The sequence below is a fragment of the Budorcas taxicolor genome, chromosome 18 (assembly GCF_023091745.1).
Source record: "Budorcas taxicolor isolate Tak-1 chromosome 18, Takin1.1, whole genome shotgun sequence".
Taxonomy (NCBI): domain Eukaryota; kingdom Metazoa; phylum Chordata; class Mammalia; order Artiodactyla; family Bovidae; genus Budorcas; species Budorcas taxicolor.
In genome coordinates, this window is record NC_068927.1 from 61,374,696 (window position 1) to 61,446,784 (window position 72,089).

The 72,089-nt window shown below is 41.0% G+C and overlaps 1 protein-coding gene, 1 long non-coding RNA gene and 1 other non-coding gene across 3 annotated transcripts; 2 read left to right on the forward strand and 1 right to left on the reverse strand.

Moving 5' to 3' along the window:
- Window positions 1-7,809: 7,809 nt before the first annotated feature.
- Window positions 7,810-7,916, reverse strand: LOC128064245 (U6 spliceosomal RNA). Its single transcript, XR_008200962.1, has one exon. It is a non-coding gene; the product is annotated as a U6 spliceosomal RNA (small nuclear RNA).
- Window positions 7,917-9,710: 1,794 nt separating this feature from the next.
- Window positions 9,711-19,933, forward strand: LOC128064133 (uncharacterized). Its single transcript, XR_008200918.1, has 3 exons — window positions 9,711-9,752; window positions 11,901-11,959; window positions 19,753-19,933. It is a non-coding gene; the product is annotated as an uncharacterized LOC128064133 (long non-coding RNA).
- A 7,626-nt stretch (window positions 19,934-27,559) lies between these two features.
- On the forward strand, window positions 27,560-49,517 carry LOC128064038 (zinc finger protein 665-like). The gene is made up of 5 exons (XM_052656856.1): window positions 27,560-27,706; window positions 34,357-34,483; window positions 45,234-46,603; window positions 46,694-48,167; window positions 49,456-49,517. The coding sequence occupies exons 1-5, from the start codon at window positions 27,560-27,562 to the stop codon at window positions 49,515-49,517; spliced, it is 3,180 nt and encodes a 1,059-aa protein (XP_052512816.1).
- Window positions 49,518-72,089: the final 22,572 nt, after the last annotated feature.

Here is a 72,089-nt window from a genome sequence, read left to right on the forward strand (position 1 = left end):
ATGGCATTACCCACTCAATGAACACAAGTTTGAGAAAACCCTGGGAGATAGTGAAGGACAGGGAAGCCTGGTGTGCTGCAGTTCATGGAGTTGGAAAGAGTCAGATTCGACTTAGCAACTGATCAACGAAAATTGCTCTTTTTAAAGCAATGGTTAGTAAACTTTGTCAATGTCAAAATTTAAAAAAAAACAAGGTACCACCAGAAGTTCCCATCCCATACCTTAGTCCTGCAGTCTCAGACAGTAGGTTTTGACCTTGTGTCTCTGGAACTGAGCCATGTGGAAAGAGGAAAAGTTGTTATACAGGATGTCACTGTAAAATGGCACGTTTTCCCCAGGGATAGTTTTGTATTTCTTATTTTAGTTTGCAGTACAGAGACAAATCCAGAAAATTTTCTTGTTTTCTTAAGATGGTTAAATTATTCTAATGGCAGGAAATGATCTGCATCCAATTACCACCCTATAGGAACTCTTTGGAGACCCAGGTTCCCAACCCCTGAATTGCCAAGAGCAGGACAGGCAAGAACCTGCTGACAAAACCATTTCTTTATTTATTTATTGCACTTGAAAATATGTGGGTTATTTTCAAATACCTTTTGGTATTGATTTCTCACATAGTTTCACAGTAATAAGAGAGCAGGCCCTGTATGATTTCAGTACTCTTTATGTAGGCCATGAAACTTTTGCACCTTGTTTTACATCATGTTCCAGTGTCTCCTGGTTAATAGTCTATGGGAACTTGAATAAAATTTGTATCCTGCTCTTGTGTGAAAATTGTATAAGTCTTAATTATGTTGAATTGGTTCACAATTCTTTTCAGGTCTAGTATGCCCTGGACAGTTTCCTGTCCATTCTATTAATTTTTGAGAGTTTAATATTGAAATTTGAACGAAAACTCTTAATTTGTCACCTGAAAAAATTGTAATTTATAGTGGAACTGTTTGTAACTATTTTGAAAGCCTCATGTAAATGTGTTGTCATACTTTTGTCATTTCAAAAAATTAAAAAAAAAATAAAATCTTTATTGAAACTTTTCTACTTGTTAGGAGGACATATCCTAGTTTCCAGCATACCGGTCTACAAAGTTATAGGCTTTTGCCTTAAAAGTGTAACGGGGTGACACAGCGACCTGGGAAGGCAGGCCGCCTCTGCTTGCATGGCCACGTGGAGCCCCACCACAGCGGTGCCACTGGTCCGCGGAACCCAACAGCTTCCTCCTCTCCACTGTGCCCAGTGCATGTTTTCCTCGCATCCCGAGGGGGAGTGCAAAGTGACCCAAGTCCTCAAAATTTCCAGGAGGCTGTGCGGAATGTATAAAATTCAAATTAAATCGGAAGAATTTAAGGAGAAGAGAACTGTCTAGCAGCCAATAGGCACGAAAAGAAGAACTCAAAGGTGGGCACGGATTGCATATTTTAAAGTCTATCCCCACACCCTGGCTGCTTAGATGTTGTTGCTAAAACACTGGATGAGTCTTACTAACAGGGGCTTCCCTTGTGGCTCAGCTGGTAAAGAATCGGCTTGCAACGCGGGAGAACTGGGTTAAATCCCTGGCTTGGGAAGATCCCACGCAGAAGGGAAAGACTACCCACTCCAGTGCTCTGGCCTGGAGAATTCCATGGACTGTGTAAACCATGGGGTCGCAGAGTCGGACACGACTGAGCGACTTTCACTACTACCACCGTTCTTTCCTCAACATATGACAAAAAGTTTATTTTGTTCATCGACATTTCCATATTGTAATTATAGGAGAATATGCTATCTATTTAGATGTTAAAGGCAACAAATTTTAAAAAACAGGCTGTAATTTATGGGGCATCACAGGACTGTTAAACACCTCCCGGCCCCTTGCCCGCCTTGCTCTCGCTCTGCAGACCTGGACGTTCCTCGCCCCGCCCCTCGCCTGCAGCGATCCGCCCAGCCCCCGACCCGGAAGCTCCGCCTCGGAATCCGCGCGTGCGCAGTTTCCTGCGGAAGCGGAAGGCCGCGAGAGGAGGTAGCTGGGGGGCCCCTTGAGGTTTTTTTCTCCTAGTGTAAAGGTGTGCTGTGCGCTTAGCCGTCCAAGCCGCCCTCGCCAGCCCATCTTCAGGGTCTCGCTGGTTCTGTAGCGGTAACATCCCACTACCGCGCCGTCCACAGCAAATAAACCCAGGGGCCGCGGTTGCACGTCGAGTGTTCGAAATCGCTCTAAGGCTTGTCCTTGCTGTTGGCTTTTCGGCCTTCGGCCCCTGAGACACCGCTTTTCGAGATATTTTCCTGCTTAAAACTTAACCGTTAGTACCTACGCCTGTGCCCTGTAAGGTCCCCGGGCGCGAGGGGCATTCGGGCACGCCCACCTCCACCGCCTCACCCTGTCGGCCCCTGGAGGTCGCGTGGACAGCCCCGCTCCCGGAGAAGCCGCGTCCTCTCCCCGGTCCTGGGATTCCGGAGAACCCGCCGGGCCGGAGACGCCCCTGGCTCCCACCCTCTCTGCCCCCGGGTCTTCTCAGGCCGATCGTTCTGACCCGCCCGCCTCCCTTCCTGGATAGTCCCTTTTCCTCACCCCTGGGCTGGACGTGTGGCACCCAGTGTTTTTCCGTCCCGAGTCCGTTGGAAGAGGTGCTCTTTTGATAGGCGGGCGTTTCATTTACTCATCGTTTCTGTAGATACGTGGGCGAGGGGGATCAGAAGAAGCAGTGACTGAGAGTGAAAGGCAAACTCAGAAGTGGAAAACAATGAGAGAACCGACGGGGTCGCCCAGGATGGCTGAGGCGGTTGTAAAGGGGTGGTAAAATGAAATAGACTGAGCCCTTAAAGCAGCGGGTGGGTGAAAGAATAATGGACAAAGGCGTGGGATCTCCAGGAGTTGGAGACAAGGAGTCAGGGGCCGCGCGTCTGCGGTAGGAGAGCTGACAGGAATGATCCTAGGAGAGAAACAGGGATAGGTGTTGACTAGAAGAGAAGGAAGTAAGCCTAGACACCTGGAGTGCCCCAGAGTGGGCGTGTAACAGGGAGAGAAGGGGTGTGACTAGAAGGCAGAGAGGGAGCAGAGTTGGAGAAAGAAAGAGACAGATGTATAGATGTTTAGGAGAATTAGAAGGGTTGGGGTGGGGAGAAGAGCAGCAAGAGGAGAAACAAGTTGCCGAGGAGGGCAGGACAGGTGTGAGGGAAGAAATAGGAGGGCAGAAACAGCATCCCACCTGAGGCAGTGGACACCAAAGGACTGTTCCACATAGTGAGATCTTCCTGTTGTGGTTGTGGCGAAGGAAGGGGGGATGTTGATTCTAAGCCTGAAGCAGCCTGTTTTCCACTTGCCAGATCAACTTCTAAAAACTTACATTGTCTGAGGAAGAAGCTGCTAAGAGGAGGAAAAAAAGAAAGAAAAGAGGAATGGCTCTTTCCCAGGTAAAATCATATTCTCAGTTGATTCTCAGTCTGTCCTTCCTGAAATCCCTTCTTTGGACTTACTAATCATCTCTGACTCTGAAGTATCCTTCCTCATGCTTGTACATGCACACTCACCAGGGAACCTCCCTCAGGGCCTGTCGTCTCCACTTAGATCCCAACTCCGCATGACCCAGTGGCCTGGACCTTGTGTGGAGGGCACCATCCTGGGCAGGGCTTCACACCCACAGGTTTGAGAAGGGCTCTCAGTGCTGTTGGGCAGGAGGGATTGCCTCGGGTCCTTCTGGCTGTGCAGTCTGCTCTCTGTCAATCAGGATTAAGAAGCTGTGGGTGGAAGTCAGGTATTAACATGCACAGTACCTGGTAAAATCTGGAAGTAGAGCTAAAAAGGGAAATTTGTTCTAAGGTAATTGAAGCGAAGTGAGTGAGTCACTGATTTCAAAATCCTGATTGGAAATGGGATGGAAAGTTCAGAATCAGGTATCAGTGATAAAGGGTGTGCTATTCCATCATCTGTGTGAAACTGTGACATGAATCTAAATCTCTGAGAGCTGGAAATTCACTTTCATTGCCTTCATTGTTCAGATTTTGTCTTTTCACTGTGTTCATTTTGTGGTTTGGCAGAGATGTTTTTACTTTTGATGCAGGTGAGGTTTCCTCTTCATTGTTTAACCCATAGATTCACCATTTGTTATGGCAGCTGTCTGTTTTCCACTGGGTTTTCTTAGCATCCTTGTCATTAGATTTTAAATATATGCAAATATTTATATGCATATGGTTATATTTTAAATATAGGCAAATATATGCAATTGGTTATTTCTGAACATTCTCTTCTGTTCCCTTGGTGTATAAATCCATGTTTATGCCAGTACTACACCATCTGGATGATATTGTGATATGGCTTGAAATTTTAAAAAGGGTGGCCTTCATCTTTCATCTTTGTACTTATTGAAGATTATTTTTGCAGTTTGTCATCGCCTTGAGGTTCTTTATGATTTCTGGCAAGTTTTTTATATTTCTGCCAGCATTTCTATTGTACACTTCATAATGAATTCATTAAATCTGTGGAACACTTTGAGTAACTTGGAAATATAGAGTACTGAGATTTCCAGTCCATGACTACTAGATTTATTTATTTTGGATTTCTTTTAGAAATGGTTAAGTAATTTTCAGTGTATATGTTTCACCTCCTTGGTGAATTATTCCTAAATATTTCATCCATTTTTAATATAATAGTAAATAAAATTGTTATTTGATTTTCTTTTCACATTGTTCATTGTGTATAGAAATGCAGCTGATTTGCACGTTGACTTTTGTATCCTGCAAGTTTGCTAAAGTTGCTATTTGATGTGGCAGGGGGTTTTTTGTGTCTGTGTGGAATCTACAGTTTATACATAAAAGACCTTGTCCTCTAGGAAAGAAGGTAACTTTCTAATTTTTCACTTTGGGAAGCTTTGATTTCTTTCTCTTGTCTAATTGCTCTGGTTAGGGGTTTCAGTCCTTTGTCGAACAGTGTTGCAGAGTGTGCGTCCTTGCCTTCTTCCTGATCTCAGAGGCAAAGTTTTCAGTCTTTCACCATTGAGAACAATGTTAGGTGTGTTCTTTTCGTACATCATATATTTTAGTTTGAGATACTTGTTTTGAAAACAAAACAAGACCCCAAATGGACGGGAATGTATCAAAAGTGTGAACAGACATGAGATCTCAGGGCAGGGAGGAAAGCACAGCTTTAATAGTGGTTGGAAATGTCTTGTAATGGTACATAGAAATGATAGCTTACGGTGAACAACATCAGATTCATGATCTCCGAAGAAGAAGATATAGCTTTGGAACCAGGGACCAGGCTTGATCACTCAAGAGCTTTTTTGTAGCGGAGTTTTATTAAAATATGAAATGGGACAGAGAAAGCTTCTGACATACACATCGGAAGGGGGATGGAGAATGCCCCCCCTCGCTGTTCTTAGCAAGGGAGCTATATAGTTTCTCAACTGCTTATTACAGTAAGTCAAATGAGTGTCTCAAGGTTGTAAAGCTCTTACCAGACCCACGCCCAGAATTTACATTTCAAGATGACAGGATTAGTCAGAAGGTTCTCAAGAAGGAGAAACCTGTCCTCAAGCAGGAAACGTTGTTATATTATCTTCAGTTCAGTGCAGTCGCTCAGTCGTGTCTGACTCTTTGTGACCCATGAAGTGCAGCATGCCAGGCCTTACTGTCCATCACCAACTCCCGGAATTCACTCAAACTCATGTCCATCGAGTCGGTGATGCCATCCAGCCATCTCATCCTCTGTTGTCCCCTTCTCCTCCTGCCCCCAATCCCTCCCAGCATCAGAGTGTTTTCCAATGAGTCAACTCTTCACATGAGGTGGCCAAAGTATTGGAGTTTCAGCTTTAAAATCTGACATAGATTCTATTCCAAAGAACACCCAGGACTGATCTCCTCTAGAATGGACTGGTTGGATCTCCTTGCAGTCCAAGGGACTCTCAAGAGTCTTCTCCAACACCACAGTTCAAACGCATCAATTCTTTGGTGCTCAGCTTTCTTCACAGTCCAACTCTCACATCCATATGGACCACTGGAAAAACCACAGCCTTGACTAGACAGACCTTTGTTGGCAAAGTAATGTCTCCACTTAGTACAGAGTTTAAGCAGAGTTATTTTGGTGTGTAATCATCAGCTCTGGGCTTAAAGAAAAAAGTTTGTCCTTTTCTCCTCCTTGATAATTCCAGACCACTTTCTATCCTCCTTGAGAGCCCCAGACCCCTTTCTCCTGCTCGGGTACCCCGGACTTCTCAACCTACCTCAGAATTGACTCTCTCAGCTCTTTGGCCAAAGAGAAGTTTGTTTATTAAAGTCCCAGAGGAAGCTTAACCTTTCCCCGAGTCCTCAGCCTGTCCTTCAACATGTATCGTGTTCTTTCACCCGCCAGTGGTGCTGCAGCTCCATCGGACACAAAGGCAAGGTTTGTATCCACAACACTCGTCATCTCCCTGCTGTGAGCTGGTTGTTCTTGAGTGTGAGGAGCATGAAGTGGGCTGCCTTTCCCCCACTTCTCTCTTTGTGGGCTTGGATCTATTGGCTACTCAATTCTTAGTCCATATAGATCAGAGCTGATGCCCCAAGCGTCTAACCGCTGATCCGGTGCTGCTTTCATCACAGTTGTCATATTTGGGAGATAGAATCGGAAAATGGGAAAGTACTGGCTGCTGTTTAATTTTATCTGGCACCTCAGAACCTGTAATGAACTGTCTCAGTCCCTGTCTGCCTCTTGAGATCGCTCAGCCGTTTCTGCTGTTCTCCTTTTGCTGCCATACATGTCAGAGTGTGTGGAATAAGCTGGTGGATGGATCTTCTGTGCCTGTTACTTGGGAAAACTGTAAGGACAGCAGTCCAACAAAGGGAATACATGTGAATCTTTCAGGCTCTTAGCTTGGCATCTCTGGGTGGACCAAATAGTCCCGTCTCAAGGTCTTAGGAGATAAGACCCCCGTATCTCATAGTTTTCCACCCTTGTACTGGTCTTTTTTTAAAAAAAATTAATTATTTTTTTATTTTACTTTACAATACTGTGTTGGTTTTGCCATACATTGACATGAATCCGCCATGGGTGTACATGAGTTCTCCATCCTGGATCCCCCTCCCACCTCCCTCCCCATATCACCTCTCTGGGTCATCCCAGTGCACCAGCCCCAAGCATCCTGTATCCTGTATCAAACCTAGACTGGTGATTCGTTTCTGACATGATAGTATACATGTTTCAGTGCCATTCTCCCAGATCATCCCACCCTCTCCCTCTCCCGCAGAGTCCAAAAGTCTGTTCTATACGTCTGTGTCTCTTTTGCTGTCTCGCATACAGGGTTATCACTATCATCATTCTAAATTACATATATATGTGTTAGTATACTGTATTGGTGTTTTTCTTTCTGGCTTACTTCACTCTGTATAATCGGCTCCAGGTTCATCCACCTCATTAGAACTGATTCAAATGAATTCTTTTTAATGGCTGAGTAATACTCCATTGTGTATATGTACCACAGCCTTCTTATCTGTTCATCTGCTGATGGACATCTAGGTTGCTTCCATATCCTGGCTATTATAAACAGTGCTGCGATGAACATTGGGGTACACGTGTCTCTTTCAATTCTGGTTTCCTCTGTGTGTATGCCCAGCAGTGGGATTGCTGGGTCATAAGGCAGTTCAACTTCCAGTTTTTAAAGGAATCTCCGCACTGTTCTCCATAGTGGCTGTACTGGTTTCCATTCCCACCAACAGTGTTAGAGGGTTCCCTTTTCTCCATACCCTCTCCAGCATTTATTGCTTGTAGACTTTTGGATGATAGCCATTCTGACTGGTGTGAAATGGTACGTCATAGTGGTCTTGATTTGCATTTCTCTGATAATGAGTGATGTTGAGCATTGTTTCAAAAATATGGAATGCTTCACGAATTTGTGTGTCATCCTTGCGCAGGGACCGTGCTAATCTTCTCTGTATCGTTCCAATTTTAGTATATGTGCTGCTGAAGTGAGCACTGTACTGGTCTAGTCTGGGAGTGTATAATTTGTATAATTTTTCCTTTTAAATTTGATTTTGAAGTATGTGGCTCTAGGGTCTGAAGTCATGTCCAGTTTCTTTGCTGTGGTAATCCGCCTGTGTTTACAGGGCAGCTCCTCATGGACTCTCTGTGGTGTGGGTTTACTGGGTAAGAGAAAAGTTTTAAGGGAGAATACTTTCCCTTATTGGTTGTAATATTTTCCTGCTGCATATAGAATTACCACTTGAAGCTACTTAGTATAGAGGTCAGCGTGTTCTGTGATATGAGAAAGTATCTGAAGACCTTGACCTATACATCTTTTTCTGGCTTTGAATGATGTCAGAGAAGCCTGCGTGAAGGGCACTGTGATAGTGTTCACGTGTAGTATCACCATGCCCTTTGAGCCTCACCAAGAGGTGTAGGAACTTCTCCTGACAAGCGTACTGTCCAGGTTCACACCCTCATACTTGTGAGGCTGTTGACTAAACTGTTGCTGATGCTGCATGCTTGTCACCTGGGTGCTCTTGATCATTCTGCCTCCACACTTAATTTTGTAGCAACTTAATGACAGAGCTTATGTAGTGGAGTGATAACTTCAGTGATGAACCATCGTTTGTTTTTTTTCAAGGCATAGCTACTTTCCTTTTTTTATATTTGTATGCATTATAAATGATTGTCTTTTATTTTTGTCATTAAGGTTCTATTTTATGTTACTCTTTGTATTTTATTTGCAATATGTGGGATGGTTGGTTAAGAAAGCTACCCCATCCCTCTGGTGGAATTGGTGATCAGTACTTTTTAGAGTTCTTTATGTATTCTTGACGTTAAACTATTATTGAATATGTGCTTGGCAATTTTTTTGTATTATAGTGTACATTGTTTTTTCACTGCTGAGAATGGTTTAGTGCACAACATTTGATAATTAGGATGTGTGCAATTTACCTCTTTTTATTTTGTTGGCGTGAGGTTTTGGCGTTGTATCTGATAAATCATTGGTGAATCCACTGTCGAGAATCATTTTTAGGTTATCTATACGAAATTATGGATGCTAGGCAAACTTATTGTGATAATCGTCTGACAGTATACGTATCACTTAATTTTTTGTCTGTAGCTTGAACTTACACAATGATATTTGTCATTGTAAGAGTTGCTTATACAACCCCCCTTTATGTCACTGTTTAAAGAGTTGGGTTTAGAAAGGGGAAATAATTAAAACACGTTGGGTAAAAAACAATAACGCAGTTTATACTCATTTAAAGTGTCTTGCGCTTAAAATTCTGTGGTTAGTTACCCAAATGATCACATCCCTTAAGTCCTCCATCTCAGACACCCAGGTACTGACCCTGAATTTGTTGAACTCAGCCGTATTCTAAGTTTGCTGTTTTGTAGCGTGTGAGTAGGGAATGGCCCATTTCTACCAAGGCAGAGGTTTGTATTTGTAATATAGAGACTAGTCCCATTCTTGTTTCTTAAAACTGCCCAAGTTCCCCGATCCCTGAATTGCTTCAGCCTCACTAGCCGGATCTGAGCATAACATGCTGTGAAAAACAGCTTTTTATTGAGAATAAACCCTTTTAAGAGGAAGTATCTTGGCTTCCAACATAACTTGAAGCTTTTACCTGAGCAGTGTTGCAGAGGGTAACTTAATGCTGTCAAGGTAACAGGCCCCGCCCCCTCCGCGCCCCGCCCCTCCCACGAACAGTGCGCGCAGCGGGTGCTCGCCCCGCCCCTGGTCGGAAGCCGCGGCTCTAAAATAAAAGCCCTTTCCCACGGAGCCGGAAGTCGGAGAGCGAGCAGCCGAGGTCCCCGAAAGGCGCCTAAGCTTCCTTCTAGAGTAAGTTTGCAGAGCTCGCCACCCCTCCAGTCCCCACCTCCGCCCCCGCTCACTCGTCCTCATGGTGTGGGAATTGCCAGCGACCTGAAAACCCTGGCTCCTGGTGCTCGGCCCCGAGTAAACGCTGCCGCTGCCGTTGCGGCCCAGTTATCTTTTCGTTTGGGTTTTAAGTGTTGCTGAGGCGGTTTCGGCCCTCGGTGCGCGTAGACACCGCCTCTGGCGACATTTTCCTGCTTAAAACCCTTGTTTACCTCTGGCCTCGCCAAGTAAAGCCCTCTCTCTCGAGTTGGAGTCGCGCCCGCCGCGTCACCTTCTCGACCGCTGGAGGCAGAGCCCAGACAGGCCGCGCGCCCTCTCCCTGGTCCCGGGATTCCGGAGAGGCCGCCCCGCTCCTGAGCCCCCTCCCTCCCAGCCCTCTGTCCTCGCGTCTCCTGAGGCCGGTCTTTTTGCCCCGCAGCAGCCCCCTTTCCTGTCAGCCCGTCCCCTCACCCCTCATAGGGCAGGTGACCTGGGCCAGCCATGTGACAGCCAGTGCTGTTGCATGCGCAGTTCAACTCGGTCGGAAAAGGTGCTCTTCCGGTCCGGGGGCGTCTCGTTCTGTCGGCCACTCAGTAAATTCAGGAGGCAGGAGGATCAGGAGAAGCAGAGTCAGAAGGACTGAGAGAAATAACTGAAGCTGAGGAGAAAAGCATCAGGGAGAACCAATGGGAAAACTGAGACTGGCTGAGGGATTTGCAAAGGGATAGTCAAGTCAAAGAGGTTAAGCCTTGAAAATAGCCAAGTGAGTAAAATAGAGAAGTATTAATAAATTAGAAAGCCAGATCTCCAGGGACTGGGAAACAGCATAGGGAGCACTGCCCTGTATCAGTAATGGGAGCGGGGAGGCAAAGGGCGATGAGGGACGTCAGAGGTGGAGAGTCCCTAACTGGGTTTCAGCCGGGTTTGAGTCCAGGCCTCTTGGTTAGAGTCCCGAGTTGTGTTTTCACGTGGTTGGAGTCCCGCCACAAGGGTTCAACTCTCAATCTGAGGTGGCCGGTTTTATGGTGTTGGCAGAGAAAGGTAAGGAGAAGAGGAAGAAAGGGCTGGAAGAAAGCATAGCCACATGGCCTGCCAGAGAGTGGGGAGGAAGGGAGAGTCACAGCGAGAGGAGGGGAGTAATCTGGAGCGCAGAGAGGGAGCCGAAATGGGGGAAGAAAGAGGCAGACATAGGTATCGATTTTTGAAAGACTCAGGAAGGTTGGAGAGAGAGCATTTCGAGGGGGAACGAATTGCAGCAGCCTGGGACAGGACACGTGTGAGGGAGGAAATAGGACAGGAGCAGCAGGAGAGCAGAGGGGGAGAAAAAGACATACCAGACCCAGATAAAATAGGGAGCTAGGTGAACAGAGGGGTAAGCTCCATCCAGTTGTGGCCAGTTATTTGGTTACAGATGATTTTTTTAGTTATACAGAGGAGGATGAGAATTTCAAAACTCCTGTCTATAATGCTTGTGTCTTTTTTTATTAGTTGTGGCAGAAGATGACTTTCATTTGCAAACCCTGTTGAGCCTGGGGCAGTGGCTTGATTCACTGAGTTGTGAGTGACCCCCTTCCCTTGTCCTATCATAAGATAGAGGTCAGGGAAGAAGAGACCTGGGGTAAGAAATGACTGACTCTAGAGTGTCACTCTGTGGTCGCATTTTTTTGTTTTTTTGATGAATTTTTTTGGGCTGTATTGTGCCATGGGCTCAAGAGTTGTGGCTCCCAGGTTCTAAAGCACAGGCTCAGTAGTTGTGCACAGGCTTAGTTGCTTGTACTTGTGGGATCTTCCTGAACCAGGGATAGAACCCATGTCCCCTGCATTGTCAGGCAGATTCTTATCCACTGTGTCATTATTGGATAGCATTTTTAAAGAAACACTTTGTTTTAAAAACGGATTCACAGTTTCTGTTTTCGTTATGTATGGTGCTTTTTGTAGCTTGGAATAGGTCTTAATTCATTCAGTTTCTGTGCTCATTTTTAACTTCAGAAATAAGCTTTTTTAGTTTCCAGTATTCTACTCTTATCATCCTTTTCTAACTATGATTATTCTCCACATTTTTTTAAACTTTGACACCAGATTTTTAGATTAGAAATATTTCTTTTTTTTTTTCCTTCAAATTTTTTTCAGATTCATTCCTTGCCTGAGTGCTTTCTTCCCTTCATCTCATACATTTGAAATTTTCTTTGGTAAGTAGTAAATCATCTTAGATTATTTTGTGCCATACTTAGCAAAAATGTCACCTCGCTTATCAGTTCTAATGAGGTAGATGAACCTAGAGTCTATTATACAGAATGAAATAAGTCAGAAAGACAAATACTGTATATTAATGCATGTATATGGAATTTAGAAAAATGGTACCAGTGATCCTACATGCAGGGCAACAAAGGGAGACACAGATGTAAAGAACAGACTTTTGGACTCAGTGGGAGAAGATGAGGTGGGATGATTTGAGAGAATAGCACTGAAGCATGTAAATTACCATATGTAAAATAGAATGATCAGTGCAAGTTCAGTGCACAAAGCAGGGTACCCAAAGCCAGTGCTCTGCAACAACCCAGAGAGATCTGGTGAGGAGGGCTGTGGAAGAGGGTTCAGAATGGAGGGGCTGCTTCTGCTGCTAAGTCGTGTCAGTCGTGTCCGACTCTGTGCGACCCCATAGATGGCAACCCAACAGGCTCCTCTGTCCCTGGGATTCTCCAGGCAAGAATACTGGCATGGGTTGCCATTTCCTTCTCCAATGCATGAAAATGAAAAGTGAAAGTGAAGTTGCTCAGTCATGTCTGACTCTTAGACTCTTAGTGACCCCATGGACTGCAGCCTACCAGGCTCCACCATCCATGGGATTTTCCAGGCAAGAGTACTGGAGTGGGGTGCCATTTCCTTCTCCAATACATGGAAGTGAAAGTGAAGTTGCTCAGTCGTGGCCGAGTCTTAGACTCTTAGCAACCCCATGGACTGCAGCCTACCAGGCTCCACCATCCATGCAAGAGTACTGGAGTGGGGTGCCATTATAGTCACTAGCAGTCTGTTAATGAAGAAAAGGAAGGTTTTAAAACTCAGAATGGCACCAGGCCCCTCATCCAAAAAATGCATTTTGGGATAATCTTGGCACCAGATGATTCATCCCAAGCCATACAATGATTAACTTGAATCTTGTAGAAGGGCAGATTACCATACAAATAGTTTTGTTTACATAGATTAGGGAAACAGTATCTGAGTATAACCTACTGGTTTGTGAAGTAGGTTCTCAGCCATTAGGCGGAACCAACTTGAAGACAGAGTCTGGGGTAAGTGTATAGTCCATTCACATAGCTTAAGACAAACATTTCCATAAGAAAAATGGATTGGTTACCTCAAGGTTTGAGAATAGTTAACTTCAGGTGAAACCAGGTGTCATTATGGCAACAAGTATGTTAAGAGAAACCCCCTTTTACATTTGTATAGAGAAGGAAAAAAGTATCACTAGTTTGTTTGCTCCTGCCGCTTAAGAGAGATAAAAATGTCTGACACTTACAGCCTGTTTCCTCCATTTGAAGACCCCTGGCCTTCCTGCCTGTTACCCTCTCAGTCCCCCCTTTTCTTTTAGAAGAATTATGTTGCCTAGGAAAAAGGGGCATCGTTCTTGTTCCATAACTACTTCCTAGCTGACAAGGGGCATTGTCCTTAAATTGGTGAGGCAACATATTCTCCTAACCCTCATACCGAAGATGTCTGATCCAGAGCCCCCAAATAGTAGTTGGAAGCAGCTGCAGCCGTAGCAGGAGTTTGAGCAACTATTGCAGGAAGGGGGACCCCTTCCAGTCTCTGAAATTGAGCTCTTGTCTAACACTTGGAAATGAATTGTCTGAGGAGACACATGTGCTGACAAAGCAAGAGATTTTATTGAGAAAGGGCACCTGGGTGGAGAGCAGTAGGGTAAGGGAACCCAGGAGAACTGCTCAGCCGTGTGGGTCGCAGTCTCGGGTTTTATGGTGATGAGTTTAGTTTCAGGGTGGTGTTTGGCCAATTGTTCTAATTCGGAGTCTTTCCTGGTGGCGCACGCATGGCTGAGCCAAGATGGATGCTAGCCAGAGGGATTCTGGGAAGTGGACAGACACTCCGTGTCTCCTTTCGACCTTTCCCGAACTCTTCAGGTTGGAGGTGGCTCATTAGTTCTGTATTCCTTATCAGGCTCTCCTGTCATAAAACAACTCATGCAAATAGTTACTGTGGTGCCTGGCCAGGGTAGGCGGTTTCAATCAGTGTGCTTCCCCTAACACAGCCATTTGTAACTTAAAAGCTTTCATGCAACTAGAAACAAATCCAGTTACACAGTTACAGATGCAGGGAGCAAAGGGCAAAAACAAAACAATCAGAATACTGTAAATAAGATAGTTTTCCACCTTGGGGCACTAGTTACCATCTCCCAAAATGAGGCAATTGAGGCTTCAGGAATATCCATAGCCTCAATCATCTTGTTCATGTGTTTAGTCAAATGAATAACATTAGTGCTCATATCAAGTTTATATGTACAGCATTGGGTATGAATAATGGCACAAGTTCCTGCTTGCACAGCTGTCAGAATATCTAAACCTAATCTATTTTGTAAAACCACCTTTCTAATTTGTGCTTGTTCAGCATTAAGAGCGGAAATAGCTTTTTGAGAATCCTGTAACGCCTGTTGAGTAAAATTTGTCAAAGATCCACTCGTAGCATAACATCTGTAGTTCCAAAGGAGGGAACAAAGACTGCAGCCAAATAATGATACCAGTGAAATACAGACCTTGCCCACTGAGTTTTAAGGTGGGGTAAATTAGCAGGCTTTTCTGGAAGCTCTGAAATTATAAAGCTGTGAGTAAAGGCTAGACGCAGGGTGCATCTCCCTATCCAACCAAGAGGAAGCCATGCCCATAGGTAAGAGCCACATATCCAGTAGGTCCCGTTTGGAGCAAGGCAGCTGACTGAGATATCCAGTCCCAATTAGTGCCTGGCCAGACAAAGGGAGGACTTGAATTGGGGTTGGAAGACATAGAAATGATTACGTTGCATACTTCCTGAGGCAAAAATCCCTATTGTTTCCAATCATTGTAATGAAGTTGTTGGCTAACTTTTGGGGATGGCTCTGTTTGTTCCCAGCATATAGTGGCAGTAGATACTAGACGTCCTTTTTCAGGAGTTAGCCATATAACCTCATCCCATATTTGATAAACGTCAGGTAAAAAACCATTAGATCCAGGCCTATTTGCCTTATGTGTAGCGAAATAGTCATTAAACCGAGACAATGTATAATCAAAATTAAAAGTCACCTTATGTCCATAGTTAAAGTACAGAGTGTTGCATCAGTCCATTTTAGGGTTGGTAGATGTCATCAGATGAAGAAGAGGCATCCCATATGATTGTTGTCGAAGGTATTCAGAGACTTGGAGAAAGTCTTTTTCTTGAAGTGGAGATGTCCACCACAAAAGCCTTTCATGATGAAGAGGGGAGCGCTCCGCAGATCCAGCAGTTAGACCAATTGTGGAATGCAGCGTAGGAGTGAGCCCAGGACAGGAAGGCATTGTCTTGAGGATCAAACGGCACACTCAGGATTTTTGGAGTCAGCAGAAGTAGGCTCACATAGATTATCAAGCCCGTCTGAAAAGTACAAAGTCAGAGCATAGAAAGTAAAGACATAAAATGAAGTCACTTAGGTCTGGTCAGGTTACCACCTCTTAACTCAAGTGTGATGTACCCACGAATCAATTCCTGGCACTTTGACAGCTGTGGAACAAGAAAGAATAAACTGGTAAGGGCCTTCCCAGAGGGGCTCGAGGGATGGGGCCCCCAGATCCCAATGTTTTTATGAGGACCTCGGTTCCTGGCTCACATAAAGGCTTGCTTGACTCAGAGGCTGGGTCAGGAGTCGTCTCCCAGAGTTCTGTTATTGCCTGTTGAAAAGCTGAGAGCTGAGTTACATAACTAGTTAATTCCAAGGCTTCAGTGTCTATAACGATGTCTGTGCATAAGAAAGGCCTTCCATAACTACATTCAAAGGGGGACAGTCCCTCCTTTTGGGGGCAGTTCAAGCCCTCATTAAAGCTATGGGTAGGTCTTTAATCCAATTGTCCTGGGTCTCTTGAGTTAATTTGCGCAGATGTCTTTTGATAATGTCATTAGATTTTTCAACCTTTCCTGAGGATTGGGGTCTCCAGGAACAGTGTAAGTGATACTCTATTTCTAGAGCTTTAGATACTCCCTCAGTTACAGCAGCTTTAAATGCGGAGCCATTGTCACTCTGAAGGCTCCGTGGCAGCCCAAACCTGGGGATAGTTTCATGGATTAAAATCTTTATAACCTCCTTAGCCTGCTTAATATGACAGGGAAGAGCCTCAATCCATCCAGTAAAAGTATCTAGCCAAACTTGTAAGCAAGAATATCAGTTAGCTTTTGGCATATGAGTAAAATTGATTACCCAGCCCTCTCCAAGATCCTTTCCACTTTGTTGTAATCCAGATATTGCTAGCTTCTCAGTCTTTGGGTTATGTTTCTGACGAACCTCACACCTTTTGATAATGTTCTTAAAGTTTTCATTACATTTTTACATTGACATTACAAGTTTTCATTTACATTTTCATTACAAACGAGAAGCCATCTGGTAAATACTCTCTGCACCCAAATGAAAACTCTGGTGTAAACCCTTAAGAATTTTCCATTGAGCACTTTCAGGAATTATTAATCGTCCATCCTCAGACTGTAACCATCCTTTATCTGTAATCTTTGCTCGTCTTTTCTCATATCTTTCTGATTCTTCCTCAGTATATTGTGGTTTTTCCTGTTACACAGGATCTGTCCAGATCAAAGGCATCTACAGTGAAGGGGTTTAATAAAGTGTCAGCTTTTCTGGCTTGAGAGTCAGCCAGCTGATTACCTTCAGCTGCTGTACTCCCATCCCTGCTGTCCCCTTTGCAATGCAAAACAGCTGCTTCTTTAGGACAATATATAGCAGTTAAATGGAGAAGGCAATGGCACCCCACTCCAGTACTCTTGCCTGGAAAATCAGAGGAGCCTGGTAGGCTGCAGTCCATGGGTCTCTAAGACTCGGACAGGACTGAGCGACTTCACTTTCATACATTGGAGAAGGAAATGGCAACCCACTCCAGTGTTCTTGCCTGGAGAAGACAGGGACAGTGGAGCCTGGTGGGCTGCCATCTATGGGGTCACACAGAGTCAGACACAACTGAAGCGACTTAGCAGCAGCAGCAGCAGCAGCTTAGCAGTTAAAAGTCTCTCAATCTCTTTGAAATGCTTAATACGTTCTCCTGTTGCTGTTTTAAACTGTCTTTCTTTCCATATTGCAGCATGAGCATGTAAAGTCAAATAAGCATACTTAGAATCCATGTAGATATTTACTCGCTCCCCATTGCTTAACTCTAGAGCTCGGGTCAGAGCCACAAGCTCCGCTAACTGAGCACTGGTTCCCTGGGGGAGAGATTTTGTTTCTGAAACCTGTTCAGCAGTCACCATGGCATAACCTGCTTTATGCTTTCCATCCCGAACAAAAGAACTGGCATCTGTAAATACTTCCATGTCAGGATTGTCTAATGGGGTATTGATTAGATCCTCCCAAGCTGCATAGTTTAAGTTAGGAATTGGGAACAATCTAGATCAGGTGTTTCATTTGCCTTCTCAGGAAGGAAAGTGTCAGCATTTACATGTCCACAGACGTTAAGGTTAGTTACTGGTCCTTCTAACAACAGTGACTATTATTTAAGAAGCCTGCTGTCTGTCATCCAAATATTAACCTTAGAATTTAAGATTCCACTCACATCATGAGAAGTCAGGACAGTAAGATTTTGTCGATTAATTATTTTTAAAGCTTCAGGTGCTAATAAAGCCACTGCCCCAATTACTCTTAGGCAGTGGGGCCACCCATGTGAAATTACATCTGATTTTCTGCTTAGATAAGCAGTAGGTTGCTGGTGAGGCCCTCAGGCTTGTGTCAAAATTCCCAAGGCCATACCTTTTCTTTCAGTGACAAACAAATTAAATCCTGACCCTGTGGGCAAGCTCAAAGCGGGAGCTTGCAGGAGGGCAGTCTGAAGAACCTTAAAAGCCTTCTGAGTATCTGAAGACCAAAGCAGTTTGTCTGTTTGGGCCTGCTGAATTTCAGCTATAAGTTTATATAAAGGCTGGGCAAGTTCCCCATAACCCAGAATCCAAATATGACAGTAGTCTGTGATTCCCAGAAATCGTCTCAGTTGTCTTAAAGTCATAGGTAGGGGATGATTTAGTATGGGTTTAATTTTCTCAGGGCCTATGGCCCTGGTCCCTTCTGATATGATTAGGTCCAGATAGCTAACAGATTGTTGACAAAGCTGAGCCTTTTCTCTTGATGCCTTATAACTGCAGCCTGCCAGAAAGTTTAAGAAATCTGAGGCTCCGGAACAAGCTTCCTCTGTCTCAGCACAGAGCAAAATATCATCTACATATGGTAACATGACTGCTTCGGAGCTATTAAAGTTCTGTAGATCCTGTGATAAACTTTGTCCAAATAAGTGAGGACTGTCACGAAATCCCTGGGGCAAAACTGTCCAGGTTAACTGAGAAGCTGGCTGCATAGGGTCTTCAAAGGCAAATAGAATTGACTTTCCTCTGCCAAAGGTACAGAATAGAAAGCATCTTTCAAATCAATTACTGAGAAATATTTGGCTCGTTCAGGAATTTCAGACAATAGAGTATAAGGATTAGGCACCATGAGGTGTAAAGGAACTACAGCCTCATTTATTATTTGCAAATCTGGAACTAGTCTCCATTTCCCATTTGATTTCTTTATACCCAAAATAGGAGAGTTGCATGGACTGTTATAGGGAACTAATAGTCCCTGCTCCTTAAAATTTTCGATGATGTGTTTTAATCCTTCCTTAACCTCAGGTTTCAGTGGATAGTGCTTCTTATGTGGAAATAAGTGGGTCTTTGAGCTTGACAACTACAGGAATAGCATTTTGTGCTCGACCCACAGATTTTCCATCAGCCCATACTCTAGGATTACATTTTGTTCAACTAAAGGGAGAGAAAGGGAGGGCTTCATATTTATGAAAACAGAGGCATGGACCTTGTTCAGTATATTCCTCCGCAAAAGGGGTGAGGTAGACTCTGGCACAATCAGAAACTCGTGTGAAAATAGCCCAGAATCTCAGTTACAACCTAAAGAATAACTGAAATAATACCCTTTGGCTCGTCCAGACAGTCGTATTATGGAAGCGGATTGGGAAGGATGTGGGCCACGGGCTTCAATAAGCACAGAGGAAGTTGCCCAGTATCTAAAAGGAAATCGACAGATTGGCCCCCCACAGTTATTAATACCCGGGGTTCCTCAGGTGTAATTAGGACAGGAGCTTGTGTGGGGACCCCCGGGCACCTTCAGTCCTGATTGTCTTGAGAGTCTGACCCCAGATGTCATTATAACAACACAGTATTTTAAGAGAAACCTCCTTTTAGATTTTATAGGGAAGGAAAAAAATATCGCTAGTTTGTTTCCTCCTTCTGCTTAAGAGAGAGAAAAATGTCTGACACTTGCAGCCTGTTTCATCCCTTTGGAGACCCAGTTTGTTTCCTCCTGCCGCTTAAAAGAGATAAAAATGTCTGACACTTGCAGCCTATTTCCTCCATTTCTAGACCCCTGGTCTTCCTGCCTGTTACCCTCTCCACATCGTGTAATAAAATAGACATTTTCAACTGTGGTTTTACCAAAGACATGAATTGTGTGTATGTGTTTATGTGTGCACACACAGATGGATATTTCTGGTCTCAGCTCTTTACCAGAGAATGATAGAGGTATGACATTAGATCTTGTGAAATTAAAGGCATTTCTTTGAGAGATGGAAAAATAAAAGAACATTTAACATGATAAAACCAACAAAATGCTTCATTCTTTCCTTTCAAAAAATGAAAAAAAAAAACAAAAAACACCTAGTTTAACTGGTTAGTCTAATGGTCTGTTTTCTCCATTTTCTATGATCAGTGGAAAAAACATGAGCTGTGCGGTGATATGAAGATGTTTCCCTCAGGTCCCTTTGTGACTTTTCTGTGCAAATGAGGAAGGATGGGCTGGATTGACCTGGAACCTTCCAACAGAGCCTCTCTCTTCATAATGAAAAAGATTGCTCAGATCCTATTCCCAAGCTGACCCCTTACAATGTTTGTTGTACCAGTGGATATGTATTTGCAGTTCTGTATTTTAAAAATATTTTACTGCAGTCGTATAATAAAGAATTACCTGCTTGGTATCAGTTTGACCCAATCTTGAAAGAAAAGTTTCTTTTGCTCAGATACATGACAGATGTTCCTGATCTTAAATGGGATGGGCATTAAGGACAAACTTGGCCCAATTGCCCTTCAGCCTCCCATTTCATTATTCAGTTATACCCGGTTCTCTTCACTCAGTTCAGACCTCCCCATAAACGGGCCTGAGGGAGCGCACTTGTAACATGCAGATGAGAGGCTAGACCGGAATCTCTGAGCATGAGCAACGCTGACCCCTGAAATGATTAGCCAAATTGGCTGTGTGTCTGTGTGTGGCAGTTCTGGTTGGGAGGGAGTTTCTGGTAGTAATGAGAATTTTAAATAGATCCCAGTCCTCCCTGAATGAAAAACGAAAAGGAAAACTGTAGGATGGAGGCAGGATCACAGGCTCAGAATTAGATGACTTCTATGAATAAGGCTAAATCTGAAGGGAGATTTTTTTTTTTTACGTCCTGACATTCAGACCTCCACTGGCTTTCATTTGTTCTTGGGTCAAAAGCTTGACTCCTTACTGTTTCTCCACAGCCGTCTGTCAAGCTCAGGGCCCTGTCAGTGTCTCCAACCTCATTCTGGGAGTTGACCCTTTGCTCGTGGTTCAGCCTGTCCTGGTCTCATTTACCTTTTCTCTGTTTCCAAATACCCAAACCATTTCTGTCTGACATTGTAGTTCCTTTTCTCACCTTCAGGTCACTGTGCCTCAGGCCCTTTGTCACCCTTCAAGTCTAGGCTCAGAGAGGTCTCCCCATCCCCTCCTAACAGTCTCTCTCATGTTACCCAGGTTTATTGCCTCTGTATCAGTTGCCATCAGCAGAAATTAATGCCCTTCTTCATGGGTTATTTTGAGTCCTTCCTGGTTCCCCTCTTTTTAGGGCTCATAGTGTTCCTCTTCTTCCCAGTGTGGCTGTAGTACCTGTTACTGGAAATGTCTGTAGATGACAGGACTATGGGTTGGGCTGAATAATCCTCAGGGAAGACCAAGAGAACAGGGCAGGTGATGAAGATGTTTCCCATGTGTTCTGGACATTTCAGCTGTCATTGATCTTTACCCCATGTGACTACTTAATTACTCAAAAGATGAGCCAAGAAATATAGGAAGTCCTGGAAAGCCCTACAGAACTGGTGTCCTCAAGCAGTGAGCTAAGATGTCCCCATGTTTAGTCTGCTGGGTTTCATCCTCTACAGCCCCCAGATCTAAGTTCTGTCCATACAGGACCAGTCACCATCGTGGACAGCAGCTTTGCCATCTAGGAGTTCATGTGCTCAGTGTCAGCGTTGTGATTTCAGTGCACTGAGGATGAGCAGAAATCCAAAACCTAATGGGGCAGGAAGGAGACGCTGCCCCCTGTGCCCCCAGGAGCTTGAATATCTTCCAAGTAGGTGTGAGTGGAGAAAACAGGATCGAGTGAGACCTGGAGACCCTTGCTTTGAGAATTCCTCATCTCAAATGCCTTTGTACGTGGACTCCATAATGTCCCCAGGTGGTAGTAGACTTTCCCAGGAGGGCCAGTCTCTTGATTTTCATACTGCATGTGCAGTGTCCTTTGGGTGGTAGCTAGTGGGCACTCCTCTTGTGACCCCCTTTGCCCGGAAACCCCTGTGTGCTTTAGTCTTGCTTAGTCCGGTCATAAGGGAGGAGAGGTAGACAAATGGGGAAAGCGGAGGGAGCCTGGTGGGGTCTGCACAAGGGTTGTGGCAGTACGTGGGGGCATCAAGGTGAGCCCAGTGAATGGAGGATGCACCCATCCCAAGTGTAGTTGCAGGGACAAGGGGTGTGTGGATCTGTTGGAAGAGAATGTCTCTGTTCCAGGCTGGAGCACCTGGAAGTGGGTTTGTTGAAGAGCCCGCATGGAGTGGTTTGAGGTTGTACTGCCTGAGCTCATGTTCCCTGGGACAGCAGTGCTGAGGCTGACATGTGCTTGCACAGGTTTGATTTGACAACTCATGACCACACGTGAGCAGCAATGAAGAACGTGGAATTCAGCCAAGAGAAGTCTTTTCCACTGTTAGAACTGTGGCTTGGGCTGAGCCTGCAGGCAGCTGTGGGTGCAGGAGGATGGGAGCCTTGGGCTTGAGGGGCTGGTTCTAGCAGGTGCCCCCAGCATCCACTCCAGTCCCTGGCTTTTGTTGGCTCTTTTAGCAGGCAGGCACTGTAGAGTAATGGAAAATCTCAGGTCATTTTTTGCATCAACTTTGGTATCATTGTGTACTTGGGGTTGCCAGTGCAGAAAGGTTCATGTGCATTTGGGAAGATACCAAGAGAATCTGGAGTGTTTCCTTGGAAGATGCTGAGGTCTCAGTGGGCCATGTGCATCATTGGAGTTATCCCTCTTTTTCATAGTCTTTGGAGATGTCGATGTTTGACTTGGATCACTCACTGTAGATGAAAATATGGTGTCTTGTGTCTGTGGATCCTTGGGTGTCCTCTTCTGTATTTTGCCTCATGCATGAGCTATCAGGGCTTGGAATGCTTTGTGTTTGTAGAAGAGGGTTCGAGGCTCATCATGGGCTCTGGACACTCTGTTGGACACCATGAAAGTTTGCAAGTTTGTTTTGAGTCCCGCTGGGAAGATAGGAGCACTAAGGTTAAGATCACAGAATGCTTGTTATAAGGTGGTCCTGCTTGGGAGGAATCTCTGGGCCCAACCTGAGAAGAGTCATAAAGTCCTGTGACGTAGGGGAGGATGGCTCCAAAAAATCAGAGAGCAGCGATCTCACAGTGATCTGTATCCTGGAAGCTTGTCCTCTAGAAGATGCAGCTGCAACTGTCTTGCTGCCAGGCTGAGTTCTATGCACTCCTGTCCCTCCCAAAATAAGCACACATACAGCATAGTACAGAAAACACGGAATCTTAACTGCACTGTTGGTGGTAATGTAAATGGTACTGCTATGTTGGAAAATAAAAGGGAAGTTCCTTAATGAATTAATATAGAACAGGCCTACAGTGTGTCAGACTCATTTCTGACCACAGTTCTAACAGTGGAAAAGACTTCTCTTGGCTGAATTCTATGTTCTTCATTGCTGCTCACGTGTGGTTTTGACTTGTCAAATCAAACCTGTGCAGGCACATGTCAGCCTCAACACTGCTGTCCCAGGGCACAGATATCCAAAGGAAAAGCAATCAGTTTTTCAGGGATATGTCCACAGTCCCAAGAGTGTGACTGGATTTGCAGTATCCAAAGTGTAGACACAGCCCAGATGTCTCTTAACAAAAGAATGGGTTACAAAATTGTGGTATAGAAATACTTACTATATACTGTATATTCATGAACTATTTTTTCTCTGTATATAAATGTAAAAATCAAGGATCCTGCATTTATGCCAGAATGAATGAACCTAGAGAACATTATGCCAAGTTAAATAAGCCTGACAAAGGAGGACAGACCCTATGTGGAAACTAGAACTGTGAAACTCATAGAGCCATCGAGTAATAAGGCTTTACCACGAGGTGGCTGAAGGGGAAAATGGGGCACTGGTAGTGAAAGAGTAGAGATTTTCCGTTGTAAAATAAGTAAGTTCTGGGGATCTGAGGTACTGCGTGCTGCCGGTAGTGTTTCTATATCCTTGAAATTCGCCCAGAGGGAAATAATACAGTGTAGTCATAGGTGGAAGTGTAACTTCCTCGACTATAATAATTATTCAGTGTATGAGTCTATCCCATGATCACTTTGTACACAGTACATTTATACCAGTTTTGTTAGTTACACCTTAGTAAGGCTGGGAAAGAAAAAGAGAGTTGGGAGGGGCGATGGTTTCCTTTTCTGAATGGTGCTCAGTCCAGGCTTCACGTTTCATTGATGACTCATTTTGCATACACATGTGCTGGACTCCAGCTCCAGCAGCCAGGGAATCATCCTGAAGAGATGAGCGGTGTCAGCAGAGTGATGCAGCCTCTGACTCAAGGTACGGGACTGCATGTAATTTTCAAGCTTCACGTTCTGTTTTATACTTTGAGAAAAGCATTAGATTAGAGGTTTGGCATTTTCATTTTCCCCTCACCCAGATTTATTGTCTCGGTAAAAGATTGTTGCCCTTAGATCGGAGTTTCTGCTTCAGCGATTCTCTCAGAATCCTGTTTACTTTAACGTGTGATTACATTGTAACTCATGCTTATGTCTGGACTGCAAACCAGATTCCTCAGTTTATTTCTTATCGTTCTAAATCCTGTTTGCCCTTAGCATCCTAAGCTCAGTATCGCCTAAAAAGGCTTCTAGCTATTAATATCTCTGATTCCTAATCTGTATAAGCTAGAGTAAAACATGCTAGCACTACCACATACCTTAAATTTTTAGCTTCTAACTATTCTTCAGTTCAGTTCAGTTGCTCAGTTGTGTCCGACTCCTTGCGAACCCACGAATCGGAGCATGCCAAGTTTCCCTGTCCATCACCAACTCCCGGAGTTCACTCAGACTCACGTCCATCAAGTCAGTGATGCCATCCAACCATCTCATCCTGTGTCGTCCCCTTCTCCTCCTGCCCCCAATCCCTCCCAGCATCAGAGTCTTTTCCAATGAGTCAACTCTTCACATGAGGTGGCCAAAGTACTGGAGTTTCAGCTTTAGCATCATTCCTTCCAAACAAATCCCCAGGGCTGATCTCCTTCAGAATGGACTAGTTGGATCTCCTTGCAGTCCAAGGCACTCTCAAGAGTCTTCTCCAACACCACAGTTCAAAAGCATCAATTCTTCGGCGCTCAGCCTTCTTCACAGTCCCGCTCTCACATCCACCATACAACACTACTGGGAAAACCGTAGCCTTGACTAGAAAGACCTTTGTCGGCAAAGTAATGTCTCTGCTTTTCAATATGCTGTCTATCTGGGTCATAACTGTCCTTCCAAGGAGTGTCTTTTAATTTCATGGCTGCAGTCACAATCTGCAGTGATTTTGGAGCCCCCAAAATAAAGTCTGACACTATTTCCACTGTTTCCACATCTATTTCCCATGAAGTGATGGGACCGGATGCCATCATCTTCGTTTTCTGAATGTTGACCTTTAAGCCAACTGTTTCATTCTCTTTTACTTTCATCAAGAGGCTTTTTAGTTCCTCTTTACTTTCTGCCATAAGGGTGGTGTCAACTGCATATCTGAGGTTATTGATATTTTCCCGGCAGTCTTGATTCCAGCTTGTGTTTCTTCCATTCCAGCGTTTGTCATGATGTACTGTGGATACAAGTTAAAGCAGGGTGACAATATGCAGCCTTGACACACTCCTTTTCCTATTTGGAACCAGTCTGTTGTTCCATGTCCAGTTCTAACTGTTGCTTCCTGACCTGCATACAGATTTCTCAAGAGGCAGGTCAGGTGGTCTGGTATTCCCGACTCTCTCAGAATTTTCCACAGTTTATTGTGATCCACACAGTCAAAGGCTTTGGCATAGTCAATAAAGCAGAAATAGATGTTTTTCTGGAACTCTCTTGCTTTTACCATGATCCAGAGGATGTTGGCAATTTGATATCTGGTTCCTCTGCCTTTTCTAAAACCAGCTTGAACATCAGGAAGTTCACGGTTCACGTATTGCTGAAGCGTGGCTTGGAGAATTTTGAGCACTACTTTACTAGCATGTGGGATGTTTGCAATTTTGCTGTAGTTTGAGCATTCTTTGGCATTGCCTTTCTTTGGGATTGGAATGAAAACTGACCTTTTGCACTCCTGTGCCACTGCTGAGTTTTCCAAATTTGCTGGCATATTGAGTGCAGCACTTTCACAGCATCATCTTTCAGGATTTGAAACAACTCAACTGGAATTACATCACCTCCACTAGCTTTGTTCGTAGTGATGCTTTCTAAGGCCCACTTGACTTCACATTCCAGGATTTCTGGCTGTCGGGGAGTGATCACAACATCGTGATTATCTGGGTCGTGAAGCTCTTTTTTGTAGAGTTCTTCTGTGTATTCTTGCCACCTCTTCTTAATATCTTCTGCTTCTGTTAGGTCCAGACCATTTCTGCCCTTTATCGAGCGCATCTTTGCATTAAATGTTCCCTTAATATCTCTATATTTCTTGAAGAGATCTTTAGTCTTTCCCATTCTGTTGTTTTCCTCTATTTCTTTGCCTTGATCGCTAAAGAAGGCTTTCTTATCTCTTCTTGCTATTCTTTGGAACTCTGCCTTCAGATGCTTATATCCTTCCTTTTCTCCTTTGCTTTTCACTGCTCTTCTTTTCACAGCTATTTGTAGGCCTCCCCAGACAGCCATTTTGCTTTTTTGCATTTCTTTTCCCTGTGGATGGTCTTGATCCCTGTCTCCTGTACAAGGTCGCGAACCTCATTCCGTAGTCAGCAGGCATAGTTCATCCTATCTATCAGATCTAGGCCCTTAAATCTATTTCTCACTTCCACTGTATAATCATAAGGGATTTGATTTAGATCATACCTGAATGGTGTAGCGGTTTTCCCTACTTTCTTCAATTTAAGTCTGAATTTGGTAATAAGGAGTTCATGATCTGAGCCACAGTCAGCTCCTGGTCTTGTTTTTGTTGACTGTAGAGAGCTTCTCCATCTTTGGCTGCAAAGAATATAATCTGATTTCGGTGTTGACCATCTGGTGACATCCATGTGTAGAGTCTTTTGTGTTGTTGGGGAGGGTGTTTGCTACGACCAGTGCATTGTCTTTGTAAACTCTACAATTCTTTGCCCTGCTTCATTCCGCTTTCCAAGGCCAAAGTTGCCTGTTACTCCAGGTGTTTCTGACTTCCTACTTTTGCATTACAGTTCTCTGTCATGAAAAGGACATCTTTTTTGGGTGTTAGTTCTCAAAGGTCTTGTAGGTCTTCATCGAACTGTTCAGCTTCAGCTTCTTCAGCGTTACTGGTTGGGGCATAGACTTGGATTACTGTGATATTGAATGGTTTGCCTTGGAAACGAACAGAGATCATTCTGACGTTTTTGAGATTGCATCCAAGTACTGCATTTCGGACTCTTGACCATGATGGCCACTCTATTTCTTAGTTACTCCTAAACCCTAAGTTCCACAAACTTCCTTTGCCATGAACATTTCCCTCACAAATAGGCCTCAGATGACCATCCTTCCCATGGCCTCAAGCTGCGGCCTACATGCTCATCCTGGAAAACTCTTTGTAAAGATCCTTGAACAAATGTTAATCGTTAACTTTATGGATTATTCTCTGGGCACAACTGCAGAAGGCTTTGTGCCTTCTCCTGCTCCTCTCAAGGACAATAAGCACCTTAACATTCTTTCAGTCAGCTTAACCGAGGAAAGCAGAAACAAGTCACAATCACAAGACCTAACTCCTTCATCCCGGGTCCGTGACTGCGGGACAAGGAGAGGGGGTTGCGGCCGTGCCTCCATTTTCTCAGTAATGCCTAACGCGGCTCCCAACACACGTGTTTTGTATCCTCTGACCAGACATTCCCCTTCAGGTAGTTTGTGTTGGTCCACAGCTCAAGAATGTTTAAGATGGCCCAGTTGATTTCAGTCTGGATCCCTCACTGAGCATCAGGACTCTTGAGTCCTCTGAGTCCTGAGGGCTGAGATCTGGGCTGAGGAGGGGGTGCTCTGTTCTGAGTCGGGATGGATCAGGGCCTGCTGTGTGACCTGAAGGCGATTGCCTGGTCAGTGGAGGTGCCTCCTGCAGCTGTGTACATGAGGCCTCATCAGGAGGGGAGTGTGATCCGAGGGAAAGTGTGGGAAAGTTCCATGTTGGTCTCTCTGTGGAAGGTGACTGTCCTGAGTCCCTCCTGAGACAGTGGCCACAGGGGACTGTCTGTTCCTCTTTATGAGGGCTTCCCTGTGTGTGTGGTTGGGGCTCAGGAAGGGTGCTGGGGTCCAGCCCCGGTGGATCCAGGGTAATTCGAAGCGGGGACAGAGTCGGCGATTGATTTAGAGAGTGATAAGGAAAGAATGTTGTAGATAAGAAAATAGAGGAGAGAAAGAGGCTGATATTCCTTGGTTTACCTAGTAAGCCAATAAAATCCCAGACAAGGAGTTTGCCCTGTTCACAGAAGCCACAGGTGCCCTCCCGGTCTCCCGAGGGAGTGAAGACACCGAACGTCTTCCCATTCAGGTCTTAGAAATCCAGGCATTAAGTGAACGCAGGGAGCCTCTATGCTCCAAGGGATCAGCCAGAAAAAAAGAGTAAGTGAGAGTAAAAAAAGACACAGGGTGACCAAGCTTCTTCTAGCAAGGCCTGTTACTTTTATTTTCAAAAGGGACTTTTATACCTTTGCCACAAATGATGTTGTGTACGTTATCTTCTGGCCTTGGAGGCCTGTGAACATTTTATGACCCTCTTTTGATAAAGGCTGTTCAACCAGAAAACTTATTTTCCCTTGAAATATTTTTTCTTTATATTTCTAATCTATGTCAGCCTCAGAAAATGTTAAACAGAGTTACATTTCTCACGGAGCAAAAGTGCAGTGAGTTACAAGAAAGAACCAATTAGCTCAGAAGTCTGATGTGGTTAATTTCAAGGCTATACTTGTTTTTCTTACATTCCAACTATGTTAACTAATGCAGTCCCAGGTGCACAGTGGATAAGAGATATGGGAATTTAGCAACAAGCATTGGCCCAATAATGAAATCCTACACCAGGACTACTCTAAGAACTTTTAACTCTTTAAAAGGCTCTATGTTTTAGGATTCCCGTGCCTCTCACAGCTGGAAGGCTGTGAACAATCATATGCGTAGCTGTAAGAGTCTGGATAAACCTGCCCAGCAAGGTAGAATGCTAACAGAGGGGGTTTGATTTGAAATATTCCTCTCATGTCCAGGAGACGTATTAGCTAGAGCCCTAAGTAGATTTTTCCAGAGAAAGGTGGTCGGGGATAGCCCTCTGTTAATGTCAGAAGAGTTGGTGAAAGGCATGAAATAGTAAAACAGACAGATTCTGGTTTTGGGATAGATGCTCGAGAAGGGGGTCCCCTCGAGACCTGATCTTGCCTTTGCCCATCAGGCCTTTTCCTCATGACCTTTGCCATGGGCGGGATTCCCCACGCTGGCTCCAGGCAGAAGGGGATGTGTTGACTCTAAGCATTAAACAGCATGTTTTCAACTTTCATGATAGACCTCTGAAGACTCGTGTTGCCTGAGGAAGCCCTGAAGGAAAGAAAAGGAGTGAGGCATGGCTCTTTCTCAGGTAAGGTCATATTTAGTCTGTCCTTCCTGAAATGCCCTTCTCTGGACTCGCTAATTGTGTCTGACTCTGGAGTGTCCGGTGTGACTCCTGTACACGCACACTCACCCAGGGCCTTCCCTCAGGTCCTGTCGTCGCCACCTAGATCCCGTCTCCCCATGGCCCGGTGACTTGGCACTTGTGAGGAGGCTCCCCTGGTCACTGTCCTGGGCAGGGCTTCTCACCCACAGGTTTTAGATGGGGTCTCAGTGTTGTTGGCAGCAGGGATTGCTTAGGGCCTATCTGGATGAGCTGTCTGCTCTCTGTCAACCAGGGTAAAGAAACTTCACCTGGAAATCAGGTGTTAGTATGCACAATAGCTGGTAAAATCTGGGAATCAGAGCAATTGAGCCTGTCCTTTCCCTTTTGTATATCTTGACATCCTTGTGAATATACCTTACATATATATACACAAAGAATTATTTCTGAGTACTGTGTTCTGTTCAGTTGGCTTATTTGTCTGTTCTTATACCAGTACCACATCACCTTGATTACCTTGTAATAGGTGTTGAAATAGAAAGACGTCAATCTTCCTTCAAGAGTTTTGCTGTTTGCTCTATGAATAGTTCTGTGACTTTCACCATATTTTATTCTGCTTCTACAAAGATTGTCATGACAGTTTTGATAATGAGTTAATTGGTTGATTGAACTTTTGTGTGGTTATTAAAGACTCTTATGATATTACATGTTTCTTTTGTAATCTCTATGATTTTTACTGAGGAAACTTTGTCATGTGGAAAAGAAGATACATTTACTTCTTTTTCAGTTTGGGGACCTTTGATTTCCTTTTCTCATCTAATTGCTCTAAGGGTTTCAATGCTTTGTTGAAGTGTAGTGCAGAGTGTGCGTCCTTGAGGAAAAGCTTTCATTCTTTCCCCATTGCTGTGCTCTTTTCATAATGGCATTTATTATGTTGATGTTGGTATAATTTATTTTTTGTAGTTTGTTGAGTGTTCCATCTTGAAAGGTTGTCAGATTTGTGTCGAATGTTTTTTTCTGCATCAAGATGATCCTGTTTTTTTCCCCTTTAATCTGTTAATGTAGTGTTTCATATTAATTGATTTTTGTATGTTGACTTCTCCTTGCCTTACATGAATGAAATCCACTTGGTTATGGTGTCAGATCTTTTTATTAATTCATTTAAATTATTTTAATTGAAGGATAGTTGCTGTACAGAAGTTGTTGTTTTCTGCAAATATCAACATGAATCAGCCATAGGTATACATATGTCCCCTCCCTCCCATCTTCTTCCCTATCCCACCCCTGTAGGTTGTTAGAGAGCCCCAGTTTGAGTTCCCTGAGTCAGTCAGCAAATTCGCATTGGCTCTCTACTTTATATATGGTAATGTAAGTTTCCATGTTACTCTCTCCATACATCTCACTCTCTCCTTCCTCCCCTTCCCCCTCCATCTGTTCTCTGTGTCTGTTTCCCCAGATCTTTTTAATATGTGTTGAAGTTGGTTTGCAAGTATTTTTATTTTGCATCAGTATTCTTCAGGGGTATTGGTTTCTAGTTTTCCTTTCTTGTGTCTTTGGGAAATCAGCAAACTATTAGAATCATACTTGCTTCATAGAATTAGCAGGATTAGTGGTAATTCTTTTGTGAATGTTTGGTCGAATTTGGTCCTGGATTTTCCTTAGAGGTTTCTGACTAGTTTTTAAATCTCTCTAGTTATAATTGGTTTCCCTGATGGCTCAGATCATAAAGAATCTGCCTGCATTGTGGGAGACCCAGGTTCTATGCCTGGGTTGGAAGCTTCCCTGGAGAAAGGAATGGCTGTCTAGTCCAGTATTCATGTCTGGAGAAATTCCATGGGCAGAGGAGCCTTGTGGGCTACAGTGCATGAAATCACAAAGAGTCAGACACGACTCAGTGGCTAACACTTTCACTTTCAACCCTTCTCAATTATTTTATTTCTTAATAAGTAAAATAGTTTGTATGTTTCTAAGAATTTGCCAGTATCTCCTGTATACTGTCACTTATTGGTATTATTGGTCATAGTACTTCCTTATCTTTAGAAACTTTCTTTGACATCAGTTGTAATCCCTCCTGTTTCATATCTGTTTTTAGTTATTTGGATCTTTTTTTCTCTTGTCCTTAGTCTAGGTGGGGGTTTTCCTATACAGTTTTTTCAAAACATCAACTCTTGGTTTGTTGATTATTATATTTTTCTACTTTCTATTGTATCTCTGGTTTAATCTTTTTTTCTTACATGTTTCCTTCTACTAAACCTGAGTTTAGTTTGTTTTCAGTTTTTTGCTTCCTAGAGGTCTAAAAATAGATTTCAGATTTAAGATCTTTTCTTTTTTTTACTGTAAGCATTTAACCTTTCAGACTTTCCTTTTAGTACAGTGGTCTCTGTGTGTTATAAGTTTTGTAATGTTGTCTTTTCGTTTTGATCCATGTATTTTAATTTTTCCATGTGATTTTTTTCTTAGAGCCATTTGTGGTGTAAGAGTGAGCTGTTTAATGTCCACATGTGAGGATGTTTCTTTTTTTCTTGTGTTTATTTCGTTGTTGTTAGGGAAGATACTTTTATGTTATCAGTCTCTTAAAATGGTTAATTTTGGCCTAACATGTGGTCTCTCATAGAGAATGGTTTCTGTGTCCTTGAGATACATGTGTTTTCTGCTTTTCTTGGGCCGTGTGATCTGTACATGCCTGTTCAGTATTTGCTTCATTTTTCTGAGATATCTAATGTTAGATATATATATATTTTTACTTGTTACAGCTTTTTGGTAAATTGACCGTTTTATCATTATGCAATATTTATCTCATTGCACTTTTTTTTTTCTTCAGTTTATTTTGTCTGATATAGCAGTCTCCCCTGCTCTCTTTAGGATGGACTTTTTCCATCCTTTCACTTTTCACCTTTCCATGTCCTTAGGTTTGTGAGTACTACCTGTTTCAACTCTCTGACAAACTCTGTGTCTCTTGCCCTGGTTTTTTCCTCCTGTTACTTCTTCTAGAGGCCCCTGCTCCTGTGCATCCTATGGTGGTGAAAGACAGGCACCCTGGACAGCTCCTTTCGTGCCAGTGTAATTTCAGAGGGAATGTATTGAATGTTTCCTTCCTATCATGATGTTTCTTCAGATAGTCTTGCTTAATGACTGTATTTTTTTCCATATTATTTTTTGCCATGATTTTTAATTCTCTGAGAAGTTTTTTTACTTTGCTGTTGTGATAATTCTTTTTTGTCATAATCTAATGACTCTTCTAATTTGAAATCAGTTTTATTAATGGGAAAAAAAGCAAAGAAAGTCTTTGGCTTCTGTTAATGCCTTGCTATGTAAATTTAAATGGATAAAATTGTATCTTTGTATATGGTAATGTTATTATGAATTGAGTTCAAGTATTCTTTTTTCTTTTTGTTAATGTTTTTTCCGGTTTTCTTTTGGTAGCCTATTATAGAATCCTGTTGACAAACTCAGCTGAGTACAAAAAATACATTTTTATCGTCTGAAGGATGCTGAAATACATGTGAATAAAATGATAATATAAAATTATCCAAAAAATCTATCAAAAGACGAATCCTCTCATTTCAGTTAATTTTTTATAGATAAGTATGCATGCATGTGCAAGTCTGGTTTAGACAGAAGACATCATGATTTAAAAACTAAATATCACCGTTTTTTTCCAGTTGAAATTATGTTATCAGTATAATCTGTGGCCTTGAAATTTTCTAAACAATCCTTAGTGTTTTAAGTAGTAAATTACTAACAGTTGTGTTTCAGTATCCACATCTATAATGACCTTTCATGCCATTTCACATTGTTCACCTTGGACTTTTTTTTTTTTTTTTCATATTAATACAATATTTATTTGTTTTCCTTTTGTCAAACCCTGAGCCCACCACTTTGGCCAGGCTGCCTGGGGAGTTACAGGAAAGGGAACATACAGGGCAAACATAGGAGAAAGAACTATGGGAGGTGGAAACAGCTCCTTCATATTGGGAAGAAGGTGAGCTAGACCACCATCAGGCAAAAGAGCCCCATGGCCTTTGAGAGGGCCAAGCCACGTGGCTTACAAGAGCTACTGTTTCAGAAAAGGGTTCCTGGCGTAGCAGTGATGAAGCTCCCAAACACAATCCCACTTCCAGCCCCAGAGCCAGCCACCCCTGCTGTGGCAGCTCCAGCTCCAGGGAACTTGGCTGCTGTGTCAAAGTCCTTTGAAATGGCACTGGTTTGGAAGCTCTGGGTAGCAATAAGTGAGATGGTCTGGGGATCTGGGGCTGCCAAGCTGCTGTGGCTCTCATCAGTCAGTGTCTCCAGTCCTTCACCACCACTGTGGAAAGTGATCACTAAACAGGGGGGAGGTTCTCCCTATCAGGGAGGGGGTAGAGCCTAATTTGGCACACGTGTCCATTTTCAAGGGATGAAGGCCCGAGGCCCGAGAGCTGCTACACCTGCAGAGAAGACAGAGGGGCAGGGAGAAGGCTCACCTTGGACTTCTTCTTTCAAGTTTTCTTTAGGAGCCCTCTGTCAAAGGACTTTTAATGTTGTCTGTATTAACTGTTAGATGCTTAAGCTTCAGTTGCTGAGCCCAAGCTTCTGAGTTCAGGTGCTTCATGTAACATTTCTTACCTTCTTGATCTGAGTCAAGTTTCTCAGAGTGTCTGTGACACAGGTTTTCTTCTGTAAGGTGGGAACAGATGGTTCTTTAATGAGCTATTATATTGGTGACAGGTTCTTGCCTGTAAAGTACTTATTTAATGTTTAGAGTAATACTATAGTAATTCAGAGCAACAGGAAGCCTTCAGACACTTTTAGTCCTTGCTGCTGTTATCAACATCATACCTGAAAATTTTGACCTTTCCATTAAAAGTGCCAGGGACTTTGTCATCTCTGAAGACACCACTCATGCTGTACCTCATCTGGATAATCAGTTGCACTCACTGGGTAGAACATAATATCTGACACTTCTGTGTAGCCAAAAGTGTTGAGCTTTATTTATATATATTTCATGGATTTTGAACAATGATGAAAAATCCATATTAATTGGAGGATCTCATAAGGCCATATGAAACAGCATAAGAAATTAAAATTAGAGATGCATAATTTCTCCAGATACCCCTGCATGGATCTGTTAGAACACATACTTCAACCAAGTCAATCCGTACCCCTTACCACCCTTTCTCTTTTGCATGAAAATGAGAACTTTTCATGGCCCTTTTGGTGACGTGTGGTTTCATTTCAGGAACGACTGACCTCTGAGGATGTGGCCATCGAATTCACTCAGGAGGAGTGGGAATTCCTGGACCCTGCTCAGAGGGCCTTGTACAGGGACGTGATGCTGGAGACCTACAGGAACCTGCTGTCTGTGGGTGAGGATGAGTTCCTTCCAGAGCTGTCCTTGGGTATCTGCATTTTCCCTGTGTGCCCCTTGGGAGGCCCTGATGTCTTTCATCTGAGAGTTCTGGTGACTGGGGCATGACACAACTTCACAAAGTTAAACTGACCCTCTTCAGATGCTGTGTCTGTTTCATGTCATATCTGAGGTTGTCCCAGAGCTTAATTATCTACAAAGCTCACTAGCAAATGTTAACAAAAAAATACCAAAAAACCCGATTTCCTATTTTCTACTTTTTGACTTTTGGCTCAGGGTTTAAAAAAATCCACAGCACTTTAGATTTCTTTCTTCTGATAATGCTGAATATCTACTTGTTTGTTTTTGCTTACTTGTTTACTCTTTTTTGGCTGCACCATTCTACATGTGGAATCTTGGTTCCCTGCCTAAGGATCAAACCTTCCCCCCCTGCATTGGAAATGCAGAGTCTTAACCACTGGATCACCAGGGGAGTCCCAGAATTTCTGTTTCTGATCTGAATGTTATCTCCACATTGGAGCCTGAGAAAAAGCTCTGGACAGTGGGGAGTGATGTAAAAGTAGCCAAAACTACAACACATAAAGAAAAACGAGTATCTCTAAAGGGCTGTTTTATTCTGTTTAGGAGTGGGGCAAGTTGGTGGATTGGATCCTCTGTGGTTGTTACTTAGTAAATTGTAAGAGTGGGTAGGGAGATCATCGTTTTGATCCTAGATCCTCCAAGGGGAGCATATGTGAATCTCGCAGGCTCTTAGCTTGCCATCTGTAGGTTGAGTGGATGGTCCCATCTCAAGATGCTGTAATGTCTGACCTTCATGTTGTATTAGTTTTACTCTTGTGCTGCTCTGCCCAGTCTGGGAATGTCAACTGTTCCTGATGTTCCATTCTCCTTACTTTGTAGCATTTTACCTCTTCAGTTTCTTTGAAATATATTCCTGAGGGTCTGAAAGTTTATCTGGTTTCCTTGCTGTGATAATCCACCTATGTTTAATTGGCAGCCTCTGGTGAGTCTCTGTGGAATGGATTTAGTAGGTAACAGAAAACTGTGATGGAGACACTATTCCTAATGTTATTTTCTTGCTCTGTACAAAGTCACCACTTGAAGTCTCCACTTGAAGCTATCCTGTAGAGTGGTTAGTTCTTGGATTATGAGAGAGAAAATATCATGAGAGCCTGATACATCTTTCCAGGTTATTTTCTGGCTTTGGAGACTCTGTCAAGGGCACCATGACAGTGTTGTTGATGTGTATCAAGGACCATATATTTTAGCCTCTGTAAATGGTTTGGGAATTTATCCCAGGACAACTTTGTCCAAGTTCACATTCTCGTATCTATGAGGCTATTGGCTGCACTGTTGTTCTGTGCGTTGTAGTTATTTTTTAGTTTTATCACTGAGTTCAAATTTCTGTGTTACTCTTTGTCTTTCTGTTTTGTATTTGCAACATGTTGGATGTTTGATTGGGACATGGTCCCTATGGTGGAACTAGTGATCAGTCCCTCTTAAAATTCTTTATATATTCTTTGTACTCACTTACTATCAGATGTATGATTTCCACATATTTTCTCTTCTACTGTTGATTGTCTTTTCAAACTCACTACAGTGCAATGCAGAGTAGTTTATAATTTTGATATAGTTCAGTTTATTAATATCTGGTTTTATTTTGTGGCCTGTGCTTTTGGTGTTATATCTGGTAAATCATTTGTGGGTCCAATTTCCGGAAACATTTCCTGCACGTTTACTTCTAGGAGTTTTATACATGTGGGACTTAGGTTTAGGTCTTTGAACCATTTTGAGTTTGTTTTTGTCTGTAGTGTACGATAATGTTCCAAGTAAATTCTTTTGCTGGTGGGTATTCAGTTTTGTCAACATGTCTTGTTTCATAGACTACTTCCCCCATTTAGTAGTTTTTACACCCTTGTGAAACATCTTTTAGGAACATCTCTGCAAGAGCTGTTTTTGTTTTTGTTTTTGTTTTATCCATTCTTTTTAGGTATGCTGCTGCCTCTGCTGCTAAGTCTCATCAGTCGTGTCTGACTCTGTGTGACCCCACAGACGGCAGCCCACCAGGCTGCTCTGTCCTTGGGATTCTCCAGGCAAGAATACTGGAGTGGGTTGCCATTTCCTTCTCCACTTTTTAAGTATAGTTAATTTACAGTTTTGTGTTTGAGGTATACAGCAGTTTACAATATATTCAATATAGTTCCCTGAGCTATATCGTAGGTTCTTATTGTTTATCTATTTTGTATATACATTAGTTTGTAAATATTCAGACTCCTAATTTATCTCTCCCTTTCCTGCCCCCATCACTATCCTGTACTATCCCCTTTGGTAACCATAAGTTTATTTTTTATTCTGGTGAGCTTATTTTGTGAATAAGTTCATTTGTATTTTTATTTCAGTTCAACATATCATATCCAATGATATTTGTCTTTCTCTGTCTGATTTCACTTAGAATAATCCCTAAGTCTGTCTATATTGCTGCAAAAGGCATTACTTCATTGTGTTTTATGCTGTGTGCTGGCGACGGAATGAAACACCAACACTGCAGAGTGGTTTGAATCTTTATATTTTAACACTTGCTTCTTACAGCTACTTTATTTTATATCCCTTGCACAACAAGCTACAGGGCAAGCTGCCAAGCACTATGATTCAGAGACTATACAGTGCACAGGCACAGGGCGAGATAACCTTTACCTTGACTTATTTACTGCAGCTAAGACTGTGTTTTGGGGAACTTCCTTATCAACTTAGAATCCGTTTTGTCCCAGGGTCTGTTCCTTTTGAGGAATCAGAGAAACATCCTTGTGTGCAAGAAATGTTCTTTTCCCATGGGAACAAACAGGATTCTTAGCTGAACATCTCGTTTGCAAGAATGTTCAGCTCAGGTTGAGAGTCTCGTTTGCAAGCACTTCTCAACCTTCCTTATACCTAGTTCCCTACACTGGGCAGAACATCTCGTTTGCAAGAATGTTCAGCCCTGGTTGAGAGTCTCGTTTGCAAGCACTTCTCAACCTTCTTTATACCTTGTTCCCTACACTGTGGAGGTGGCAACTCACTCTAGTGTTCTTGCCTGGAGTATTGCATGGACAGGAGTCTGGCAGCTGCAGGTCATGGGGTCTTAAAGAGTTGGACACGGCTGAGCTACTTTCACTTCACAATATTCCCTTGTATATATGTACCACATATACTTTATCCCTTTGTCTGTCAGTGAACATTTAGGTTGCTGCCGTGTTTTGGCTGGTATAAATAGTGCTGCTAAAAACACTGGGGTGCATGTCTCATTTTGAATTAGTTTTCATCCTTTCTGGATATATGCCCAGGATTGGAATTGTTGCTTCATGTGATAGCTGTATTTTTAGTTCTTTATGGAAACTCCATGTTATTCTCCAAAGTGGCAGTACCAATTTATGTTCCTTCCAACAGTGTAGGAGGGTTCTCTTTTCTCCACACCCTCTCAAGCATTTATTGTTTGTAGACTTTTTGATGGTGGTCATTCTGACCAGTGTGAGGTGATACATTTTTGTGGTTTTGATTTGTATCTCTCTCATAAGTAGAGACGTCAAGCATCTTTTCGGGTGACTGTTGGCCATCTGTTTGTCTCCTGTGGAGAAGTGTCTGTTTTGATCTTCTGCCCAGTTTTTGACTGGGTTATTTGTTTTGATATTACGCTGTATGAACTGTTTGTATATTTTGGATAAATCCCTTATTATAGGTAGCATCATTTGCATATATAGTCTCATAGTCCACAAGTTGAATTTTTGTTCTTTTTTTGCTTTCCTTTGCTTTGCAAAAAGGTTTTAAATTCAATTAGGTCTCATTTGTTTGATTTTGCTTTTATTACCATGACCCTAAGAAATAAAATTCAAAAAAATTTTGCTGACATTTAGTCAGTGTTTTGCATTTGTTTTTCACTATGAATTTTATAGTATCTGGTCTTGCATTTAGATGTTTAACACATGTTGAGTTTATTTTTGTATGTGGTGTTAGAGAATGTTGGAATTTCACTCTTTTTCATGTAACTATCCATTTATCCCAGCATCACTTATTAAAGAGACTTCTTCATTCTATATCCTTTCCTCCTTTGTTATAGAATAATTGACTCTAAGTAAATTGGTTTATTTCTGGGTTTTCTGTCCTGTTCTACTGATCTGTGTTTCTGTTTTGTGCCATCATCATACCACTTCCCTGCTGGCTCAGATGGTAAAGCCATCTGCCTACAATGCAGGAGACCCAGGTTCAGTTCCTGGGTCAGGAAGATCTGGAGAAGGAAATGGCAACCTATTTCAGTATTCTTGCCTGGAAAATCCCATGGACAGAGGAACCTGGTAGTCTGCAGTCGATGGGGTCACAAATAGTTGGACACAGCTGAGCGACTTCACTTTGACTTTGTTGACTGTCATTTTGTAGTATAGTCTGAACTCAGGGAACATGATTCCTCCAGCTCTGTTCTTCTTTCTCAAGATCATTTTAGATATTTTGTATTTGTATTTTGTATTTTGTATCTGTATTTTGTATTATTTGTATTTTGGTACAAATTAAGTTCTTCTTTGTTTTATGAAATATGTCATTGTTAATTTGATAAAGGTTGCATTGAATATGTAGATTGCCTTGGATAATATGGTCATTTTAACAGTCCAAGAATATGGTGTATGTTTGTGCCATCTGTTTGTGTCATCTTTGGTATCAGTCATCAGCATCTTCTAGTTTCATGAGTACAGTTCTTTTGACTTTTTAGGTAGGTTTATTCCTTAGAATTGTATTGTTTTCTCTGAGATGGTGAATGGGATTGTTTCATTAGTTTCATTTTCTGATATATCATTATTAGTGTATAGAAATGCAGCAGTTTTCTATATATTTTGTATCCAGCAAGTTTACCCTGTTCATTGAAGAGGTCTAGTAGTTATGTGGTGGCATCTTTGGGATTTTCTGTGTGTAGCATCATAGTGACAGTTTTACTTCTTCTTTATTTTTTTTTGCCTTGAATTCCTTTTATTTCTTTTTCTTTTCTGATTGTTGTGGCTAGGACTTCCAAAAATATGTTGAATTAAAGTGGCAATAGTGAACATTCTTGTCTTATTCATGTTGTTAAGGGGAGTGCTTTCAGTGTTTCCCTGTTGAGTATGATGTTAGCTGTGTGTTTGACATATACAGTCTTAATTATGTTGAGGTAGGGTCCATCTGTGCTGACTTTCTGAAGGGTCTTTTTATCATAAATGGCACTTGAATTTTGTCAGAACCTTTTCTGCATCCATTTATGATCATATGGCTTTTAGTCTTCAACTGTTACTGTGGTGCATCATAGTGATTAACTTGTGGATATTGAGAAATCTTGCATCCCTGCAATAAATCCCACTTGATCGTGGTATGATCCTTTCATGTCCTTTAATGTGTTAGTAACTGTTTGAATCTGCTCTTTTGAACTCAGGGAAGGTCTAGGAGAATAAAGCCTTTTTCTACAAAAAAGAGTTGGATGCCTCAGAAGGGCTTTTGTAACTGGGAAGGTCTCCAGAGTCAGTGTCAGTCCCTCCTTTCCTTTGATACTCCTCGATCTTGAGATGACCATGTGTGGAAGAAGAAACGAAGTAAATGTCCAATGGAGAGGTTAATCATACTTGGCAGAGGAACCCAGGTTTAAATAGCCTTTTCCTGGATTTTCCTTCTGATTTCTGCTAATAAGATAGTTACACAATATCCTGGAATATTGTGTATGTTTTTCTTGAATATAAGCATTCCATTGTAAGTTACAAAATCAGAGTTGGATACATTACATTGTAAATAGTATAACAGGTATTATCCTGCTTTCTCCATATATCACACTTTTAAAATCTCTCTTGTTTCTGTCCCATACCCATAGTATAATGCCCATAAAGTTGCTGAACCAGTTCTTTTCTTTTAAGGTCAGTATATTAGTTTACGCTCTCAGTTATTTTCACAAAGACATGCAGTCACAAGCTGATATCTGACATAAACCTGTGTACCCTATGCTCCACGCTGGCCCTTTCTTAGTCCTGACCAGTCCTCACATAGTACCTTGATGTGGATGGAAACATTGTTCTTACCTATCACGTCCCCCCACCTTCTACATACTTTCACTGTAAAGATAATCTCTGATCATTTATTGAACAAGTTTCTCAGGACATGACCTAAATCACTCTCTGCATCCAGGATGACTCACAACCCATTTCGAGATGGGGTGGTTGAATAATAGTTAAACAGACTACTTCTGTCTTGTGTCGTCTTTGATATTTTCTCCGTAAGTTCCTTGTATTTATTTTTTAATATTTTCTAGTCTATTCATTCGGTGAGTGGTCATGTTTACAAATAAGTTTTTTCAGTCATCCCAGTAGGTTCAGATTCATATCTTGGTCCTCTTACCACTTTGTGGGCCAATTGGGTGTGTCTCCTACTCTGATTAGAAGAAAGCTTGTGAGTTTACCTCAAGCCTTTTAAAGCAAATTAGTGCTGTCAGTAGTACATGTTTTATAGTAAATACTCAAAATTTATTTGTCTAAAAAAGGTAATATCTATATTCTGTCATGTTCTTTATGATATGACTTTATCTACATTATATCTTTTTTTAAAATATAAATGTATTTATTTTCATTGGAGGTTAATTACTTTACAATATTGTATTGGTAGTGCCATACATCATCATGAGTCCACCACAGGTATACACATGTTCCCCATCCTGAACCCCGCTCCCTCCTCCCTCCCCATACCATCCCTCTGGGTCATCCCAGTGCACCAGCCCCAAGCATCCAGTATCATGCATCGAACCTGGACTGGCGATTTGTTTCATATATGATATTATACATGTTTCAATGCCATTCTCCCAAATCATCCCACCCTTTCCCTCTCCCACAGAGTCCAAAAGCATGTTCTATACATCTGTGTCTCATTTGCTGTCTTGCATACAGGGTTATCGTTACCATCTTTCTAAATTCCATATATATGTGTTAGTATATTGTATTGGTATTTTCCTTTCTGGCTTACTTCACTCTGTGTAATAGGCTTCAGTTTCATCCACCTCATTACAACTGATTCAAATGAATTCTCTTTAATGGCTGAGTGATACTCCATTGTGTATATGTACCACAGCCTTCTTATCTGTTCATCTGCTTATGGACATCTAGGCTGCTTCCATGTCCTGGCTATTATAAACAGTGCTGCGATGAACATTGGGGTACACATGTCTCTTTCAGTTCTGGTTTCCTCAGTGTGTATGCCCAGCAATGGGATTGCTGGGTCATAAGGCAGTTCTATTTCCAGTTTTTTAAGGAATCTCCATACTGTTTTCCATAGTTGCTGTACTAGTTTGTATCCCACCTGTAGTGTAAGTGGGTTCCCTTTTCTCCACACCCTCTCCAGCATTTATTGCTTGTAGACTTTTGGATCACAGCCATTCTGATTGGCATGAAATCATACCTCATTGTGGTTTTGATTTCCATTTCTCTGATAATGAGTGATGTTGAGCTTCTTTTCATGTGTTTGGTAGCCATCTGTATGTCTTCTTTGGAGAAATGTCTAGTTCTTGGCCCATTTTTTGATTGGGTCGTTTATTTTTCTGGAATTGAGCTGCAGGAGTTGCTTGTATATTTTTGAGATTGGTTGTTTGTCAGTTGCTTCATTTGCTGTTATTTGCTCCCATTCTGAAGGCTGGCTTTTCACCCTGCTTATAGTTTCCTTTGTTGTGCAGAAGCTTTTAAGTTTAATTAGGTCCTGTTTGTTTATTTTTGCTATTATTTCCAATATTCTGGGAGGTGGGTCATAGAGGATCCTGCTGTGATGTATGTTGGAGAGTGTTTTGCCTACGTTCTCCTCTAGGAGTTTCATAGTTTCTGGTCTTCCGTTGAGATCTTTAATCCATTTTGAGTTTATTTTTGTGTATGGTGTTAGAAAGTGATCTAGTTTCCTTCTTTTACAAGTGGTGACCAGTTTTCCCAGCACCACTTGTTAAAGAGATTGTCTTTAATGCATCGTATATTCTTGCCCCTTTTGTCAAAGATAAGGTGTCCATAGATGTATGGATTTATCTGTGGGCTTTCTATCTTGTTCCATTGATCTATATTTCTGTCTTTGTGCCAGTACCATACTGTCTTCATGACTGTGTCTTTTTAGTAGAGGCTGAAGTCAGGCAGGTTGATTCCTCCAGTTCCATTCTTCTTTCTCAAGATTGCTTTGGCTATTCGAGGTTTTTTGTATTTCCATACAAATTGTGGAATTATTTGTTCTAGCTCTACATTATATCCTCTTAAAATTTTATTTATTTTTTAATTGAAGGATAATGGCTTTACCAAATTTTGTTTTCTGTCAGACCTCAACTACATTATATCTTGTATGCATTTCACTTGCAACGTTTTTCAGCAATGTTGTCTGACCCTCGTCAATCAATACACAGAGCACTTGCTTTTTATTTGTTATATTTTGGTGCCATTAAACTAGGTTATGAAGAATAGTGCATGGCTAGAGATTAGCCTTCCTTGGTGGCTCAGTGGTAAAGAATTCACCTGCTAATGCAGAAGATGCTTCCTGATTCCTGAGTCAGGAAGATCCCATGGAGAAGGAAATGGCAACCCACTCCACTATTCTTGCCTGGGAAATCCCACGGACTGAGGAGTCCAGTGCACTACAGTCCACAGTGTCGCAAAGAGGCAAACACGACTGAGCGACTGAGCAACAACAACATAGGTGGAGACTGCATTGTTTATTGGTTGTTAGAAAACCGGTGAATATTTTACGTCTTGATTTATGTGTCATTTACAGATGATGGTCTTTTACCGTGTATTCTTGCAATACAGTTGACACATACTACTTGTTAACATTGTAAAATGCCTTTTCTTTTTGGGTATGTAGTTCTATAGCAGATTTAAAAAACTATGTTGTTTCCAAAAAATTGTTTTAGTCATAGTCTTCATTTTCTCATTTGTTTTCAATTGTAAACAACCAATTATGAAAAGTTAATTATTAATTGGGTAAGCTTGGTTTTGGATTATTTACTGTTAAAATATGTATTATATTGTTTAGAATGTATTTATGTACAGTAAGTTTGCAGAATACAATGATAGTGTTGTATTTTTCTTCTCAATTTGAGACAGTTGTTGATTGATACGTTGCCGGGGACCAGCCCCAGTTGATCCAGGGTAATTCAAAGTGAGGACGCCGTGGCGAAAGAGATATATAGATTTAGAGAGAGAGAGAAGGAAAGAGTTTGCAGTTAGGAGAAGAGAGGAGAGAAAGAGGCTGTATTCCTTGGTTTACATAGAAAGACAATAAAGCCTCAGACAAGAGACTTTCACCATCTGTGTAAGGCCACAGGTGCCCACCTGAATAGCGAAGGGTACCCTGCCTTGGGCTTGCTCTCATGTGGGTCTTAGAGGCCCAGGCAAATAAGTAGACATGATGAGTCTCTCTGCTCCAGCCGGGAATCAGCCAGAAAATAGAGTAAGAAAGAAAAGAAGACATGAGGGAAGCCAGTTTTTCCAGGAACTGGTCCGAGAAACTGGTCCGTCCTTTATTTTCCAGGAAAAGCTTTTATACTTCTAGTTGTACATACATATCAATGGATAATACAAAGTCATGCAGGGTCAGCAGCCCTGACCCTTATCGACACCAGGCTTTCTCTCTGCATGCTTAGCTGTATACACACGTCTTAGGTGATTTACATCATCTTCCGGCCAAGAGGCCTATTACCATTTCATGGTCCTTTTCTGATAAGGGTCCGTCAACCAGAAAACTTACTTTCCCTAAAAGTGTTGTTCTTACTAAAGTCTGGTGCCACTCTCAGAAAGCACTAATTAAGGTTACATTCTTACATAGCAAGGACACAATTTATAACAAGGAAAGAGTAGTACAGTGATTTATAACAAAGAGAAAATTCATTAACTGTAAAGTCTAGTATTGCTAACATCAAAACTACTATGTTCTTTTTTCTACATCCTAATTACATTGATTAATATCCTCCAGGTGCCTAAAAGATAAAGGATATGGAGGCCTGGCAGCAGTCATTAACTCAACAATGAAAACCTACACTGATATAATTCTTAGCTCTTTAAGAAAGGCTCTGTATCTTTAAGATGTTTTAAGCTTCATGCCTCTCGCGGTTATGGGGCTATAAACAATCACATGCGTAGTTGTAAAAGTCAGGACAGATGGGTCAGGTAAGTTAGAAAGCTATCAGAGCCGAGACATTCTTTTTACGCCCAGGAGACTTATTGACTGGAGCTCTATGTTAATTCCTTTTAGGGGAAGGTGGTGGGGGACAGCCCCTGTTAATGTCAGAAGCATAAGCGAAAAGCATAATGCACTACGGCAGGCAGACTCTGGTTTTGGGGGTAGATGCTCAAGAAAATCCAACAAGGCTCCCTTACGGCCGGACTCGCTTTTACCTGTCGGACCCCTTAACCTCATGACCTTTGTCACTGGCGGGACTCCTGGTGCTGGCTCCCAGCAATACGTTCCTAAGGGTCCTGGTAGAAAAACACTGTTTTTGAGAGTTGGCATAAGATTGTCCAATGTGAGTGTGTTTGGCATATGGTTTTTAATACTAGGCTACTGTAATGGTGAATTTATGTTATGTTTTCTTAAGTTAAGAATTATATTCCTTTAGTGTTTCTAAACACTTAAGGTGATCATTGTGGTGTTTCATAACCTGATGTGAGTATTACTTTTGGTGTAATACATATTCAACATGAAACATTTATTTTTGAATTATTGTGAGCAGGATACCTATGATTCTTTTTATCTTGTAGATATCTCACCTACACATGTGATCAAGCTTTTACAACCCAAAGCGAACAGAGATAAACTAGAAACATTCCAAACATTGATGCTGGGAAGACCTGAAAGCTGTGAAATCAAACATTTTCATCTTTGGGACAGTCAGGAAAATATGTGTGACTTTGAGTGTCAGGGGAGAGATGACAAAAGAAATTACAAAGGCACACCTGTAAGCCTTAATGGAAATGTGCCTGATGGAAGAGATTCACATGATAGAAAGGATGCAGGCATCAAGCCCTTTGCAAACAGGTTTGGATTTAACTTTCAGGATAAACTGCAGATGTTTCAAACTGGTGGAATAATTTCTGAATATAATGAAGTTAAGAGTTCTGTCAACAACAGTTTCTCATTTTCATCACTTCAAAGAATTCCTCCTTGTGTCCAAACCAGTGTTCCTAATATATATGGGAATGATTTTATGAATCCTTCAGTAACAACACAAGAACTCAAAGCGCACAAGGAAAAACCTTACAAATGTGATGAGTGTGGCAAGGCCTTTCGTGTAAAGTCAAGCCTTTTAAGTCATCAGACAATTCATACTGGAGAGAAACCTTACAAATGTGATGAGTGTGGCATGGCCTTTCGTGTAAAGTTAACCCTTTTAAGTCATCAGACAGTTCACACTGGAGAGAAACCTTACAAATGTGATGAGTGTGGCAAAGCCTTTCGTGTAAAGTCAAGCCTTTTAAGTCATCAGACAATTCATACTGGAGAGAAACCTTTCAAATGTGATGATTGTGGCAAGGCCTTTCGTGTAAAGTCAACCCTTTTAATTCATCAGACAGTTCATACTGGAGAGAAACCTTACAAATGTGATGAGTGTGGCATGGCCTTTCGTGTAAAGTCAAGCCTTTTAAGTCATCAGACAGTTCATACTGGAGAGAAACCTTACAAATGTGATGAGTGTGGCATGGCCTTTCGTGTAAAGTTAACCCTTTTAAGGCATCAGACAGTTCATACTGGTGAGAAACCTTACAAATGCGATGAGTGTAGCAAGTCCTTTTGTGTAAAGTCAACCCTTTTGAGGCATCAGACAGTTCATACTGGAGAGAAACCTTACAAATGCGATGAGTGTGGGAAGGCCTTTCGTCTAAAGTCTACCCTTTTAAGTCATCAGACAGTTCATACTGGAGAGAAACGTTACAAATGTGATGAGTGTGGGAAGGCCTTTCGTTTAAAGTCAACCCTTTTAAGTCATCAGACAGTTCATACTGGAGAGAAACCTTACAAATGTGATGAGTGTGGCAAGGCCTTTTGTGTAAAGTCAAGCCTTTTAAGTCATCAGACAGTTCATACTGGTGAGAAACCTTACAAATGTGATGAATGTGGCATGGCCTTTCATGTAAAGTCAACCTTTTTAAGACATCAGACATTTCATACTGGAGAGATACCTTACAAATGTGATGTGTGTGGCATGGCCTTTCGTGTAAAGTTAACCCTTTTAAGTCATCAGACAGTTCATACTGGAGAGAAACCTTACAAGTGTGATGAGTGTGACAAGGCCTTTCGTGTAAAGTCAAGCCTTTTAAGTCATCAGACGGTTCATACTGGAGAGAAACCTTACAAATGTGATGAGTGTGGCAAGACCTTTTGTGTAAAGTCAACCCTTTTAAGTCATCAGACAGTTCATACTGGTGAGAAACCTTACAAATGTGATGAGTGTGGCAAGGCCTTTTGTGTAAAATCAAGCCTTTTAAGTCATCAGACAGTTCATACTGGAGAGAAACCTTACAAATGTGATGAGTGTGGCAAGGCATTTCGTGTAAAGTCAACCCTTTTAAGTCATAAGACAGTTCATACTGGAGAGAAACCTTACAAATGTGAAGAGTGTGGCAAGGCCTTTGCTCACAGCTCACACCTCAGGAGACATAAGAAAAGTCATACAGGAAAGAAATTATTTAAATGTGATATATGTGACAAAGTCTTTGGCCAAAATTCAGCCCTTTTAAGTCATCAGACGGTTCATACTGGAGAGAAACCTTACATATGTGATGAGTGTGGCAAGGCCTTTCGTCTAAAGTCAAACCTTTTAAGGCATCAGACAGTTCATACTGGAGAGAAACCTTACAAATGTGATAAGTGTGGCAAGGCCTTTCGTTTAAAGTCAACCCTTTTAAGTCATCAGACAGTTCATACTGGAGAGAAACCTTGTGATGAGTGTGGTAAGGCCTTTACTGACAGCTCATACCTCAGGAGACATAAGAAAATTCATACAGGAAAGAAATTATTTAAATGTGATACATGTGACAAAGTCTTCAGCCGAAATTCAAAGCTTGCTCGTCATCACACAGTTCATACTGGAGAGAAACCTTACAAATGTGATGAGTGTGGCAAGGCCTTTCGTCTGAAGTCAACCCTTCTAAGGCATCAGACAGTTCATACTGGTGAGAAACCTTACAGATGTGATAAGTGTGGCAAGGCCTTTCGTGAAAAGTCAACCCTTTTAAGTCATCAGACAGTTCATACTGGAGAGAAACCTTACAAATGTGATGAGTGTGGCAAGGTCTTTCGTCTAAAGTCAACCCTTTTAAGGCATCAGACAGTTCATACTGGAGAGAAACCTTATAAATGTGATCAGTGTGGCAAGGCCTTTCATCTAAAGTCAACCCTTTTAAGTCATCAGACAGTTCATACTGGAGAGAAACGTTACAAATGTGATGATTGTGGCAAGGCCTTTCGTCTAAAGTCAACCCTTTTAAGCCATCAGACAGTTCATACTGGAGAGAAACGTTACAAATGTGATGAGTGTGGCGAGTCCTTTCGTCTAAAGTCAACCCTTTTAAGTCATCAGACGGTTCATACTGGTGAGAAACCTTACAAGTGTGATGAGTGTGGGAAAGTCTTCGGTCGAAAACCACATCTTCAACTTCACTGGAGAATTCATAATGGAGAGAGACCTTTCAGATGTAATGAGTGTGGCAAGTTCTTCAGTCAAAATTCACACCTTAAAAAACATTGGAGAATACATATAGAGAAACCTTTCAAATGTTTCAAGTGTGGAAAATCCTTTATTCAGGTCTCAGCACTCACTAAACATCAGAAAATCCATACATGAGAGAAACTCATGTGAATGTGGTTATATGGTAGAAATCTTGAAATTTCAAAGTTCAAAATTCACACCCTACAGTTGCTCAGAGAATTCATCTCTCTGAAAAACCATACAAATATCATGAGTGTGGCAACATCTTAGGCTTCATGAGAAAATTCATAATGAATAGAAGGGAGATATAAATGTATTTATGAAAGATTCCTCACCAATTCCACAAATGTTATAAAAAAACAAAACCCTATCCTCACATCTCACCAGTAGTATCAAAGTATTTATCCTGGAGAAAACACACAGCAATGTAATGTGTGTGGCAAGGATCTTACCCAAAAGTCACAAGATAGGAACATAGTGGAGCCATACTTCCCAGACTCAGTGGATGTGGCAAATCCTTTATCTTTTTCACTCTATGTATTCTCTGATGACTTTAGTTCAGGTACTCTGCAACTGCAGTAAGTCCATATTTGAAGAGAAGCTATAGAGATCTTTTCATGTAAAAGAAACCCGAATTCTACCTCAGCAAAGATGATTCTTTCGGACAGTAGTCCACCATCTTTTTGGTCCTGGCTTTCTGAATAAACTCACTGTTCCTTGTCCAACAAGTAGTCTCTCAGTTTATTGGGCTGTTGTGTGGTGAGCTCTGAGAGTTTGGCATTGGTAATACATTGATCAAATGCATTTGTTACATGCATTTCATGATGGTCTCTGGGAAGGATTCAATGAGATGTAGGGACCGACTTCATTAGATACAATTCATTCACATCTGTGTTTCCTGGAAAAGCACACAGCCTGAATTACAAAATTCAATAGTTTGTGTGAATTAGCAACAGGGAGGGGAGAAAATAATGTAATAGGACATGACTCATCACTGTCAGTAGGATCAGGAAGCCCTTTCGTACATAGTCCAGCCTGTTATAAAACATAATGTTCTACCAACTGACCTTGAACAGAGTAGGCAAGATGTTAAAAGGCCTGGGCTTTTCGTAGGAGGAGAGGGACAGTTACCAGGGACTGATGGTGTGCTAGGAACAATGCATAGGAATAGGGTCATGTTCTCCATTGGATAGAAATAACTGTTGTATGTATGATTAAAGAAGAGTTACTCTTATTTCTGGAAATTGAAGACAGAGCTGTCATGGTCTTTGTAGACCGGGACCTGAGGAATGGAGTCGACGAGAAGAAGGAAGCAGGGGCCCCAAGTCTCGAGTGAAACAGGGGTGCTTTATTTGCAAAAACGCATGTTTATATATCTTTCTACAAGGTAACTTTAGGCAGTAAAAACATTGGGGAAAAACAAAGCGAAGCAAATAACAGTCTTGAAAGGGCCAGAAAGCATTCCATATCCTGAGGAAGAGGGGCATAACTGAATAGATTACCTTCAAGTAAAAGGTCACTGAAGGGAGTCACTGAAGGGAATCCAAGCAGATGCTCTTTCTCATGACCTTAGTCCTGAGAACTGCGTGCAGCTCTGCTCGTTCCTGTTTTCCAGACCCGATAAAAAATAGAGTCCTTGATAATCAGCACGCAAAAGAAGAAAATATCATGTTGGGTCCTTTAAAGTTGAATGTCCCCTGACAGTTCCCCCTTTTTTACTTTTTCATAATTGGGGATGACTGTAGACACTTTTGTGAAAAAGGCCCTGAGCAAGTGAGTTTGTTTAGTTTGAACAATTTTAGTTGAAAGGCATCGGTATGTTACAGTTATAATCACCAGGATAATTATCAGCCTTATAGTTCCAGATCCAATACTATGTGTACTGCCTTGAAACCATCTTTGAGGGTCTAGCCCAGATAATTGATCAGCTAGCTGTTCAGCTAAGGTTTCCAAATTGTTGGAAGAGGGTAGACTCTTAAGGTTTCAAGGATTTCCTTTTACAACAGTTGTACATTTAAGGAAGCATTATTATGCATATCTTGCAAATGAAATTTTATTTTTTCCCAATTGTAAGAACTGTGGTTGAACCGAAGAGGAGTGATACAAAATTGAGTAAAATTCCAATCACAATTTAATAATACTTGTTTTTGTAAATCTGCTAATTGATCTCCAACCCATTGGATGGCTGTTTTTTAATTCCTGATTTTTATCTTGAACTTTTTCATCTTTCTGAACCTGAGTCACCCATATAGTATGAGCATCTTTAGTCCAATCTTGAATAAAGTTTTGTGTTTGAAGTTTGTAAAGCAGTGTCTGCGACAGCGGCAGTGGTACAAATGGCTATTGATCCCAAAATGCCAAGAATCAAGCATCTAATTAATCACTTAGATCGTCAGAGTAATTTAGTGAGTAACTGGGAGGTAAGTCTTGACATGGGATCCTCTTTCCAGGGTCGTTGGAGATCTGCTGGCAACCACAGACTACGTTCAGATCGAAGAATCAAAAGGGATTTGTGTTTTTAGAGAAATAGAGGAATTAAGACAAGTATAAAATTTGCAGTCTATACAAATCACAGAACGTAAAGTCTTATTAAATTGTAAGTTTCCTATGGCAGTAATGAAGGGGAACGCAAACTTGTATAAAATATGAATGATTATAATGGAAGGAATAGTTATGACTATGACTCGTCCCTGTGAAATATCCAGTCCAAGTTCCAAGTTTTCAGTGTTTGTAGAAAGTTTCCAGATGTCCCGTTGTTCAGGCCCAATTTGTTTTTTGAGGACAATTTGAGGGCGAGGAGGTGCCATTCCACCATCAAGTCAGCCAAGGAGTCGTTTGTCATGGAAGTGTTCCATTGAACTGTTGGTAATCTTCCATGTTACTTGAGTAACATAATCACACATAGGACTGTTAATATCATCTGAGCAGTTTGATAACCACATACCATAGGGTCCCCAATCAACAATGGTGTAATTGGCCACAAACATGAATTTCCATGATTTAGCTTGACATCTATCTCAATAAACAGGAGTATATTTAAAATCGTTATAAGTAAACCCCTTACAGTCCAACTTTTATCCTTGTCCTAGAGTTTTGGTAGTATTGACATGGTTCTCATAAAAGGACAGGGCAGTAAACAGTCTAAATAATGTGTGGAAGTTCTTTTTTGGAGGCAGGATGGAAGCCCACGTTTGTCAACTAACATTAATACATAATTCTGCTGGGCCCATGCATAAAGGAAGGATTTTATAGCCTAGAGGAATGTTAATCTTCCTTCGTCCTCAGGATGAGAGGGCCCCTCCAAGCTCCAAGGAGGAGGCATATGTACTGAGTCATTAGTGGATACAGCTGGTCCTATATCTGTCCATTTTACAACCTGCAATAAAGGGGGGTTAGGTATATAAGCCCAATAAGTGCGATTAATCAAGTCAGCCTGAGCAGGGGAAGCAAAAGCAAGCATAGCAACAGAAATATTTTCAGGATTCCGAGGCATTCCCTGTTGAGAAACCAGGTTTTCAGCTTGATTAGTAAGGGTTTTTATCTGTCCCCAAGTGGGGAAATCATATGGTTGATGACCTCGAGTGCAGTGTTTTTTGAAAATTTTCAAGTCGCCATGGCTTGTACTGGAAACTCCTCCTGGGGTTTTCACCGTTTCTTCTCTATCTTGAATGCTGGTGGCTCCCCTGGGGCGGATCTTCTGAAGAGGGAGCCAACAGATTTCATTGGGTCCATCTGGAGAAATCCAAGCATACCCCTTTCCCTGTAATATTAATTTTCCAGATTTCCATTATTCAGTCAATGCGTCTTGTTACCAAATGGGCAGAGGATGGGAGGTATCCTTCAATGCCTCAAAATGTTTTTCTGCTTTGTCAAAGTATCCCCTTGTGGGAAGTTTAAAACTTTTAAGCAAATAAAGCTGTATTTACAATAGTTATAGGATTAAGGAGTATATTGCATTGGAATCTGTTGGGGTCCTTTAATGGACCGGAATGTGGAGGTCCAGAGTCGACGATAAGAGTGAAAGAGAGAGAGAGACACGGGCACGCAAGCTGTGATGGAGCAAAGGTGCATTAATGATTTTTCTGTGAGTATATATAGGCTGTTGTACAAGAAATTTCTTTCGATAAAAATCAGAAAACCAAATGTACAGCAACTATTTACAAGGGAACAAGGGATTGATAATGGTCACACGCTCAGGAGACAATCCATATCTCAAGAAAGAGGAGCAAGACTAAGCAGTTTTTTCCTAAGGAGAATGTTTACTGAAGGCGTGTCAAGACTGTCTCATCCTGTGACCTCAGTCCTGGGAGCGGCGTGCTGTTCCACTGGTTTCTGACAACAGAAACTGATAAGGAACAGAGGATTTATGAGGAACAGCACGTTGGAATCCTCCTGTTAAACATTCCCTGACAATTCCTACTTATTTATAATATTTGTAAAAAGGGTTCTGACCATTGGAGTTTGTTTAGTTCTAACAATTTTACATGAAGGCAATGGTGAACGACAAATATCAAGACAATCACCCAAATTACAGTTCCAGACCCAGTGCTGTGAGTAATGCTTTGAAACCATCCATGTGGGTCTAACCCAGATAATTGATCAGCTGGTTGTTCAGCTAAAGTTTCCAAATTAGTGGAAGAGGGCAGATTTTTAGAAAAGGTTCCAAAGATTTCTTTTTGTAATAATTGTACTTTCAGAGAGGCATTATCATGTAGGTTTTGCAAATGAAATTTGATTTGTTCCCAGTTCTAGGTACTATTATTGAATTGAACAGGTGTAACACAAAATTGAGTAGAATTCCGATCACATTTTAGCATCACCTGTTTTTGTACATCTATTAATTGGTCTCCAACCCATTTGATGACTGATTTTAGTTCCTGTATTTCATTTTGAATATCCTCCTCTGTCTGAGCCTGAGTGGCCCACATAGTATGAGCATCTTTAGTCCAATTTTGGGTAAAATTATGTGTTTGAATTGAGGTTTGTAAAGCAATGCCAGTGACGGCAGCAGTGGTGCAAATAGCTGTTAATCCCCAAATGCCAAGAATCAGCCATCCAATGAATCGTCTCGATCACTGGAGCAGTTTAGTAAGTAACTAGGAAGCAAGTCCAGCTATGGGCCCTTCTTCCCAGGGCCGCTGGAGATTTATTGGTAACCACAGACTACGTCAAGATCGAAGAATCCAAAGGGATTCATTTCTTAAGGAAACAGAAGAGCTAAGACAAGTATATAATTTGCAATTTATACAAGTTACAGAACGTAAAGTCTTATTGAATTGTAAACTTCCTATAGCTAGAACAAAAGGAAGGGGAACACAAGCGTGTATGAAATATGTTTGATTATAACGAAAGAAATAGCTTCTGAGACTACAATTAGTCCCTGTGAAATGTCTAGTCCAAGTCCTAAATTCTTCGGTGCTCACAGCAAGTTTCCAAGTGTCCCATTGTTCAGGCCCAATCTGGTTTTTTCGAGGACGAGGTGGGTGCCATTCCACAGTCAAGCCACCCAAGAAGTCCTTTGTCATGGTAATGTTCCATTATTAGTGCTACTACCCTTCTGTGCTACTTGAGTAGCATAATCACACACAGTGCTGTTAATATCTGAGCAGTTAGATAACCACATACCATGGGGTCCCCAGTCGACAATTATATGATTAGCCACAAACATTAATTTTCCTGATTTGGCCTGACACCTGTCCCAATGAACTGGAGTATATTTAAAGTTCTTATTAGTAAACGCTTTGCATAGTGTTCTTTGTTTCCCTAACTCTTTCCCTAAAGTTTCAGTAGTATAAACATGGTTCACGGACAAAGAAAGGGCAGTAAATAAGGAACATCCGAAAGTCCTCTTGGAGGCAGGGCAAAAGCCCAAGTTTGTCTGCTAACGTTTATGCATAATTTTGCTGGGCCCATGGGCAAAAGCCCAAGTTTGTCTGCTAACGTTTATGCATAATTTTGCTGGGCCCATACACAAAGGAAGGACTTCATAATCTAGAGAGAGATTTGTCTCCCTTCTTCAGGGTATGAGGGCCTTTTAAGGCTCCAGGGAGAAGGCATATGCATGGAGTCATTGGTTATTACGTTGGTCCTTTCTCTGTCCATTTTACAACCTGAAGTAAAGGCGGGTTGGGTATGTAAGCCCAGTGTGATTGATTAGTTCAGTTTGAGTTGGAGGAAGGTGCCAGCAAGCAAAGCAAGTAGGGAACAAAACTATTTTCGGGACTCTGAGGCATTCTGTATTGAGAAACCAGATTTTCAGCTTGATTGAAGTGAAGTGAAGTCGCTCAGTCGTGTCCGACTCTTTGCGACCCCATAGACTGTAGCCTTTCAGGCTCCTTCGTCCATGGGATTTTCCAGGCAAGAGTGCTGGAGTGGATTGCCATTTCCTTCTCCAGGGGATCTTCCCGACTCAGGAATCGAACCCAGTCTCCCGCATTGCAGGGAGACGCTTTACCATCTGAGCCACCAGGGAAGCCCCTCAGCTTGATTAGTAAGTGTTTTTATTTGTTCCCCAAGACAGGAGATCATAAGGTTGATGCCACTGAGGGCGGTGCTTTCTGGAGATCTTTAGAGCCACCATGGCCTGTATTGGAATTTCTTCCTCCTGAGGTTTTTGTTGTCTCGTTTCTGTGTTGAAGGCGGGGGCCCCCTTGGATTGGATCTTCCAAAGAGGAAGCCATGTGAGTTCATTGGATCCATCTGAGGAAATACAAGCATACCGCTCTTTCTATAAGATTAATTTCCCAGATTTCCATTGTTTATTCAACCTGTCTTGGTACCAAATGGGCAGAGGAAGAGAAGAGTCCTTCAGTTCCTCGAAATGTTTTTCTGCTCGTGTCAAGATATCTCCTTGCAGTCAGTTTAAAAAATTTAAAACAAAGCTATATTAACAATAGTTACAGGCTTAAAGAACATATTGCGTTGGAAGCTAGTAAACTCTGCTCTGGATAAGGAAGATTAAAGTGTTCCTGTGTATTCCCCCGTATTTAATTTTTTATTTGTAGTTTCAGTGTGTAGTGTGTTTGTTTAACTGTGTCTTGTATTTGTGGATTTTAAGAAATGTCTGTAATCTGTTTAATAGAGATTGAATGTAAAAATTGTTTGAAATGCTAAGAAATGCAGGCAGGGTCATTGTCTATTTTTATAGAATTAGGTGTTCTCATTATTGCAAAGTAAGCTAACAGGTGGGTTATAACGTGTAGTTTCATCTCGGAGAGGTGTAGCCCATGTAAAAGAAGAATTTGTATTGATCGAGACATGTAAGAAGGAAGAGGAAGAAAGTTCAGAGCAATGAGTTCCATCCATTTGCCATAAAATTCTCTTTCATTTGTCAGAAAACTTTTTTATATGTTTGTATTCATCATTATGACAAAATATATATTTATTAATAGTCTAAAATAGTGTTCAGTAGTGTTCTAAAATCTTACTTTATTTGGAAATGACCTAGCTATTTAATAAACTTTTCTTATTTCGTTTAGTACAATTTTATGAATTTAAGTTAACCCAATCCTAAGAGATTATTTTAGGTAGACATTTTGAAAATATAATTATTTTTATTAGAGTTTATCTAAAAGTTTTCATCTCATTTACATATTCATATATATATATAAAGAGTTACTTTTTTTGTTGACAAACTTAGTTTACCTTAAATCTAGGCACAATAAAAGTATTATATAATGATGATTTAAGACATTTCTTAATTAGACTAGCAAACAATTATATTTAATTTATATTTAAATAAACATTTAATATTGAATATTTTTCAGTTCATATGAACTTGAATTTAAATAGTGAATAGTGAAGTCACTCAGTCGAGTCCAACGCTTTGGGACTCCATGGACTGTAGCCTACCAGGCTCCTCCGTCCGTGGGATTCTACAGGCAAGAGTACTGGAGTGGGTTGCTGTTTATTTAAATAGAGCTCATTAATTTCATATTATCCAAAAGCAAAGACATACTTTGAGACATACATAATTTTAGATAGACAGATATAGTTTTCCACTTGACATTTAAAATATCTTTTTGATATGTATCTATGTAGATATATATATATATATATATATTTTTTTTTTTTTTTTTTTTTTTTTCCTGAGTTCCACCCATTTGTTTATGGCTGGAGTCCCAGATAGAGTGGGCTGTGTATCCCAAGGACATGATAAGAGTTAACTTTAGGATTTTTCTTTGGCCTGTTTTTGTTTCCCAGGCAGATTTCAAGCTCCGAAAAAGTATTGTAGCAAGTTAACCTTTCCCTAACTGCACATGTAAGAAGAACCGGTTTTGCAATTTCAAAAAAAATTTTATTTTAATCAGTTTTTTCCGGAGTCTAAAGAATGAATATCATGGCCATTCAGTGTCAAAAATATCACTTCTCCTTTTTGTAGTTACAGTATATTAGTAATGATATATGCATGAGGGAATTGCTGTCATATTGAATGTAAAGCCTTGGCTACAAAATTTTGACAAATAGGACTGTTAAGTATACCTTGAGGTAACACAGTCTATTGAAATCTTTTATGAGGCCCGATGTGATTAGGAAAAGGGAGAGAGAAAGTGAATCTCTTGGTCTAAAGGGTGTAAAGATATATTTAAAAAGCAATCTTGTAAATCAGTAATAATAATGTGCCAATTTTGAGGAACAGTAGTAGGGGATGGGATCCCTGGTTGTAGTGCACCCATGGGTTTCATAGATGCATTAACTTTTCTAAGGTCTGTTAAGAGATGTCATTTGTTAGAGTTCATTCTTATAACAATAGAGTTCCAAGGAGAGTAAGATTCCTCAATATGTTTTCATTTTAATTGCGTGTCTATAAGTTCTTTAGTAGCCTGTAATTTTTCTTTCGTAAGGGGCCATTGTTCTGTGCAAATAGGCTCGTCATTCTTCCAGGTTATTTTAATCATTGCTTTGTTTGTTAAATGAGCAGTGGCCCCTAGGGAAACTGTGGAATGTATATCTGAGTCTGCCATTGCATAAGTAAGACCCTTCCTATTAGATAAAGGGGTGCATCTATCACATAAGGTCTTAATGTTGCAGGCTGACCTTTTGGTCCTTCATATGGGTAGATTTGAATATTTTGATAAATTTCTTGTACTTTGGTTTGAAAAATTCCAAAATTCTCTTGCAGTTTCGCAAGAGATTTTTTGTATAGGCCAGGTTTTGAGCCATAAGTGTCTGGAAATAATAGTAATATCAGATCCAGTGTCGAGGAGACCAGAAAATCTTGAAGCATTAATTTGGATATTTATATGTGGTCAGGCATATTGAGATACCAGTGATGTCCATAAGGATTGTTTTTGATCTGCCGAATCTGCTTGTCCAATACATTATTAGAGAAGTTAATAAAAATGTAAGGCAAAAGAAGTAATTGAGCAATTTTGTCCCCCTTTTTGAATTGCCATAGAATCTGAGATGACATCATAATTTGAATCTCTCCTTTATAATCTGAATCAATTACTCCAGGGTGAACAGTAATTCCTTTAGAAGTCAAACTAGATTGGCCAAGTAAAAGACCGAAGGTTTGTGGGGGCAGGGGTCCAGAAAGTCCGGTAGGTATTCTGGAAGGGGCTGCTTGAGGGTAAAGGGAACAATCATTTAGGGCTGGTATATCGATGGCAACACTGCCGGATGTTGAGGGTTTGAGGGAAAAGATAGAAGTTGCCTCTGGTTTTTGTTGTAGGGGACCTGGGGGCGGGGGCAGGGGGGCGTCCACTGTTTGGAGTTACCCAGAATAGGTTTTCCTTCAATATCAAATTTAGATTTACAGTCTTTGGCCCAATGCATTCCTCTATGGCAGCGAGGGCAGATTCTTCGAAGTTTTCTATTAGCCTTCTTAGGGCAATCCCTTTCTAAATGGTTTTTATCTCCACATGTAAAGTATCCTTCATTTCCCTTTCTAGAAGGTAGCAGCCATTGTCTTAGCTAGCATTTGCATCTTTTGAGTTTCTGATTCTAGATTGCGACAAGCCTTCAAATAATCAATAATAGTCCCAGTCTCACGAATTGGAACGATAGCTCTTTGACATTCCAGATTTGTATTCTCATAAGCAAGTAATTTCTCTAGCTGTTTTTTGGCTTCTTCTCCGATTACAGTACGGGAAATAGCAGTTTCTAATCGAGATAAAAAACCAGCATAACGTTGATTAGGTCCTTGTAATGTTTTAGTGTAGCTACCTGTAGGCTCTCTTTGAGGAGTAATTCGATCCAAAGCTTCAGGGACCACTGTTTTCCATTGTTCTTGCAATAAGGGAGGGCATTGTATTTGAGCTTCTATGGTATCAAATTGTCTGACGCCAGGTAACATTTCAAAAGTAATTTGGTTTGGGGGAGTGCCAGCTCGAGCATTCTTGTTAGCATGATCTCTGGCTATATCATGAAACCACATTGTCCATTGAAGATATTCTCCTGGTTTAAGGAGAGCTTTTATTAAAGTTCGCCAATCATAGGGAATAAAATTTCCGATAGAAGAAGCCACAACATTTAGAAGCTCTTTAGTAACAGGAGAATGTGGGCCATACATAGTTACAGCCTTTTTCATTTGTTGCATGTAGAAAAAGTTTAATACCGTCATATTGAGTTGTTATGTACCCTTGAGTGTCAGGATTTCTTAAAACTGGAAAGGTGGAGAAACCATCGGCATCAGAAACTTGTCATAGCAAAGGCTGTAATTCAGAGAGCCTCAGTCGCAGAGGAGAGTGAGTAAGTACTGATTTTTTGCAAATAGGAGTCTGTGCCAAGGACTTTTTGTTCAGAAGTGCATGAAAGGTCGTTGCTGAACCATGCAAAGATCCATGCAGTAAAAGTATCCACCCAATCTTGTAACCAAGAATACCCATTAGCTTTTGGCGTATGAGTAAAATCAATTTCCCAGTCCTCTCCAGGATACTTTCCACTTTGTTGTAATCCAGATTCTGCTAGCTTTTCAGTCTTTGGGTTATGTTTCTGACAAATCTCACACGTTTGGATAATGTTCTTTAAAGTTTTCATTACATTTTTACCTTCAAACAAACGAGATGCCATCTGGTAAGTACTCATTGCACCCAAATGAAAATTCTGGTGTAAACCCTTAAGGATTTTCCATTGAGAATTTTCAGGAATTATTAATCTTCCATCCTCGGACTGTAACCATCCTTTATCCTTTATCTTACATCTTTCTAATTCTTCCTCAGTATATTGTGGTTTTTCCTGTTCTACAGGACCTGTCCAGAATAAGGGTGTCTGTAGTGAAGGGGTTTCTTAAAGTGCAGCTTTTCTAGCTTGACAGTCTGCCAGCTGATTACCTTCAGCTGTTTTACTCCCATCCCTGCTGTGCCCTTTGCAATGCATAACAGCTACTTCTTTAGGACAATATGTAGCAGTTAAAGTCTCAATCTCTCTGAAATGCTTAGTAGGTTCTCCTGTTGCTGTTTTAAACTGTCTTTCCATATTGCAGCATGAGCATGTAAAGTCAAAAAGGCATACTTAGAATCCATGTAAATATTTACTCGCTGCTCTTTGTCTGTAAATATTTCCATGTCAGGATTGTCTAATGGGGTATCCATTAGATCTTCCCAAGCTATATAGTTTAAAGTTAGAAATTGGGAACCATCGTGATCAGGTGTTTCATTTTCCTTCTCAGGAAGGAAAGTGGCAAGATTTAAATGTCCACAGACTTTAAGCTTAGTTACTGGTCCTTCTAACAACAATAACTGATATTTAAGAAGCCTACTGTCTGTCATCCAAATATTAACCTTAGAATTTAAGATTCCACTCACATCATGAGAAGTCTGGACAGTAAGATTTCATGGATTAATTATTTTTAAAGATTCAGGTGCTAATAAAGCTGCTGTCCCAATTACTCTTAGGCAGTGGGGCCACCCACGTGAAGTTACATCCAATTCTCTATACTTAGATAAGCAACAAGTTGCTGGTGAGGCCCTCCTGGTTGTGGCAAAACTCCCAAGGCCACACCTTTTCTTTCAGTGACAAATTAAATTCTGACCCTGTGGGCAAGCTCAAAGCAGGAGCTTGCAGGAGGGCAGTCTGAAGAACCTTTAAAAAACAACTTAGGAGAGTCGTTGTCAGAATCATTAGGTTCTAACCAAGGAGAGACTTCTGGATTTGTGCCTGCTGGCAAAGGAGGAGCATTTGAAGCAGCCGGGCAGGGCTAGTAGGAACATTTTGAAATATTCTATGTTGTTCTACTTGGGCCTTTTGGAAAGTTTTATCATCTACTTGATATTCATGCAATAAATGTTCTGTCTGTTGTCGAGTATTGGGAGGGCTAGAATTTACCTTGAAATGGCAGAATTACAGCTTTAATGAGAGCCCATAGGGGTCAGCAATCAACTGAAATATTTTTTCCCTGCCTGGTGACTCGTTCAACATTTTCTTTGACCCGGTGCCAAATTTCTAAATCAAAACTACCTTTATTAGGGAACCAAGGATTTCATTTAACCACTGTTTGAAAGCAAGCCTCAGTTCATTGGCACGAAACCAAAAGTCCCTGAGCTTTAAACAGATGGTAAAATAAAGCAGAGAAAAGATGGGGCTTTCCAGCCATTTGACCCGTGTCTTAGTACTTACCAACCTCAATAAGTCCCAACCTCAATAGGCCCTGAGTCCCTCTGTCTGAAATGCCACGTATACCAGAGTCCCTGTTCGGAAGCCACTTTGGGACCTTTAATGGACCGGAACATGGTGGTCCGGAGTCAATGATAAGAAAGTGGAAGAGAGAAAAAGAGAGAGAGAAAGAAAGTAAAACACAGAAACCCAAGCTCTGGTGGTGCAGTGGTGCTTTAATATTTCTGTGAGTTTATATAGACTGTTGTATAAGAAATTTCTTTTGATAATGATAAAGATCAGAAAACCAAACGTACAGCAACCGTTACCAAGGGAATAAGGGATTGATAATGGTCACAAGGTCAGGAGACAATCCATATCTTAAGACAGAGGATCGAAACTAAGCAGTTTTGTTGTAAGGAGAATGTTTACTGAAGGAGATTCAAGCCTGTCTCATCCTATGACCTCAGTCTTGGGAGCAGCGTGCTACTCCACTGGTTTCTGACAACAGAAACTGATAAGGAACAAAGGATTTATGAGAAACAGCACATAGGAATCCTCCTGTAGTGTACATTCCCTGACAGGAATCTAGTAAAGTCTGCTCTGGATAAGTATAAGGGGACGTTCAACTTTAAGGGATCCAATATGTTGCATTTTCCTCCTTTAAGTTCAAGGACTTTCAGTTTCGTGTCAGCGAATAGAGGCTTATCTCCAAACGGTGGTTGAACATAATCCCTGGTTCCCCGATGAAGGCAGTTTCAATTTAGAAATTTGGAACCAGATTGGAGAGAATCTTAAACGAGGCTCAAGATGGGGAAAAACTATCCCAACAGATTTCTGGCCCTTATGGGCTCTTATTAATAAAGCTGTGATTCTGCCATTTCAAGGTAACTATAGCCCCTCTCCTCCCCAATATTCGACAACAGGTGGAACACTTGTTACATGACTATGAATTAGATGATGAAGCTTTGCAAAAGGCTCAATTAGAACAACATAAAAGATTTCAAAGTTTTCCCACCAGCCCTGCCCCAAGTGCTCCCCTTCCTCCTCTTGCAATGGGCACAAAACCAAAAGTCCCCTCAATTCAAGAACAAGATGACCCTGATGATAATTCTTCTGAGGCTCTTTTTGACCCTAAGGCTGACAATACTTTTCTTGAAAATACTATCCACTCATTCTGCTTCACGATGAAGGCTTTCTGAGTTACGGGCTTTGCAGTCTCGAATCACTGAGGCTGATGTTTTCCCTGCTTTTGCTGTTTTTGAGAAATACTAACGTCCAAGGGCAAATAATACCTCAATAGGAAGGCATTGATTTTTCTCACATGCAACAAATGAAAAAAGCTGTAACTACGTTCGCCCTCATTTGCCTTTTACTACAGAACTTTTAAACGCTATGGCATCTTCCACTGGAAATTTTGTAACTTTATGATTGGCGATTTTTGATAAGGGCTCATCTTAAACCAGGAGAATGTCTTCAGTGGACAATGTGGCTTCAGGGTGTGGCCCGAGATCGTGCCAATTCTAATGCTCGAGCTGGTACTCCCCAAAACCAAATTACTTTTGAAATGTTAACCCATACAGGGCAATGTGATGCTATAGAAGCTCAAATACAAAGTCCTGCTTGGTGCAAAATTATCTTGACTGTAATAACTGTAGTCATCTGGTTCTTGCTGTTTGCTTTTATATCTATAACTTTATAATGAACTTTGTATTTAAGTGGCTTAGGCATTTAAGTTACAAGTGATTGTTCATGCTCCTGCAGTTTCTGCTGCCTCCTCTAGCTATTACTCAGGGCCACTGGATCAGAGACCCTCCATATGAGGATAGGGACAATATGTTACATCAACAATTTAGGGTCTACACCCCTTCCCAGCAGGAAGAAGTTACAGAACGATTTCTCCACTCCTTTCCCTGGCAACACTGTTCTCCTAAAAGCAGGAAGAAATGAAAGAGTTAACACTTAGGCAGACAGTCCAAGGCCCTGTAAGGAGGAGACAAACATTCTCACTCATGCTTTCCTTAAGCCTTGTGCTACAACATATCTTGCCAGAGAACTGACCTTTCTCTAGGTCCAGAACTAATGATTACACAGCCGAATGTCTTACTCATGGAAATGCTTTTCTTAGGCTCTATAGTAATCATTATAATTGTAACAAATCTTGCCTGGGAACCTATATCTCAAGACTTATACCCCTGCTTACACAGCAACAGTATATCTTGCATAGTGACATTGTCTGGAACCTGTTCTCCCTGGCTAATCTTGTACCAAAGTAATCTCAGGATGTATGTCTTTGGAAAGGGCCTAATAGACCTCTTACAACGTTGAGGTATTCTTTTTATCTGTTCTCAGCAGCTAGTTGAGAAGTATATAAGGTCCCACTTAAACTAATGAGGTCGATACTCTTTCTGCCCCCACAAACCTTCTGCCTTTTACTTGGCCTATCTAGTTTGACTTCTAAAGGAATTACTATTCACCCTGGAATAATTCGTTCAGATGATAAGGGATAAATTCAAATTATGATGTCATCTCAGATACTATGGTAGTTCAAAAAGGGGGACAAAATTGCCCAACTACTTCTTTTACCTTACATGTCTATTAACTCCTCTAATGGCATCTGCACAGGTGGATTTTGCAGTACACATCAAAAACAATCCTTATGGACGTCAATAGTATCTGAATATGCATGACCCAACATAAATATCAAAATTAATGGCAAAAGGTTTTCTGGTCTTCTTGATTTTGGATCCAATATTACTATTATTTCCAAACATTTATGGCCCAAATCTTGGCCTATACAGAGAATTTCTTGCCAAATTGCAGGAGTTTCTCAAGCCAAAGTACAAGAGGTTTAGCACAGTGTCCAAATATATCCATGTGAGGGACTAAAAGTCCAGCCTGCAACGTTATGACCTTATGAGATGGATACACCGCTCAATATAATATGAAGAGATTTACTTATGCAATGGCAAACTCAAATATATATTCTACATTTTTCCTAGGGGCCACTGCTCACTTAACAATCAATGCAGTTATTAAAATTACTTGGGGAAATGACGAGCCTAGTTGGACAGAGCAATGGCCCCTCACAAAAGAGAAATTGGAGGCTACTAAAGAACTTATCAATACACAATTGAAATCACAGCATATTGAGGAATCTTATTCCCCTTGGAATCTCCTATTTTTGTAATAAAGAAATCTGGCAAATGGCATCTCTTAACAGACCTTAGAAAAATTAATACTATCTGAAACCTATGGGTGCATTGCCACCAGGAATTCCATCACCTACCACTATCCTTCAAAACTGGCATATTATTATTATAGATTTACAAGACTGCTTTTTTTTACTATACCTTTACACCCTCTAGACCCAGAGAGATTTGCTTTCTCTCTTCCTTATCCTAATCATATCAGGCCTAATAAATGATATCAGTGGACTGTATTGCCTCAAGGAGTGATGAATTCTCCCACCATGTGTCAATATTATGTAGCCAAAGCCCTTGAACCTATGAGAAAACAATTTCCTGACTTTCTTGTTATTCATTATATGGATGATATATTGTTTTCAGCTCCATCTGTTCTAGAAACTCAACAAAAGTTTGACATAGCTCAGCAATCCTTGAAAGACTCTGGATTAATCATTGCTCCTGAAAACATTCAAACTTCTACTCCTTACCATTACTTAGTCTCTGTTGTTAATAGACAATGTATTACTCCCCAACTAACAGATTCATGTTGATAAATTATCAACCTTGAATGATTTTCAAAAACTTTTAGGCGATATAAACTGGATTAGACCCACTTTAGGCATTGCAAATGATCAACTGATTAATTTATTGAATACTTTGAAAGGAGATCCCTATTTAAATAGCCCTCGTTTAGTACAAAATAAATTGCAAAAACAGTTTCTTACTCGTGTTAGACTTGATTTACCTCTCGAGTTGTTTATACTCCCTTCTCTCCCTTCCCCCACGGGACTTCTTGCCCAACAAGAACACCCGATAGAATGGATCTCTACCCATTTTAGAGGGACAAGGTCGCTTATGCCCTATATTGATTTGATCACTCTAATAATTATCAATGGGAGAAATAAAACTAAGACTCTAATTGGCTCTGTTCCTCATAAAATTGTAATTAATAAATCTCAATTTGAGGATGCACTGCAAACCTCTACCAATTTCCAAATAGCCTTTCTGGAATATTTTAAAGATATTTCATTTCTTTATCCTTCTAACAAACTCTGGAATTTCTTGAAAAATACTGAATTTATTATCTCTTGCATTGTCACATTACTATCTATACCTCGAGCTGATGTTATCTATATAAATGGGACTAAAAACACTAAAGCCTCATTCTGGTCTGTCAAAGAATACAAAGTGTTTTATACTAAATTTCATTCTGCTCAACAAAAAGAAGTGTATACTTTTATTTAAGTTATTCACCTACATCCTTACCCTATTAATATAGTCTCTACTCTTTATATTCAGTTTTTATATTAAGAAATATAGAAAGCTCTATTAAATTCCAATCAATCTAATATTCAACAACTTTTTCTCAAACTACAGTCTCTTATTAGGGACTGCACTTCCCCCATTTATATTACCCATACTCGAACACATTCCTGCCTTCCCGGCCCTGTGACTCATGGTAATGAACAAGCTGATAAACTTGTTTCTTTTGCTACTCCCGAGGAAAAACATGCTCTATTGTACAATAATGCTGGCTCCTTAAACCAAATTTAGAAAATTGCATACCACCATGCTAAAGAAATCATTAATAATTCCTCTACTTGTAGACCCCTACATCTTCGACCCATTGCACAGGGTGTTAATCCTCGAGGATTACAACCCAATGAATTATGACAAATGAATGTAACTCATTGCCCTGAACTTTCTCCATCTTCTTTCCTACATGTCTGTATCGACCCAAAATCTTTTATATGGGCCACCCCTCTTCAAGGTGAGGCTACACGGCACGTTATAATCCACCCATTAGCTTGTTTTGCAATAATGAGAACTCCCAACTCTATAAAAACAGACAATGGCCCTGCCTATACTTCTAGGCAATTCAAACAATTTTTACAATCTTTTTCTATTCAACATATTACAGGCATTCCTTACAATCCACAAGCACAGGGCAGAGTTGAACGAGCACATCAAACACTGAAACTACAAATAAAAAAATTAAAAAGGGGGAATACACAGGAACATTTCTATCTTCCTTATCCAGAGCAGATTGTACTAGATCTCAACACTATATACTCTCTAACCCTATAACTATTGTTAATACAGCTTTATTTGTTTTAAATTTTTTAAACTTACCTCAAGGAGGTATCTTAACACGAGCAGAAAAACCTTTCGAGGAATTAAGGGATACCTCTCTTCCTCTGCCCATTTGGTATCCAGACGGGTAACTAAGCAATGGAACTCTGGGAAATTATCTTACAGGGAAAGGGGTAGATTTACAAAAACAAGTTATACTAAAATGTGACTGGAATTCTAATCAATTTTGTCTTACCCCGTTTGGGTCAACTATAGTGCCTACTATTGGGAACAAATCAAATTTCATTTGCAAGACATACATGATAATGCTTCCTTAAATGTATAATTATTACAAAAGGAAATCTTTGAAACCTTCTCTAAGAGTCTACCTTCTTCCAACAATTTGGAAACCTGAGTGGAACAGCTAGCTGATCAATCTGGGCTAGACCCTCGAGGATGGTTTCAAAGAATTACATGTAGTATTGGATCTGGAGCTATAATGCTGATAATTATCCTGGTGATTATATTTGTAGTATACTGATGCTTTTCAACTAAAATTGTTCAAACTAAACAAACTCAATTGGTCAGGGCCTTTTTCACAGAAGTATCTACAGTCACCCCCAATTATGAAAAAAATAAAAAGGGGGAATTCTCAGGGGACGTTCAACTTTAAGGGATGCAATATGTTGCATTTTCTTCCTTTGTGTGCCATTTCTCAGGACTCTCTGTTCCTTATCAGTTCCTGGAAAACAGGAATGAGCAGAGCTGCACCCAGTTCTCAGGACTGAGATCATAGGAAAGAGCACCTGCTTGGATTCCCTTTCAGTGATTCCCTTCAGTGACCTTTTACTTATAGGACTATCCATTTTCTTGCAACTGATGGAATTTCATTCTTAATGGCTGAGTAATCATTTTTATTGAAGATATATAAGCATGCATTTCTGAAAATAAAGTACCCTTGTTTCACTTGAGACTTGGGTCCCCCGTATCCTTCTTTTGCCTTCTTTTCATCGACTCTAGTCCTCAGATCTCAGTCTGTAAAGACCATAACAGATAAGGAATATAGAAGTGTTCCTGTGTATATCCCCTTTAAAAAAATTTTTTTTATTTGTAGTTTCAGTGTGTGATGTGCTCATTCAACTATGCAGTATGCTTGTGGATTATAAGGAATAACTGTAATATAGTTAATAGAAAATGATTGTAAAAATTGTTTGAAAGGCCTAGAAATATAGGTAGGGCCATTGTCTGCTTTTATAGAACTAGATGTTCCCATTATTGTAAAGCAAGTTAATAGGTGGGTTATAACATGTGTAGCTTCACCTCGGGGAGGTGTGGCCCATATAAAAGAAGAATCTGTATCAATTGAGATATATACGAAAGAAGAGGGAGAAAGTTAAGGGCAATGAGTTACATACATTTGCCATAGTTCATTGGGTTGTAATCCTCGAGGATTGATACTTTGTGCAAAGGGTCAAACATGTAGGGGCCAACAAGTAGAGATATTATTAATGATTTCTTTAGCATGTCGGTATGGAGTTTTCCAAAATTGATGTAATGAGCCAGCAATATTGTATAATAGAGCATGGTGCACTTCAGGAGTAACAAAAGAAAGAAGTTTATCAGCTTGTTCATTGCCATGAGCCATCGGGCCAGGAAGACAAGATTGTGTTTGAATATGGGTCCTTGCAAGAAAAGTTATGAGCAACTTAGATAACATATTGAAAAGCAGAGACATCGCTTTGCCAGCAAAGGTCCATCTAGTCAAGGCTATGGTTTTTCCAGTGGTCACATATGGATGTGAAAGTTGGACTGTGAAGAAAGCTGAGTGCTGAAGAATTGATGCTTTGGAACTGTGGGGTTGGAGAAGACTTTTGAGAGTCCCTTGCACTGCAAGGAGATCCAACCAGTCCATACTAAAGGAGATCGGCCCTGGGTGTTCTTTGGAAGGAGTGATGCTAAAGCTGAAACTCCAGTACTTTGGCCACCTCATGTGAATAGTTGACTCATTGGAAAAGACTCTGATGCTGGGAGGGTTTGTGGGCAGGAGGAGAAGGGGCGACAGAGGATGAGATGGCTGGATGGCATCACCGACTCGATGGACATGGGTTTGAGTGAACTCCGGGAGATGGTGATGGACAGGGAAGCCTGGCGTGCTGCGATTCATGGGGTCGCAAAGAGTCAGATACGACTGAGCGACTGAAATGAGCTGAACTGAAATCAACTGAATATAAATGGGGGAAGTGTCGTTCGTAACAATAACTGTAGTTCAAGGAAAAGTTGTTGGATAATAGATTGATTAGAATTTATGGTAGAAGTTTCTATATTTCTTAATATGAAAACTGAATATAAGGAGTGAGAAACTATATTAATAGGATAAGAACATAGATGAATAACCTGAGTGAGAGCATCTAATTCGTTTTGTTGAGCAGAGTGTAATTTAATATAAAAGATTTTATATTTTTGAGAGACCAAAATGAGGCTTCGGCGTTTTTAGCCCCATCTATACAGAAAACATCAGTTTGAGGTATAGGTTGTGATGTGACAATGTGAAAGAGAATAAATTCAGTATTTTTGAAGAAATTCCAGAGTTTGTCAGAAGGATAATGAAATGAAATTTCTCCAAAATATTCCAGAAAGGCTATTTGGAAATCAGTAGATGTTTGTAATACATTCTTGAATTGAGATTTATTAATAGGTGCTCCAATTTTATGAGAATCAGAGCCACTTAGAGTCTTAGCTCTCTTTCTTCCATTGATAATGATTAGCACGATCAAATCAAGATAGGGTGTAAGTGACTCTGTCCCTCTAAAATGGGTATAGATGCATTCTATTGGGTATTCTTCTTGGGTAAGAAGTCCTGTGGGAGAATGAAGAGAGGGGGGTATAAATAATTCTAGAGGTAAATCAAGTCTAATATGAGTAAGAAATTGTTTTTGCAATTTGTTTTGTATTAAACAGTTTTTCTCGTGCCTCTTGTGAAAGTGAATGAGGGCTATTTAAATCAGGATCTCTTTTTAAAGTGTTAAATAAATTAGTTAAAGAGTCGGACACGACTGAGTGACTGAACTGAACTGAACTGAAAGAGGGTCTAATCCAATTTATATCACCTAAAAGTTTTTGAAAATCATTCAAGGTTGATTACTTATTAATATGAATCTGTGTTAGTTGGGGAGTAATATGTTGTCTCTTAACAAAAAATCTTAAGTAATAGTAAGGTGTAGATGTTTGAATCTTTTCAGGGGCAATCATTAATTTAGAAGGTTTTAAGCATTGTTGAGCTATGTCAAACATCTGTTGAGTTTCTAAAATAGATGGAGCTGAAGACAATATATCATCCATATAATGAATAACAAGAAAGTCAGGAAATTGTTTTCTCACAGGTTCAAGGGCATTGGCTATATAATATTGACACATGGTGGGAGAATTCATCATTCCTTGAGGCAACACAGTCCATTGATACCGTTCATGACGCCTGATATGATTATGATAAGGAAGAGGGTGCAGTTCAGTTCAGCTCATTCGCTAAGTCATGTCCGACTCTTTGCGGCCCCATGAATCGCAGCACGCCAGGCCTCCCTGTCCATCACCAACTCCCGGAGTTCACTCAGACTCACGTCCATCGAGTCAGTGATGCCATCCAGCCATGTCATCCTCTGTCGTGACCTTCTCCTCCTGCTCCCAATCCCCTCCCAGCATCAGAGTCTTTTCCAATGAGTCAACTCTTCACATGAGGTGGCCAAAGTACTGGAGTTTCAGCTTTCGCATCATTCCTTCCAAAGAACACCCAGGGCCGATCTCCTTTAGAATGGACTGGTTGGATCTCTTTACAGTCCAAGGGACTCTCAAGAGTCTTCTCCAACAACACAGTTCAAAAGCATCAATTCTTTAGTGCTCAGCTTTCTTCACAGTCCAACTCTCACATCCATACATGACTACTAGAAAAACCATAGCCTTGACTAGACGGACCATAGCAGCCTCTAATTTCTCTTTTGTAAGGGGCCACTGCTCTGTCTAAATAGGCTCGTCATTTTTCCAAGTTATTTTAATAATTGTATTGTTTGTTAAATGAGTGGTGGCCCCTAGGAAATATGTGGAATATATATTTGAGTTTGCCATTGCATAAGTAAATCTCTTCCTATTAAATTAAGGGGTGCTTCTATCACAAAAGGTTGTAATGTTGCAGGCTGCCCTACTGGTTCCTCATATGGATATATATGAACATTTTGATAAATCTCTTGTATTTTGGTTTGAGAAATTCCTGCAATTTAACAAGAAATTTTCTGTATAGGCCAAGATTTGGGCCATAAATGTTTGGAAATAATGATAATATCAGATCCATTATCAAGACCAGAAAATCTTTTGCCATTAATTTTGATACTGATATTTGGTCGTGCATATTCAGATACTATCGTTGTCCACAAGGATTGCTTTTGATCTGTATTACCAAATCCACCTGTCTGTATACCACTAGAGGAGTTAATAGAATTGTCAAAGAAGTAATTGGGCAATTTTGTCCCCCTTTTTGAATTGTCATAGTATCTGAGATGACATCATAATTTGAATTTTTTTCTCATAAGCTGAATCAATCATTTCAGGGTGAATAGTAATTTCTTTAGAAGTCAGACTAGATTGGCCAAGTATAAGGCTGAAGGTTGGTGGGGGTAGGGGTCCATAAAGGCTGGTAGTTATTCTAGAAGGAACTGCTTGAGGAAAAAGAAGAAAATCATTTAGGGCTGGTATATTGATGGCAGCATTGCTGGATGTTGAAGGTTTGAGGGAAAAGATGGAGTTTGCCCCTGGTTTTTGTGGGTGGGAACCCGGGGAGTCCCCATATTTGAGTTTCCTTAAACAGAGTTCCCTTAAACATCACACTTGGATCGATATTTTTTAGCCCAATGTATACCTTTATGACACTGAGGGCAGACTTCTGCAGATTTTTTAGTAGTGTTATTTTTTTTCTGTGTGTTTTAGGGCAATCATTTTTTAAATGTCTCTTATCTCCATAAACAAAACATCCTTCATCGCCCTTTTTAAAGGCAGCAGCCATTGCTTCAGCTAACATTTGCATTGTCTGAGTTTCTGATCCTAAGTTGTGACAATCCTTCAAATAATCAGTAACATTCCTGGCCTCACAAATTGGAACAATGGCTCTTTGATACTCCTGATTGGCATTCTCATATGGAAGCAGTTTTTCTAATTGCACTCTTGTCTCTTCTCCAACAACATTATGGGAGATAGCAACTCCCAGTCTAGTTAAAAAATCAGCATAGGCTTCATTAGGCCCTTGTAATATCTTTGTGTAGTTACTATTAGGTTCCCCTTGAGGAGTAATTCGATCCCAAGCTTCAAGGGCAACTTCTTTCTATTGTTCATGCAACAAAAGAGGACATTGTATCTGAGCTTTCACCAAATCAAATTGCCCCACGCTGGTTAACATTTTAAAAGTAATTTGGTTTTGGGGAGTGCCAGCTTGAGCATTAGAACTGGCATGATCTCGGGTCACATCCTGAAACCACATTATCCATTGAAGATATTTTTGTGGTTTAAGAAGAGCTTTTATCAAAATTAGCTAATCATAGGAATAAAGTTTCCAGTAGAAGATGCCATAGCATTTAGAAGTTCTTCAGTAAAAGGTGAATGAGGGCCATACACAGCCTTTTTCATCTCTTGCATGTGAGAAAAATCAATGCATTCATATTGCGATATTAGTTGCCCTTGAGCATAAACATTTCCTAACACAGGAAAGGCAAAAAGATCATCAGCCTCAGAGATTCGAGATTGCAAAGCCAGGAAATCAGAAATCCTTCGTCATGAAGGAGAATGAGTGGATCATGTGTTTTCATAAATATGAGTGTGTGTTAGGGGTTTATCATTGTCATAAAAAAAAAGTATTAGCTTTAGTGTCAAAGAGAGCATCAGAAGAATCATCATCAGATAAATTTTGTCCTCCAATTGACAGGACCTTCGGTTTCATACCCATTACAAGAGGAGGAGGAGGAGCGCTTGGGACAGCCGGAGCAGGGATGGTGGGAAAGTTTTAAAACATGTTATATTGCTGTAATTGGGCCTTCTGTAAAGTCTGATCATCTAATTTATATTCATATAATGAGCAT

Coding starts and splice junctions, on each gene's coding strand:
- LOC128064038 (XM_052656856.1), top strand. CDS start 27,560: ATGGATCAGGGCCTGCTGTGTGACCTGAAGGCGATTGCCTGGTCAGTG. Junction 34,484..45,233: donor CAGGAACCTGCTGTCTGTGG/GTGAGGATGAGT, acceptor TTTATCTTGTAG/ATATCTCACCTACACATGTG. Junction 48,168..49,455: donor TGGAGAGAGACCTTTCAGAT/GTAATGAGTGTG, acceptor TGGTCTTTGTAG/ACCGGGACCTGAGGAATGGA.